This window comes from Phoca vitulina, unplaced genomic scaffold, assembly GCF_004348235.1.
Source record: "Phoca vitulina isolate PV1807 unplaced genomic scaffold, GSC_HSeal_1.0 scaffold8, whole genome shotgun sequence".
In the NCBI taxonomy this organism is placed as follows: Eukaryota; Metazoa; Chordata; class Mammalia; order Carnivora; family Phocidae; genus Phoca; species Phoca vitulina.
In genome coordinates this window covers 63,483,052-63,555,140 of record NW_022589711.1, presented here as the reverse complement: position 1 = coordinate 63,555,140, position 72,089 = coordinate 63,483,052, and the positions used below count along the sequence as shown (strand labels likewise).

Below are 72,089 nucleotides of genomic sequence, written 5' to 3'. Positions count from 1 at the left end.
TTAACCAACTGAGTCACCCAAGCGCCCCTAAAAACAATAACAATTATGAAGTTCCCCCATGGCACTACAAATACTGATGCCCCATCTAACTAGAAGTCCCTTGAGCTCACGTTTCTACCTCTGACTTTTCCCTTCCAAAAGGAAGTGCTTACAACAAACTTCCTTCTCATTGCCCCAAAACCTCTACTTGGATGGTCAGGGGCTTATGGATGGCAGGGTGGGGGTGTGATATGGGGCAAGGAAAGGAAAGAAAATAAATCATGGACCTAATATAAAGGAAAACACCGATTATAATTTTATAAAGAAGAGAACCTAAGCAACTATTATATTGTCTCATATGCATTCCATAAATGCACTAAGGGGAAATACATGGACATGAATATCATTGAAAAAAGTATAATGAGTCTTAATGATCTCTCCTGGAAGCAACCTATATGCTGAAACATTGCCCAGCAGGACAGGGAGATCCTTGTACTTTAGTCCTAACCCACACATGAAGAACCCTTCCTAGGCCATTCTGGTTCCCAAAGGCTCTACTTTCAACTCCAGGGCAATTTATAAGATCTACTGGAGACTCCCAGAGCAAAGCAAGATATTATATTGACTGATTTGACCAATCAAGTCAAAATAGCCACATCAAAATGTAAAAGTATTTTTCTTAATTATCTACTAATGTAACCTACAAATATTCCTCATCTTTACCCTAGTCCTGGGGCTCAGGGATTAAGGGTAAGCTTCAGGAATGAGACATCTCATATAACAATGAATCTTTTTTCTCCTGAAAGTTTAATGGTTCTTAGAAAATTACCAACTTGGATGTTCTAGATGCTTCCATGGAAATAGAGAGGGTGCTACAACAGGCAGTTGTGAGTTTCAAATGTGGCCACTAAAGAAGACATTAATAAAACAATGAACATTAAGTTCCTGCCATATAACAAGTATTATAAAAAGTCCAGGGGTCAAATCAAGAACCAACTCTTCCTACCCTACTCTGTCCAACAAACCCTCCCTGCTTCCAAACTCACCTTGCTCACATTAAATTCACCTTTTCATAAAACTAAATTAAGCCCTGCTGGATTAAATAATTTAGGACAACTGGAAAAGAAACAAAATATATTTTTCTGCTCTTATTCACTTAGAAAATAAAATATACCCACAAAACTATAAAACACACACACAAAAACCAACACATACGCATGAGCCGTGCAAAAAAGGGTCCCATGTGTTTCTGGACCAATGCAAGCTCTGGACCAAGCAAGACCGAGGGAAATAAAGGGCAGAGCAAAAGGTCAAAGACTGGAATCTAATCCTGAACGCTGACACCCTGCCTGGGTAACCCTGCACAGAACACTGCTCCTCTCTTAGACCAGTAAGTGAAGTGGCTAGATTAGATTAAAAAATAGTTTGTTTCGGCTCTGACAAGAACTTAATACCAAGAATACCAAAGACTTTCAAAAGGCTTGTTGCTATATTCCACAATGGTTTTTTAAAATTATTAAGCAAATTCTGAGATTTTTCAGTTCAGTGGTGTTTATTATAACAGACTTCGTCCAGGGTATCCCAAACTGAACCTTTAAATATATGCAGTATATAGAGTAAAGAACCAACTAGTACAAGGTAGAATTAAACATGGAAACTTCTAGGGGTTTAACCTGAGAAAGAGGGAAGATGGTATGTTTACAACTACAAACCTCCTCTAGAAAAATACACAAACACACATTTTGCATACAATTTTAGAAGATTCACAAACCCTTAGAAAGATTAAATTTTGAGAAAAACTAGAATTTGAAGACAGGAAGTAAGGGGGTGGGGGGTTACATAATGGGAGCTTCCTAGCCAGTGAGGGGAGAAGGGTATCCATGTGGTATTTTGCTTAAAATCTAAAGGCATCATATTTGACAGCCACTTTATGATATAATAAACCTTAATACAGCTAGTCTCCAGCTAAAATTCAGATCTCTTGAAACTAGAAGACAAATCCAGCGTTTTAGTCATAATTAAGCTTTTGAAAACATTAACAGAATATTTTCATTCATTCATTCTGAAAAGGAAACGCTGCTCGTTTTCAAAGACCAGCTTCCTTTTCATTCTTAAAACACACACACACACACACACACACACACACACACGCCTGAAATAAGGCATGATGAGATGCCCTCTTCTGTTTCTAAACAGTTAATGCAAGGGTGTTTTGAATCCCAGCAGTTTGGAGGATTTCATATTAAACTGTGAACACAGCAGGATTTTAAAATCCTAAAGCACTTCTATTGACCTCCACCAACCGGCATATTTCCTTATGCAGCAGAAGTTCCTCTTTGCCAATTAAAAAGTGCTCATTCCTCTCTCTGTGTAATAGCACACCCTGTTCCTGGCTGAAAAGAAAATAAAATTAACCTTGGGCGGGCGGCTGTGCGCCTGATTTCCCTGGGCGAGTGAATGAGCTCACCAAATGTATAAATAATGTGCCCAAGTCTCCTTGCTGCTCAGGCTTTTTTTTTTTTTATTATTCATTGCCCAGAAGCCTAGAGCACAATTCCAAACTGCTAATATGTTAATACTTTCACCTGGGCTTGATTCCAGTTGCTGAAAAACCAATAAGATAACAGTCAACCCAGAAGGATGGCCCAAACTTTCTGTTCTTTGTTGGCAGGCTTTGGGTGTGCAGCTTGCAAAGTTTCACAAATTGTGCAAAGAAACAAACGTAAAAGGACAGTTCGGAGATCTAAATTGAGGTGCTAGAGCTCAGTTGTTTTAGTGGAACTGCCGCTGGGCTGCAGCCAGTTGCATCTGGGCAGGAAGGAAATGCAAATTAAAAGGAAAAATTAGGCCATTTTAGAGCAAAGCGATTTTTCAGCAAAAGCTCAGTGCTGACACTAACGAATAAAGAAGGTATTATTTAGTGTTAAATTGGATTGATTGATTCTTTCCTCGGTCATTCTAAACTGCTTCTTTGCCTCTTCCCTGGAGTCACTGAGGTGTTTTGATAAGGGCTCATTATTTCTGCAGACTACCAGTTCTCATCTTTGTTACTTCATACAACCTCTTTTTTTAAAGCTGTATTTATTTTAGAGATGGGCAGGGGAAAGGGAGAGGGAGAGAGAGAGAATCCCAAGCAGACTCTGCGCTGAGTGCAGAGCCCAATGCGGGGCTCGATCTCACAACCTGAGATCATGACCTGAGCCAAAAGCAAGAATCGAAGCTTACCAGACTGAGCCACCCAGGCACCCCCATACAAACTCTTTTCATCTCATTTGACTACAGAAAGTGATTTTGTCCTCATGTAAGACCTGTACACTTAACTGAAGTCAAAGCTAATTGCTTTTTTTGTCTTTTTATTATCTTCAAAACTAAACAAACAACTCTGATCTAGAAGATTAAACTTTGGAATCGGAGCAGAATTTTAGACACCTCTCTAGTACTTACCAGTCCCGAGAACTTGAGATCCCTCCACTGTAAGAGTCAGAAATACCTGTTTCGGTTAGATCATCAGGTGGCTGTTAGGATAAAATGAGATACATATGGAAATGCACTTTGATAGTATTCTTCACACTTATTATTTATTGACTCATTTAATCCTCACGACTTTATAAAGATAGTTTTATCCCTATTTTACAGATAAGAAAACTGAGGCAGAGAGATTAAGTCACTTGCCAGGTCTCCCAGCTACTACGTGGAACCTCTGAGATTCAGACCCAGTTAGTGTGGGTCCAAAGCTCACACCACCACCTTTACATACACTGCCTTCCAGTATGGATGGCAAGTATTGTTATGCATTCATTTATTCATCACCTCCGTATTGGCCATCTACCATATGCCTCACACTCTCTGGTTACAACTGGAAAATGACCAAATCAATGAGATTTTTATTGCTTTTCATTTCACCCTCTTTATTCTTTACCCTCCAGGAAATAAAGAAAACAGGGCATAGGAAGAAGAAAGAAGACTCAAAACCCATCGTTGAGACCCTTTTGGAAAATAATCATGCAGAATCTTAAGTTGTTGTTGTTCAGTTGAGAAGACCTCTCTGTGGCATAGACTCACCTACCACTGATAGGAAGAGTTGGGGGTAAGCAAGGCAATGATGCATAGCCCAGTGTCCCCTCCACAGGCAGGTGTGGAGGGGGAAGCCTGCAAAAGCACAAAGTAAGTCTGGACCAGGGTGTTCAGCACACTGAACAGCAGAATCACATTATGGCAAACCTCAAAGCCCCAGCCACCCAAGCCTCAGCGTTCTTCACTAGGTCACCACAGGGTCCAGGGGGACAACGTCCGTGAACACGCTTGCTGGACTGTGAAGGGCTCTACAATGTTAGAGGTAAAGACCAGGTGACTAACAGCAAGTGACCTCCAGCTTCAACAAAGACTCCAGAATTGGCAGCTCTATACAGGAGACATAGATATGATATTTAATTTTTTAAATGGGGGGATGGGGGGTGAAAATCTCAGAATTTGTTTATAATTATTTAGAAAAAAGTAACCATTTCAAAAAAGGTAAATAACACTTTTAACACTAATAAGGCTTTCTCTTCCAAAGCAGTCTTCTCCAAGAACTTCAAATAAGTTTAACCTCATTAGTTAATCACCTTCTCCCATAGGAAGTGGTCATTGTGATTAGTTACCTACTTTTAAGAAAGGGAAAATTTAAACAAAACAAGAATAAATGGAACCGAAATATAATAACAAATTTATATTTTATTTTCATGCCCAGTTCTCGCACAGAACTCCAAAAACCCTAGTAATTTCCTGAGTGATAGGGGTGAGAGAAGTGTCTTGTTATTCAAAATAAGCCCCTTCCAACCCTACCTGAGTTTGTGCTAAAGTGCTGGCTGCTGGATAGCTTTGGATGAGAGTTAGTTGCCAGGGGAGCCAATCATGTGATTAGAAGGTTGGAATTTTCAGTACCCATTCCTGACCTTTAAGGAGGGGAGAAGGGCTGGAAATTCAGTTAATCATCAACGGCCAATGATTTAATCATTTGTGCCTACATAATGAAACCTTCATAAAAAACCTAGATAGTAGGATTCCAAGACCTTCCAGGTTGGTGAATGTATTCATGTGCCAGGAAAGTGGCACACCCCAAACTCCACTGGGACAGAAGCTCCTGCACTCAGGACTTGTCTGGATCTCACCTTATGTACCTCTTCATCAAGCTGTATATTTGTATTCTTTATAATAAACTGGTCATGGTAAGTAAAGTGTTTTCCTGAGTCCTGTGAGCCCTTACAACGAATTACTAAACCTGGGGAGGGGGTCATGGGAACCCCCGATTTGTAGTCAAGTCAGATCAAAGTGTGGGTTACCTGGGGACCCACTACTTGCAATTGGCATGTTAAGTTGGGGGCAGGCTTATGGGACTATGAGTTCTCTTAACTCTGGGTAGTTAGTACCAGAGTTGAATTAAAGTATAGGACATCCAGTTGGTGTTGAGAGAGAACTGGAGAATTGCTTGGTGTTGAAAACCCACACATGTGGTGTCAGAACTGTTGACAATAGAAGGGATATTTAGGCATTTCTACACAAAGCCAGGGAAAAGAGTCCTCTATCAGGAAGCATGCACATTCTCTTTACTTGGAAGTACCAATTCCTTTTTGAAATGCTGGCTACATAGGGACTCGGCCTTCTCCTATAATTTGCCCTTGTGATAAATAGTTATAGTATTATTACAGCCATTGCAGTACATTGAGCTCCACAGAGACAGCACTGGGACAAGTGAGAGCCAGTTGGGTACTGGGCAACTCTGTGCCTCGCTGAGGAAAATAATTAAACATGGGCAAAGGAGATCCTAAGAAGCCGAGAGGCAAAATGTCATCATATGCATTCTTTGTGCAAACTTGCCGAGAGGAGCACAAGAAGAAGCACCCAGATGCTTCAGTCAACTTCTCAGAGTTTTCTAAGAAGTGCTCAGAAAGGTGGAAGACCACGTCTGCTAAAGGGAAAGGAAAATTTGAAGACATGGCAAAAGCGGACAAGGCCCGTTATGAAAGAGAAATGAAAACTTACATCCCCCCTAAAGGGGAAACACAAAAGAAGTTCAAGGATCCCAATGCACCCAAGAGGCCTCCTTCGGCCTTTTTCTTGTTTTGTTCTGAGTATCACCCAAAAATCAAAGGAGAACATCCTGGCTTATCCATTGGTGATGTTGCAAAGAAACTGGGAGAGATGTGGAATAACACTGCTGCAGATGACAAGCAGCCTTATGAAAAGAAGGCTGCTAAGCTGAAGGAAAAATATGAAAAGGATATTGCTGCATATCAAGCGAAAGGAAAGCCTGATGCGGCAAAAAAGGGAGTTGTCAAGGCTGAAAAGAGCAAGAAAAAGAAGGAAGATGAGGAAGATGAAGAGGATGAGGAGGAGGAGGAAGATGAAGAAGATGAAGATGAAGAAGAAGATGATGATGATGAGTAAGATGAATACTGAACATCTGAGTCCTGGATGATACTAATAAACTAATAATTGCAGAGGTTTTTAAAATAAATAAATAAATAAATAAATAAAAATAGTGATAGTATTAACATGGAAAATGTAACATCCCTCTCTCATCATACCCTTCTCCCCATCTTCTAGGACACCTAGCAAGATGAGGATCATGGGGCCTATTGCTGTCAATCAGTTCTCATCATGCACCACATCACACACACACACGTGCACACACACACACACATGCACACACACAGTGTATGAGAGCATACACACAGTTCTGACCCTGAACTTGCTGATAGTAAGCTTCATGGACATAGATGGAATGGATAAGAGAATCCCTAAATTCACAGTAGCCACTCAAGGCCCAAGAGTAATCCCAGGCCCCTGAGTTCAGACATTTACTCAAAGCAACAAATCCAAAATCATCTCAGAAAAGTGAAAGAGTAGACAGAAATAACTCCAGATATTTTTTCAAAAGTAAAGTTGAGGGGTAAAAGGGGTTGTAATTACAAAATGGATAAGAAACAGGAGGCTTCATTGTCAGTGACATTTTCTTACCAAGCAGGGCTGCCATTTAAGAAGCAGAAAGATAGTGGAAGGCATCAATAACACAGTGGTGCCTAGAAACTTTTCTTTAGATAGACCTATGGGGTCTAGAAAGAGGCACAACATATCAAGAGGGATAAGTCTCACCTAAAAAAGTACCTCAAAACAGAAAGTAGTTAACACATAGGTTTTCCAAGGCTTAACAAGGGAAGATGTAAATGCTGTAGATTTGGGGGACATATATCCTGAGGGCAGAAGAACCAATTAAGTGACAAGGAATCACAGATTCTTGGAAAATGTTTTAGAGATGTAGACACTGATTCTACTCAACATGGCTCCATACCCTTTGACTGAAAATTTCCAATGTCCAGAAGGTTACTAGCAAGGCAGTCTTACATTTTTAAATGCTAATTTAAAATATTTCTTTTCTTTTTACATTGGGCTGAAATCTGCCACCGTATAACTCACATCTACGGAAGCTAGGACTTCTGCAATAATGAGAATAAGTGTCCGTGACAGGTCTTGAAAAATAAAAATAGTTATCAGTCCCTCTACAAGCCTGCTTTTCTCCAAACCAGTTACAGTTCTCTTTGAAACTCAGATGGTATGGTTTCTAGATCTCTCAAACACCCTAGAGGCTATGTTTTGACATAAGATTTCAGTGTGCTTAAGAATACCTGAAATGCTTGTTAAAGATGAAGACTGCCAGTCACCCACTCCCCCACCATGTTCTGATGCAGTTGGGATATCTGGAACGGGCCCTCAACCAGAATATGTAGGCCTCCCTTCCTGATGCAGGTAGCCTAAGGCCATACTTGAGAAAGTGCACTAGTATATCCTTGCCACATTAAAGAAAGATACCACAAACTGGACATGGTATTCCAAACTCCCTCCTACTAATTCAGGGTCCAATGAGACCATTACCTTCTCTTATCTCAACACACATGTCTCTTGCCAAAGCCTCACCTCTTTTGTATAAAATATTTTGTCAATTCTGTCCTTAGAGAATATAACTGCAAGGCACATTGACTTTGATATCTAACTGAGTATGCTTTATGTATGACCCAAATCAGAATGATGAAAGTTGTATTAAGATGTATATTATGATAGATGCAGACATATTTCAAAAGCAAACTTTCAAGTCCTGACTCTGGTCCTGCCTGACAGGGAAAAATCCTGACAGCCTAGGAATATTTTTATATGCTGATCTATTTCTAGTAGAAATTTTTCTTTACTATTATTTTAGTTTCAGAAAGCTATTTACTATCTTAGAAGTTAATCATTTTATATGGCTGTTCTTACTTTTGATCAGAGACCACCCTGTCAAAATTCTTCATAACCTCCCAATGTCACAAGTTCTGTTGAAAATTACAAGATCCTCTTCTGGGAAAAACAAAGGACAGAACAGACTATTTTTGGCTGAGGTTAAATGGCAAGAGATACAGTGTCCTACCCAGCAGAATAGTGAAGTGGAAAGTAGAAACTCCGGGTTCAAGTATGAGTCAGGAACAAGGTATGATGCACTGTCCGGGCCAGATATCTGATATGCCCAACAGGAGTGAGGCCTCCCCATGAGCAAGGACAAGTGTCCATATCAGATTCAGGTGTGTTGACTAGAATAGAGACTTTTCCTGTCTCTGATCTAAGCAGAGAAACTTTGGAAGAAACTTGTTCAAGAGCAAGGCTGGTTCAGACACTCCAAAAGAATAATGTTTATGGAAATAAGACAGAAGATACTGATTATCAACATTCATAAAATAGTTCAGAGAGGTCCCATGTACGCATCAAGCAGTTTCCTCCAAAGGTTAGAATTTATACAACTATAATATAATATCAAAATGAAGAAATTAACATTGGTACAAGTCACAGATCTTACACAGATTTCACCTGGGTTTTTTTTTCCTTTTAAAAATACCTGAATTTTTAGGGGTTACCTGGGTGGCTCATTCTGTTAGGCATCTATCTTCAGCTCAGGTCATGATCCTGAGGTCACAGGATGGTGCCCCAAGTTGGGCTCCCTGCTCGGTGGGGAGCCTGCTTCTACCTCTCCCTCTGCCCTGCCCCCGCCCCCTCCCCCTCATGTTCTCTCTCTCAAAAAATTAAATATAATTTTCAAATAAATAAATAAATCTGGATTTTTTTTAAATTTTTATTCAAATTCCAATTAGTTAACATACAGTGTACTATTAGTTTCAGGTATACAATATAGTGATTCAACACTTCCATACATTACCCAGTACTCATAACAAGTGTATGATTTCATTTGTTTTATATGCACTCGTTTGTATGTGTTTGTGTGTGTGTAGTTTTATGTAATTTTATCATATATATAGATTCATGTAATACTATATCGTGATACATTATCATGATACATTATGATACATAAGATCATATCATGATAATATTATCAAGCTTTAAATTTCCTAAATATGGTGATTTATTCTTTATACTTCCATATTTTTGGTAAAGTTATTGAATTAGCATTGTAGTGATGTTCAACCTCACTATTAATCAAAGAAATCCTATTTAAAATCCTCTTTTTTCCCTTTAAATCAGCGAAGTTTTTAACTGATAGTATTTAACTTCAGAGTATAGTAAGTCAGGCATTCTCTCTTAGAAGAATGCTGCTCTTAGAAGTCAAATCAGTACAAGTGTTCTGGGAACAAATGTGATCAAGGACCTTTTAATGTTTCATACCCTCTCTTCTAGCAACTCCCCTTCCAGAAATATATACTAAGAAAATAATTAGAAAATCAGGCACTTATTATGAAAAAAGCACGTTTACTTAGTGTTATCTAAATGAGTGAAAAATTGAAAATAGCCTAAATATTTTTAAAAATAAGAGATTAGTTTAATAAACTGAGATCCAACAAAGCAATGCTCTTTATACAACAATTAAAAGTGACATTTTTCAGGCATTATAGCCTAAAGAGGATCCCTATAATAAAATGTTAAGTATAAAGAGCAACTATAGTTCATAGCTCACTTTTTTTTTTTTTTTTTTTTTTTGTGGAGATATATTTACAGAGCTCTGAACTTCTGCTCCTGGGAAGATGGAGTAGGTGTATTTTTCCCTATTCTTCCTGCTCAGTACAACAAAAAGCTCTGAACATTTTATGAAAAACAAACATAAGAATAATCAGAAAGGTGGAGAAAAGAAAGCAGAATGGCAAGGGATCCCAAGACCTAAGGAATAATATGGTCATGAGTTCTCTGGATTTTCTGTTTACCTCATATATCTCAGACTTGCAGCTAAGGAAGCCAGGTGCCAAGTAAACACCAACAAATGCAGATTTTTTAAACGCCTGATGTCTTGCTAAAAGACTAGGAAAGGGGGAGCCAAGCAAGATAGAAAACTTTTAGACAATAACTGCTCTACTCCATCCTACACCAGAGAAAAACACTGTAGTCCCCACCCTACCTATGCCAACAAAGGCTGAGTAGGAAGCCCAGACTTCTAGCCTCACCAGGGTGCAATATCCCTGCCAGAATTGTGTCCAAAAAGGTCAAATAAGAGCCTTGAATTTCATCCCCTCAGCCAGTAATGAGCCTCCTCTCCAACAGTGTCAGGAGAAATCCCATGGGAGCCTGGACTTTCCCCACCCTCCCCACTGGTGTGGTGTCAGAGGTGGCCTACAGATGAGGTAGGATCTTCACCACTGCCCTGGAGAATGAAAATGACAAAGGAAGGAATCAGTGAAATAGAAAATATAGCAGTAGAAATTATCAAATCTGAACAACCAAAAATAAACAGATTTTTTAAGAAATGAACATAGCTTCAGGGACATGTGGGACTATAAAAAGAACTCAAACATTTGTATCATCAGAATTGTAAAAAGAGGAGAAAGAAGATGGGGCTGAAAAAGGCCTAAAGGTGGTAATGGCTGAAAACTTCCCAAATTTGGCAAAAGACATAAATCTACTGATTCAAGAAGCATTAAAATCCTAAAGAGGAAAATCCAAAGAAATCCACACCAAGACACATCATGTCAAATTTCTGAAAAAAAAAAAAAAACTTTTGAAAATAGTAAGAGAAAAAAATGCATGTTATCTATTGCAGTGGACAATTTGGATGATAGTGTATTTTTCATCAGAAACCTTAGAGACCAGAGGAAATGACATAACATTTTGCAAATGCTGAAAGAAAGAAATGTCAACCCCAAATCCTATACCCAACAAAAATAACCTGTAGGAAGGAAAAGAAAATCAGGTCATTCCCAGGTGGAAGAAAACTAAGAGAATGGGTCACCAGCAAACCTACCTTAAATAAACAGCTACAGGAAGTTCTTGAAACAAAAAGGAAATGATAAAAATCAGAATGTTGGAACATCAGGAGAAAAGAAAAAACACAATAACCAAAAATATGGGTAAATACGATAGACTCCTCTGCTCTTCCATTTTCTAAATTATGTTTGAGGGTTGAAGCAAAAATTATAACACTATTTGTTGTGGTTCTAAATGTATAGGAGGAAATCATCAAGACAATTATAAATGGTGGAGGGCAAAAGAACATAACAGTGGGTAAAGTTTCTATACTTCACTTGAACTAGTAAAAAGATAACACCAGTAAACTGTGGTAACTAAGGTGTATATAATGTAATAGCTAAAGCAAACACCAGAAGGTTATATAAAGAAGATAGTACCAAAACACTATAGATAAATCAAATTTAAATCTAAACAACATTCAGGCAACACACAGGAAGGTAGGAAAAGGAAAACAGAGAAAGAAAAAGCAGAGAAAATAACAGAAAACAAAATAAAATGGAAGATTTAAGCCCTACCATACCAATAATTACATTTAATGGAGCTGGTCTAAATACAACAATTAAAAGACAAAGATTGACAGAGTGGATTAAAAATCATGACTTAACTATATGTTGTCAACAAAAAACTCACTTTAACTATAGCAATATAAGCATGTTGAAAGTAAAAGGATGGAAAAAAATTTTACCATGAAAATACTCATCAAAAAAAAAAAGCAGTAGTAGCTATATGAATATCAGATAAAGAAGACTTTGGAACAAAGAAACATACTGGAGACAAAGAGAGGCGTTACATAATGATAAAGGGATCAATCCACCAAGAAGATATAGCTGTCCTAAATATAGATACACCAAACAATAAAGCTGCAAAAACTGATCAAACTAAAAAGAGAAATAGACAAATCCACAATCACAGATGGAGATCTCAACATTCCTCTTTCCACAATTACCAGAACAACTGGAGAGAAAATCAGCAAGGATTTGGAACTCAAAAACACATCGATCAACATGATCTAAATCAACATTTATAAAATATTCCACTCAATAACATAATACACATTCTTTTCATGTTACCACAGAACATATACCAAGATAGACCATATTCCAGGCCGTAAAACAAAACTCAGCAAATTTTCATTTTTTTTATTATGTTATGTTAATCACCATACATTACATCATTAGTTTTTGATGTAGTGTTCCATGATTCATTCTTTGCTTATAACACCCAGTGCTCCATGCAGTATGTGCCCTCTTTAATACCCATCACCAGGCTAACCCATTCCCCCACCCCCCTCCCTTCTAGAACCCTCAGTTTGTTTCTCAGAGTCCATAGTCTCTCATGGTTCATCTCCCCCTCCGATTCCCCCCCTTCATTTTTCCCTTCCTGCTATCTTCTTTTTTTTTTTTTTTAACATATAATGTATTATTTGTTTCAGAGGTACAGGTCTGTGATTCAACAGTCTTACACAATTCACAGTGCTCACCATAGCACATTCCCTCCCCAATGTCTATCATCCAGCCACCCCATCCCTCCCATCCCCCACCACTCCAGCAACCCTCAGTTTGTTTCCTGAGATTAAGAATTCCTCATATCAGTGAGGTCATATGATACATGTCTTTCTCTGATTGACTTATTTCGTTCAGCATAATACCCTCCAGTTCCATCCACATCATTGCAAATGGCAAGATTTCATGCCTTTTGATGGCTGCATAATATTCCACTGTATATATATAACACATCTTCTTTAGCCATTCATCTGTCGATGGACATCTTGGCTCTTTCCACAGTTTGGCTATTGTGGACATTGCTGCTATAAACATCAGGGTGCACGTACCCCTTCAGATCCCTACATTTGTATCTTTGGGGCAAATACCCAGTAGTGCAATTGCTGGGTCGTATGGTAGCTCTATTTTCAGCTTTTTGAGGAACCTCCATACTGTTTTCCAGAGTGGTTGCACCAGCTTGCATTCCCACCAACAGTGTAGGAGGGTTCCGCTTTCTCCGCATCCCTGCCAACATCTGTCATTTCCTGACTTGTTAATTTTAGCCATTCTGACTGGTGTGAGGTGGTTTCTCATTGAGGTTTTGATTTGGATTTCCCTGATGCTGAGTGATGTTGAGCACTTTTTCATGTGTCTGTTGGCCATTTGGATATCTTCCTTGGAAAAATGTCTCTTCATGTCTTCTGCCCATTTCTTGATTGGATCATTTGTTCTTTGGGTGTTGAGTTTAAGAAGTTCTTTATAGATTTTGGATACTAGCCCTTTATCTGATATGTCATTTGCAAATATCTTCTCCCATTCTGTCAGTTGTCTTTTGGTTTTGTTGACTGTTTCGTTTGCTGTGCAAAAGCTTTTTATCTTGATGAAGTCCCAATAGTTCATTTTTGCCCTTGCTTCCCTTGCCTCTGGCGATGTTTCTAGGAAGAAGTTGCTGTGGCTGAGGTCGAAGAAGCTGCTGCCTTTGCTCTCCTTTAGGATTTTGATGGACCCCTGCCTCACATTGAGGTCTTTCATCCATTTTGAGGCTATTTTTGTGTGTGGTGCAAAGAAATGGTCCAGTTTCATTCTTCTGCATGTGGCTGTTCAATTTTCCCAACACCATTTGTTGAAGAGACTGTCTTTTTTCCATTGGACATTCTTTCCTGCTTTGTCGAAGACTAGTTGACCATAGAGTTGAGGGTCCATTTCTGGGCTCTCTATTCTGTGCCATTGATCTATGTGTCTGTTTTTGTGCCAGTACCATACTGTCTTGATGATAACAGCTTTGTAATAGAGCTTGAAGTCCGGAATTGTAATGCCACCAGCTTTGCTTTTCTTTTTCAACATTTTTCTGGCTATTCGGGGTCTTTTCTGGTTCCATAGAAATTTTAGGATTATTTGTTCCATGTCTTTGAAAAAAGTTGATGGTACTTTGGTAGGGATTGCTTTGAATGTGTAGATTGCTCTAGGTAGCATTGACATCTTCACAATATTTGTTCTTCTAATCCATGAGCATGGAACGTTTTTCCATTTCTTTGTGTCTTCTTCAATTTCTTTCATGAGTATTTTATAGTTTTCTGAGTACAGATTCTTTGCCTCTTTGGTTAGATTTATTTCTAGGTATCTTATGGTTTTGGGTGCAATTGTAAATGGGATCAACTCCTTAATTTCTCTTTCTTCTGTCTTCTTGTTGGTGTATAGGAATGCCACTGATTTCTGTGCACTGATTTTATATCCTGCCACTTTACTGAATTCCTGTATGAGTTCTAGCAGTTTTGGGGTGGAGTCTTTTGGCTTTTCCACATAAAGTATCCTATCATCTGCAAAGAGTGAGAGTTTGACTTCTTCTTTGCTGATTCGGATGCATTTTATTCCTTTTTGTAGTCTGATTGCTGAAGCTAGGACTTCTAATACTATATTGAATAGCAGTGGTGATAGTGGACATCCCTGCCGTATTCCTGACCTTAGGGGGAAAGCTCTCAGTTTGTCCCCATTGAGAATGATATTAGCTGTGGGTTTTTCATAGATATCTTTTATAACATTAAGGTATGTACCCTCTATCCCTACACTGTGACGAGTTTTAATCAAGAGAGGATGCTGTACTTTGTCAAATGCTTTTTCTGCATCTATTGAGAGGATCATATGGTCCTTGTTCTTTCTTTTATTAATGTATTGTATCACATTGATTGATTTGCGGATGTTGAACCAACCTTGCACCCAGGGATAAATCCCACTTGGTCATGGTGAATAATCCTTTTACTGTACTGTTGGATCCTATTGGCTAGTATTTTGGTGAGAATTTTTGCATCCATGTTCATCAAGGATATTGGTCTGTAATTCTCCTTTTTGATGGGGTCTTTGTCTCATTTTGGGATCAAGGTAATGCTGGCCTCATAAAATGAGTTTGGAAGTTTTCCTTCCATTTCTATTTTTTGGAACAGTTTCAGAAGAATAGGTATTAATTCTTCTTTAAATGTTTGGTAGAATTCCCCTGGGAAGCCATCTGGCCCTCGGCTCTTGTTTGTTGGGAGATTGTGGATTACTGCTTCAATTTCCTTAGTGGTTATAGGTCTGTTCAGGTTTTCTATTTCTTCCTGGTTCAGTTTTGGTAGTTGATACATCTCTAGGAATGCATCCATTTCTTCAGGGTTATCTAATTTGCTGGCATAGAGTTGCTCATAATATGTTCTTATAATTGTTTGTATTTCTTTGGTGTTGGTTGTGATCTCTCCTCTTTCATTCATGATTTTATTTATTTGGGTCCTTTCTCTTTTCTTTTTGATAAGTCTGGCCAGGGGTTTATCAATCTTGTTAATTCTTTCAAAGAACCAGCTCCTAGTTTTGTTGATCTGTTCTACTGTTCTTTTGGTTTCTATTTCATTGATTTCTGCTCTCATCTTTATTATTTCTCTTCTTCTGCTGGGTTTAGACTTTATTTGCTGTTCTTTCTCCAAGTCCTTTAGGTGTAAGGTTAGGTTGTGTATTTGAAACCTTTCTTGTTTCTTGAGAAAGGCTTGTATTGCTATATACTTTCCTCTTAGGACTGACTTTGCTGAATCCCAAAGATTTTGAACAGTTGTGTTTTCATTTTCATTGGTTTCCATGAATTTTTTTAATTCTTCTTTAATTTCCTGGTTGACCCATTCATTCCTTAGTAGGATGCTCTTTAGCCTCCATGTATTTGAGTTCTTTCTGACTTTCCTCTTGTGATTGAGTTCTAGTTTCAAAACATTGTGGTCCAAAAATATCAGGGAATGATCCCAATCTTTTGGTACCAGTTGAGACTTGATTTGTGACCTAGGATGTGATCTATTCTGGAGAATGTTCCATGGGCACTAGAGAAGAATGTGTATTCTGTTGCTTTGGGATGGAATGTTCTGAATATATCTGTGAAGTCCGTTTGGTCCAGTGTGTCATTTAAAGCCTTTATTTCTTTGTTGATCTTTTGCTTAGATGATCTGTCCATTTCAGTGAGGGGGATGTTATAGTCCCCCACTATTATTGTATTGTTGTCAATGTGTTTCTTTGCTTTTGTTATTAATTGGCTTATATAATTGGCTGCTCCCATGTTAGGGGCATAGATATTTACAGTTGTTAGATCTTCTTGTTGGATAGACCCTTTAAGTATGATATAATGTCCTTCCTCATCTCTTATTATAGTCTTTGGCTTAAAATCTAATTTGTCTGATATAAGGATTGCCACCCCAGCTTTCTTTTGGTGTCCATTAGCATGGTAAATGGTTTTCCACCCCCTCACTTTCAATCTGAGGGTGTCTTTGGGTCTAAAATGAGTCTCTTGCAGACAGCATATCGATGGGTCTTGTTTTTTTATCCAATCTGATACCCTGTGTCTTTTGATTGGGGCATTTAGCCCATTTACATTCAGGGTAACTATTTAGAGATATGAATTTAGTGCCATTGTTTGCCTATAAGGTGACTGTTACTGTATATTGTCTGTGTTCCTTTCTGGTCTATGTTAGGCTCCCTCTTTGCTTAGAGGACCCCTTTCAAAATTTCTTGTAGGGCTCGTTTCATGTTTGCAAATTCCTTTAGTTTTTGTTTGTCCTGGAAGCTTTTTATCTCTCCTTTTATTTTCAATGACAGCCTAGCTGGATATAGTATTCTTGGCTGCATATTTTTCTCATTTAGTGCCCTGACTATATCCTGCCAGTCCTTTCTGGCCTGCCAGGTCTCTCTGGGTTGGTCTGTTGCCAGTCTAATGTTTCTACCATTGTAGTTACAGATCTCTCCTCCCGAGCTGCTTTCAGTATTTTCTCTTTGTCTCTGAGACTCGTAAGTTTTACTATTAGATGTCGGGGTGTTGACCTATTTTTATTGATTTTGAGGGGGGTTCTCTGTGCCTCCTGGATTTTGATGCCTGTTTCCTTCCCCAAATTAAGGACGTTCTCTGCTATAATTTGCTCCAATATACCTTCTGCCCCTCTCTCTCTTTCTTCTTCTGGGATCCCAATTATTCTAATATTGTTTCATCTTATGGTATCACTTATCTCCCGAATTCTGCTCTCATGATCCTGTAGTTGTTTATCTCTCTTTTTCTCAGCTTCTTTATTCTCCATCATCTGGTCTTCTATATCACTAATTCTCTCCTCCCTCTGTCTCATTTATCCTAGCAGTTAGAGCCTCCATTTTTTATTGCATCTCATTAATAGCCTTTTTGATTTTGACTTGGTTAGATTTTAGTTCTTTTATTTCTCCAGAAAGGGTTTCTCTAATATCTTCCACGCTTTTTTCAAACCCAGCTAGTATCTTTAAAATCATCATTCTGAACTCTAGTTCCAACATCTTACTAATGTCTGTATTGATTAGGTCCCTGGCAGTCGGTACTGCCTCTTGTTCTTTTTTTGAGGTGATTTTTTCCATCTTGTTATTTTGTCCAGAGGAGAATAGATGAATGAGAGAACAAAATGCTAACAGGGTAACAACGTCCCCAGAAAAATATACACTAAACAAATCAGAAGAGACCTGAAACCGGGGGGAAAGAAAGGGAAAGAAAGAAAAAAGAAAAAAGAAAAAGAAAAAGATAAAAACAAACAAACAAACAAAAAACCAGAATATGATCAAATCTGATTAGGCTAGTGCATAGATCAGTGCCACACACTAGATTTTGGGCATATTTTGGTCTGTTAGAAGAAAGTGCCTCCCAAAATTTTAAAGAAAGAAAAACTTATATAGGTACAAAAGTAAGGGTAAATACGATGAAGGGATGGAATATGACTGTAAAGATGAAAATTATAAAAGATTTTATAAAAGGAATTGATAAGATAAGAAGTTGGTTGAAAAAAGAAAGAATAGGGGCGCCTGGGTGGCTCAGTCGTTAAGCATCTGCCTTCGGCTCAGGTCATGATCCCAGGGTCCTGGGATCGAGCCCCGCATCAGGCTCCCTGCTCAGCGGGAAGCCTGCTTCTCCCTCTCCCACTCCCCCTGCTTGTGTTCCTGCTCTCGCTGTGTCTCTCTGTCAAATAAATAAATAAAATCTTTAAAAGAAAAATAAAAAGAAAGAAGAGAATTTAAAAAAAAAAAAGGAGAGAATGTGGTCAGGCAGGAGACTAGAACAAAGCCATACACTAGAGATTTAGGGTATATTTTGATCTGTTAGAAGAAACTATCTCAAAATTTTAAAAAGAGAACAACTTATATATATATATATATATATATGCCAAAAATAAGGGTATCTACTCTGAACGGATAGAATATGACTCTAAAAATGAAAAATAAAAATGTTTTTTAAAAAAGGGACTGATAAGATGTTGGTTGAAAAAGGGAAAAAGAAAAATTCAAAAAAAAAAGTTAAAAAAAATAACTTTGGAAGACTAAAGAATCATGGTAAAAAAGCCATGGATTCTATGTGCATTATTCCCCTAGCGCTGGAGTTCTGCCGTTCTCATTGATTGGTAAACTTGGTCTTGGCTGGCTGTTCTTGCTGATCTTCTGGGGGAGGGGCCTGTTGCCATGGTTCCCAAATGTCTTTGTGGGAGGCGGAATTGCCCTGCCCTTGCCGGTCCGGGCTAAGTAATCTGCTGGGGTTTGCTCTCAGGAGCTTTTGTTCCCTGCAAGCTTTCCGTACAGCTTTGGAGGAAGAGAGTGAAAATGGCGGCTTCCCAGTCTCTGCCCGGAGGAGCTGAGAACTCGGGGCCCCACTCCTCAGTGCGCCCCCAGAGAAAAGCAGTCAATCACTCCCGTCTCCCCAGTCTCCTGCCGCACTCCGTGCTCACCCGGCCTGTGACCGAGCGTTTCTATCTCTGGCACCCGACTTGGTGTGGAGTCTCCAAACCCAGCAGATCCCTGCAGTGCACTCCCACACCACTCCTCCCGGGGGTGGAAGGGGAGTCTTCCCGGATCTGCTGCTTGTTGGGTCCCTGCTGGAGGAGCAGTAGCCCGACTGTGCTGCGGATCAAGGTTTATGGCAACCCGAGCTGAGAGCCCGCTCCTCGGCTCCGTCTCTGCAGCCGGCTTCCCCGCTCCGATACCTGGGAGCTCTGCCACACTCAGGCACCCCCGGTCTTCCTGTGACCCCGAGGGTCCTGAGACCACACTGTCCCGCGAGGGCTCCACCCCCCGCTTAGCCACTGGAGTGACGTCCCTCAGCGGAGCAGACTTCTAAAAGTTCTGATTTTGTGCTCCGCAGCTCTATCACTTGCCAGAAGCTGCCCATGGAGGTCCCCTCCCCCGCCGTCTATCCTCCCGAATATCGCCTCGGATTCACTTCGCACATCCTACCTTCCAGAAAGTGGTCACTTTTCTGTTCAGAGAGTTGCTGCTATTTTCTTCGATCTCCTGTTGAGTTTGTAGCTGTGAATTCCTGGGACCAGATGAAATTTAGGTCTCCTACTCCTCTGCCATCTTGCTCCTCCCCCCCAACTCAGCAAATTTTTAAAAAGTGAAATCAGGGGCACCTGGGTGGCACAGTCGGTTAAGTGCCGACTCTTGGTTTCGGCTCAGGTCATGATCTCCGGCTTGTGAGATTGAGCCCCGTGTTGAACTCTGCGCTGGGCCTGCTTCAGATTCTCCCTCTGCCCCTCCCGCTTATGTGCACTCTTGCTCTCTATCAAAATAAATAAATCTTTCAAAAAAAAAAAGTGAAATCAGACAGAGTTATTCTTTGACCAAAGTGTTACCAAACTAGAAATCAACAATAGAAAAATAACAAAATCTCCAAACCCTTGGAACTTAATACATTCTTCACTCTTAAATAATCCATGAGTCAAAGAGGAAGTCTCGAGTGAAATATATATATATTAAATATATATATATTAAACTGACCAAAGAATACAAAAACACTAATTCAAAGGAATGTTTATTGTAGCATTATTTACAATAGCCAAATTATGGAAGCAGCCCAAGTGTCCATCAATAGATGAATGGATAAAGATGTGGTATATGTATATATACACAATGAATATTATTCATCCATAAAAAAGAATGAAATCTTGCCATTTTCAATGTCATAGATGGAGCTAGAGAGTATAATGCTAAGCGAAAAGAGTCAGAGAAAGACAAATACCATATGATTTCACTCATATGCTCATATGGGGAATTTAAGAAACAAAACAAATGAGCAAAGGGAAGGAAAGAGAGTGAAACCAAGAAACAAACTCTTAACTATAGAGAACAAATGGGTGAAATAGATGATGGGGATTAAGGAGTGCACTTGCTGTGATGAGCACCAGGTGATGTACGGAAGTGCTGAATCACTATATTGTACACCTGAAACTAATATTACACTGTATATTAACTAACTGGAATTAAAATAAAAACTTTAAAAAATTGACAAACCTCTAACAAGATTGACAAAAATAAAAAAAGAGAAGACACAAGTTACCAATATCAAGAATAAAAATGGGGATATCACTACAGACTCTGCAGTCAGCAAAAGGATAATAAGGGAATATTATGAATGACTCAACACACATAACAAACATTGACAACTAAGACAAGGAAAACCATATCTTCAAAAACACAAACTTTTACAACTCACCTGAGGTATCAATATAGTGCCAGTCTACTCATTTTAATAATCCCAGCAATGGGTTAATTGAAGCATTAAAGCAATGCCTTCTTTTTATTTATTTTCTTATCTTTTTTTTTAAAGATTTTATTTATTTATTTGACACAGAGAGATAGTGAGAGAGAGAGCACAAGCAGGGGAAGCAGCAAAGGGAGAGGGAGAAAAAGACTTCCCAATGAGCAAGGAGTCCAATGCGGGGCTCAATCCCAGGACCCTGGGATCATGACCTGAGCTGAAGGCAGATGCTTAACCGACTGAGCCACCAGATGCCCCTATTTTCTTATCCTTTAAAACAAAACATAAATATTCCCTCTAAACCAGTGTGGGCCTCCCTCCATCAGGTTCACCTTAAGTACGTGTTCAAAATGCAGAATCATGGACTCAAGTCCTGGTCTACTTAATCCATATCATGGAGGGTGGGGCTAAAGAACAAGCACTCGGGGTTCTACTGCACCCTGAAGCTTGAGAACTACAGTCTCCATCCCAAGAAGCCTCCAAGGGCAAAGAGCCCTCTGGTTGTTTTCAGAATGTTGCCTTGTTTTAATTAACTTTCTCACTTTAATTCCAGTATAGTTAACATACAGTGTTATATTAGTTTCAGGTGCATGATATAGCGATTGAATGCATCACCTGGTGCTCATCACGACAAGTGCACTCCTTAATCCCCTTCACATAGTTCACCCAATTCCTCACCCTCCTTCCCCTTGGTAACGATCAATTTGTTCTCTATAATTAAGAGTCTGTTTCTTGGTTTCTCTCTCTTCCCCCTCCCCCTCTCCCCTTCTCTCCCTCTCTTCCTCTCTTCCTCTTCTACTCTCCCTGGCCCCTCTTTCTCTTTCCCTTTGCCCATTTGTTTTGTTTCTTAAATTCCACATACAAGTGAAATCATATGGTATTTGTCTTTCTCTGACTCTTTTCAATTAGCATTATGACTCTCTAGTTCTATCCATGTTGTTACAAATGGTGAGATTTCATGGCTGAATTATATTCCATTGTAGATATATGCCACGTCTTCTTTACCCATTCATCTATTGATGGACACTTGGGCTGCTTCCATAATTTGGCTATTGTAAATAATGCTGCAATAAACACAGGGGATAAACATAGGGGTTCATGTATCCCTTTGAATTAGTGTTTTTGTATTCTTTGGGTAAATACCCAGCAGTGTGATTGCTGGATCATAAGGTAATTCTATTTTTAACTTTTTGAGGAACCTCCATACTGTTTCCCACAGTGGCTTCCCCAGTTTGCATTCCCATCAACAGTGCACAAGGGCTCCTTTTCTCCACATCCTCACCAACAGTTGTTTCTTATGTTTTTTATTTTAGCCATTCTGACAGATGCGAGGTGATATCTCATTGTAGTTTTGATTTGCAGTTCCCTGATGATGATTGATGTTGAGCAACTTTTCACGTGTCTGTTGATGAACATAGATGTGAAAAATCCTCAACAAAATACTAGCAAACCGAATCCAACAACACATTAAAAAAATCATTCCCATGATCAAGTGGGATTTATTCCTTGGATGCAAGCATGGTTCAGTATTCTCAAATCAGTCAATGTGATACCTCACATCCGTAACAGAAAAGATAAAAACCATATGATCATTTCAATAGATGCAGAAAAATCATTTGACAAAGTACAACATCCATTCATGATAAAAACTCTCAACAAAGTAGGTTTAGAGAGAACATACCTCAACATGATAAAGGCCTTATATGAAAAATCCACAGCTAACATCATCCTCAGTGGGGAAAAACTAGCGCTTTTCCCCTAAGGTCAGGAACAAGACAAGGATGTCCATTCTTACCACTTTTATTCAACATAGTACTGCAAGCCCTAGCCACAGTAATCAGACAACATAAAGAAATAAAAGACATCCAAATTGGTAAGGAAGGAGTAAAATTTCTACTATTTGCAAATGACATGATACTCTATATAGAAAACCCTAAAGACTCCATCAAAAAAAATCTGCTAGAACTGATAAATGAATTCAGTAAGGTCACAGGATACAAAACCACCATACAGATGTCAGTTGCATGTCTACGCACTACTAATGGAGCAGCAGAAAGAGAAATTAAGAAAACAATCCTATTTACAATTGCACCAAAAAAGTACCTAGGAATACATCTAACAAAAGACGTGAAAGACCTGTACTCTGAAAACCATAAAACATTGATGAAAGAAATTGACAGTGACACAGAATGTTGCCTTTTATCCCTCATTCTTATCCTCCCTTCTGTTACCATCACATGAGTGAAAGGTAAGTGCCACACTGAAGGGCTTTTAGGCTTCTCAATAAGGCAAGGATGACACAACACCATGACAGACCAAGTGTTTCACAAAAATAAATGTGGAAAAAAAACAGCCATAATGGGGAAATGGGAAAATGCCATTTCCCTCTCCCACATTTTCTTTTCCATTACTTTACCCACATATGCATCCACACACTGGTTTGTTCACTTCGGCTTAAGCTCTAGGTTAAATTGGTAAAATGTCGTAAGTTTGAGTATTACATCCCCAAATCAGGCACACTATCCTACCATGGCTCCACACAACTATATTCCTGCCTGTGTAAATCGGTTGTGTGTCCCCACAGGATGGTGATCCGATGGTGGCAAGATTCCCACAGACACCAAGGATATTAAGTTTCTTTAATGGCGGAGGATATGAAAACCTCAAAGGGGGTTGTATAAAGCTGGCAATAGTACAAATAGAAGCAAAACTTTCCAGGTCTCCACCACATTCCACAGGGAGATGCACTGCTGTGGTTAAACCACCCTCCCGGGGATGAGAATTTGCTAGGTATGGGATGTCTTTTCCATTCTCGTGGAGATCTGATGCCTATCTGTTCTGGAAACCACCCAGCCTATGCCTGACTACAAAATACCACCAAATCCTTCCTAGGTGTTCACAGCAATGCTGGGAAAAGCAAAGGTCCTTTCTCCAGAAGCATGCTCCTCCTGGACTGAGGCTTCTGAACAGTGTGAGGTGCATTCCTGTAACTATCATTTCCAAAACATACCAGAGCCTCAAGTACTGTGCTTTCTGGAAGTGCCACAGGGAACACCAATAAAAGAGGAATGATGCCATTTGGTAAAAGTAGTTTAGTTGCCAAATACTTGGCAATGCGCTAAGAGGCAGGTAAAGTATTACTGGTGGTTCAGGATCTTTTGCAAAATAAGACAAAGGCCAATTTACTCTTCCTGCTTCTTTTTTTTTTTTTTTTCTGCCTAGTCAAATTCAAACAGGGTCACCGCCTCCTACGGTCACATTAGCTGGCCTTGTCTCCTGTTTCACTGAGAAAATGTAGGCCAACAGACATAAACCACCTCGGCTCTCTTTTCCCCATGTATTTATTTTCTACGTTAGCTTCCCTTAAGAAGTGATAAGACATAGTGGTCAAGAGCATGAACTCTGAAACCAAACTACCTGGCATCCTGACTACCCATCAGCTGTGTGATCTTGGGCAGTTACTCAACCTTTCTGTGCCTCTGTTTCCTAATCTGAAAAATGGGGACAATAATTACACACATACATAGCTCAGAAAGTCCTTGGAAGAGAGGCTAACATTGACTAAATATTTTGAAAGCACTTGGAACAGAGGTTGGCACAGAGTAGGTATATGTCAGTGTTTGCCATCGCTGTTCCAGTCCCGGAGAATGAAGGATCCTTCTTCTTTGGAGGTAGGCTGCGCCCCTGATGCCATTCTCTTCTCCAACAAGAGCTGCCCCATGAGCGTCTTCTTCCCGTTTGCAGATCTCTCCCTCTCCTTTAGCAACCTCTCCTTAGCCTTTAAAAGATGCTTGTAGTGGACGAGTTAGAGAAGGGTCCACAGAGGAAGTTAAACTGAAGCTGGCCTTGAAGATCAAGTAGGAATCTGCTTCATGAAAAGGAGGGTAGCAGGAAATTTGAGGGGGGGCGGGCAGCAAGAGTGGGCCTCCCACAGAGGAAACCGCGCCAGCCACGAGCCTTGCTACTGCATGCAGTGCTTGAGGAGTTAGCTGCTCAGGGCAGTCATGGTGTTGAACACAGGGGATGGGTTCCTCGAGGGGTCGCTAAGGCAGGGTCGTAGCCACAAGTGCCTCCAGAGCCAGGAAGGTGAACTGAATGCGTCAAGTAAGCTGGGTTAGGAAATTTGGGGATGGAGGAGGTCTTAGCCTCGGTTCCCACCTAAAAGCAGAGCCTGCAATGGGGGCCCAAGTGTGGAGCGTTTATTTTAGGAGGTGTTCCCAAGGAATGAGAGTGAGGAATCAGGAAGAGTGAAACAAGGAGAGGAAGCCAATATTGTTGCGGAAAACAGGCTCTTGTCCACCGGGGACTCTTGAAGAGCTATGTAGAATTACTAATATAGAACACACCTCCGCATTCCCCACCTGAGACGTAAAAGTGGGGCGCACCGATCAACTAGCTCTTGATCCTTTTTACTCAAAATTTGCCCATAGGGCATTAACACTTTCACACTTACAGGCACCTGTACCACAAAGATTAGTGACCTCCTTCCTGCCTCCCAGCTCACAGCAGAAGGGAAGTTGTAAAGCAGCCTCTTATTTAACCATGTGCTATTCTAGCTGTGAATTTGTTCACCCAGGATACAGCTTAAAAACCTACTCTAGACAGAGATGCCTGGGTGGCTCAGTTGGTTAAGCGTATGCCTTCGGCTCAGGTCATGATCCCAGGGTCCTGCGTTAAGCTCCCTGCTCCCTGGGCAGTCTGCTTCTCGCTCTGCCCCTCCGCCTGCTCATTCTCTCTCTCTCAAATAAATAAAATCCTTTAAAAAAATTAAAAACATTTAAAAAAGTTTTTTTAAACATACTCCAGAGAATTAAGACAACCAATGTTGAAGAGTTCATTGTTGTGGCAGAATTATATTTTAAAAGACATGTCTTGTTTTAGATGGACAAAACTGTAGGGCCACAGCCTTTCCTGGGGATGAGAGATGTGCCTCTATTTTTGCTTCCAAACTCCCTTGTTCTCTAGCGCCAGAGGCTCACTTCACCAGCAGCCTGGGAGATTTTCATTTGCTGAGCATGAGACTGTTCTTCCTCTGCTCCCTTCTTCCACCTCTGCAGGAGTGATGAATTTAGTTTCCTAGGAATACTCTTTGATTGCTGACAGGATAGCACCCAGCCAATGGGTTTGTGTTTCCAGCAGGGGCCATAGGAAATAGTCATTGTGTTCTGCAGTTGAGCATTCCACCAACATACCCTCCTGCCAAGTCCCTCTTAGTGGACCAAAGAACGGGAATGAGCGGCTTCATATTTCTTTGCATGTGATCACCATTTTATCACTTGGTAGCTGGCAAGCAAAACAGGATTTCGTCTCTGGGCTCAAGGACTTTGCAAAGTCACTATCAGGAAAACTGGGGCCTGTGCCGGATTTTAGGACAGATCTGCATGCTCCCTCCTAACTGCCCTATTGCAGGTGGTCGCCACTTGGGAATTTATGGGCTGATGGGCCAAAGAACAATAGTGAAGCATGTGAAGAAGGGGCACATTTCCAAATAAAATCTCATCATAACATCATTTGGCTTTAAAACTTTCACTGGTGAGCCAGTGCCAAAAATTTTACTTCTATTACAGAATTAAATCAAAGCCTCTTAAAGCAGAGGCCACAAAGCAGCACGGAGTTTGTCTTGCAGATATGTTTTGTTTGGCCCCAACGTGTTTTAGAGGAAAGAGAATTACCAAAAGACCAAGGTCAAGAGACTTAACATAAAAATTTGGATTTCTGCCCATCTTGGCCAGCATTATTGTATAAGGTTAAATAAGATGCACTATAATAAATATTACAAGTAGAGGGCATAGAAATTCTTCTCCATAAAGTGTGAAACAATATATTTAGAAATACACAGAAAAAGGCTTGGAAGGATAAGCATTATGCTAATAATACCAGTTACCTCTAGGAAGGAAAAAGTGGGATTGGGAAAATGGGGAGTTTAAGGAGTATTTCCCCTTTACAAAAGTGTTGAATATTAGACAGCGAAAATGTATGTATGTCTCCTTATGTGCTTGAACATGAATTTGAGTAATGGAAAAAAAGAATTTCCTGTCTCCGAGAAAGTTCCTTCAGGTCACATAAATATACTCTGAAATCCAGTTGTGACTCAAGAACTCTGTTGTACAACTATTCACAAAAATGCAGAGTGATGGGATAGATGAATAATTAGCCCCAAGCCTCCCCAGGAGTTTTCCCAGTTTTGACTACAATGATACACTGTTGGGGAGAAAAGCTCACACCACTAAACAACAAAGTGCTGAGTTATCTTCCTTCTGGAAGCAGGAGCTCTGTGTGCTCCCTGACCATGCCCTGTGGGATGAGCGGAGGGCAGCTTCGCTCTGCAGGTGTCCCAGGCTGGGAGGTTGAGTCACGGGTGCCGCAGGGCCTCTCTGGGCACAGAGCAGAGGGATTCACCATCCTGGAGTGCGTTCTTCCTCCTTCTTAACAGGTTCTTCTGACTTTCTGATAAACTGCACTATCCCACGCAAAATTTCAAGGTTTTCTAAAGTGGAAAGGAAATTTTCCAACAAATATTAAGAGAAATAGTATTAAGAAAGTGCTTTCTAGGAGATTATCTGATACATAGTTAGTGCCTTCCAAGTGTTTGTTAAGTAAATTAGACTCTGTTGACTAAAAACGAATTGTACTTAAAATAGGATGAAGCATTTGCTCGAGTGTTTTGATAATTTCCTGGATTAAAGTTCCATTATAGTCTCTACCTGCCTGACATAGGCCATTATGGGTAAAACTCTCCTTTCTGGAGTGGCATCCCAGCAAAAGCCAAGCGACACGTACAATGCAGTCACAGTTCTATTGGTCCAAGCAGTCATTCTAAATCTTCGCTACATATTAGAATCATCTAAGGAGCTTTTAAAAATCCCTGGAGACCTGGGCACACCCTAGAGCAATTAAGTCAGAACCTCTGGGGATATGACCCAGGCATAAGGCTGTTTTTGCTTTTTTTTTTTTTTTAACTTCCCAGATGATTCCAATGTGCCACTAAGTTTGAGACCAACTGCTCAAACTTCAATATGCCTATGAGCACCTTACATAAAGGAAGATCTTACTAAAGATAAGGTCTAATTCAGTAGGTGTGGAGTGGGGCCTGGGATGTTGTATCTCTAATGAGCTCCAAGGTGATGTAGCAAGGATCTGGTTTCTAGAGCCTTTCACACAGATGCCTATGAAGATATGTAAAAAACTTGCATTCACTGCAGTATTGCTTGTAATAAGGAAATATTTAAAGCCACCTAAATGTCCATCAACAGGACGATGAATTAATTGTGGTATATGCAGACAATGGAACACTATATAGCATTTAAAATGGATAAATTATGGCTATCATCATAGATAAATCTCAAAATGTTGAGAAAAAAACACAAAGGCATTTGCACATTGTGATGCCATTTACATTAGTTTTGAAAGCATAAACAACACTATGGATTGTTTATGGATACATATGGTATTAATATAATAATATACATGAAAATAATAAATACCAGATTCAAGACTGTGTTTTATCTGGGGAGGGAGAAAGATTAGAACTGGGGAGAGGTACACAGCGGGCTTCAGCTGATACCATGTTTTATTTCTCCTAAAAATAACACATACAGCAAAATGCTAGGATTTGATGGTGCTGGAGAGTTTGGTGATGAGCACCTGAGTGTCTATTTCATTATCTTCTATACTTTGCATCTTTGAAATAATTGCTAAATTTTTAAAAGTTTTTAATTTATGTATACTTGTGTTCAGAGCAACATTATCCACAATAGCCAAAAGGTGAAGCAGCCCAAATGTCCATCAACAGATGAATGAATAAACAAAATGTGGTATGTACACACACTGGAATATTACTCAGCCTTAAAAGGAAGAAAATTTTGACATATGCTACCATATGAACCTTGGAGATATTATGCTAAATAAAATAAACCAGCCACAAGACAACAAATACTGTACGATCCCACTTGGATGAGGTACCTAGAGTAGTTAAACTCATAGAGAGTAGAATGATGGTTGCCATGGGGCTGGAGAGAGGGAGAAATGGGTGCCATTGCTTAATGGATTATGGGGTTTCAGTATGAGAAGATGAGAAAAGTTCTGGAAATGGTTGGTGGTGACAATGCCCAACAGTATGAATGTACTTAATGCCACTGAACTGCAGACTTGAAAATGGTTAAAATGATAAAGTTTATATTATGTTCATTTCACCACAATTTTTTAAAGCTTTCAGTTTAAAAAAAAATCAAGGAGGACAATCAAAGAAGGACCAGTAAAAGATATTTTGGAAATCATATGAGGGAATACCATACAGTCAAAAAGAATAAAGTCCACATGTGCTGGTATGGAATGATTGCCCAGGCACACTGGTCACTAGAAATTAAAGTGTGTATGCAATGCCACCTTCCATATTGCATAGAATATCTCTCGAAAATACCTAAGAAACTGGTAACTGCCATCATTTCTGGGGAGGAAAACATGGGAGCGTGAGTTCAGAGGTAAGCTCTGGACCTAACTATTCAAAAAAACGCAACCAATTTTTAAAGATCAATTCTCTAAGTCATCATTCTCCGAGAGGGATGAAAAGAAATAACTGAAATTCACACTTAATACCCCAATTTGGAATAACTGAAGAGTTAAGTGGTATGTCCAGGAGCACACGGGTGACAGAATAGGCCCAAAGTTATCCTAGTGCACACTATTTCTAAATGTTCAAAATATTTTACAAAAGACTTAAAAATATGTCTACTTCTATATTGCCAACTTATTGAAACAGAAAACATTGTTTTCCCCAAAATGAATTATGTTTGGGAAAACTTTTTGTATTTTTCATTTTGTAGTTTAGTTTTTATATTGTCAGCATCATTTCCACATATATGGTAACATTTGCCCCATACGTAATTTTTTATTTTTAACAATCTCCTTTGATAAGAGATTTTTCTAGTCCTTTGCTTCCAATTTGAGGCTTTCGTTGACAATTATTCCTATTTAGTTTCCATGTTTGCTGTTCACATGCCCAAAAGTGCATGGATAATGGATTCTTTTAAAGCAAAATAGACATTTTTAAAAATCAAAAAAATCGGGGCGCCTGGGTGGCTCAGTCGTTGAGCGTCTGCCTTCGGCTCAGGTCATGATCCCAGAGTCCTGGGATTGAGCCCCGCGTTGGGCTCTCTGCTTGGCGGAGAGCCTGCTTCTCCCTCTGCCTGCCACTCTGCCTATCTGTGCTATCTCTCTGTCAAATAAATAAATAAAATCTTAAAAAAAAATAAAAATCACAAAAAATCATACACACACACACACACGTATGTATGTATTCTGATTCCCAATCCACTGCTTTTCCCATTCTGCATACTTTAGTAGCCAATGGTGTAAAAGAATACACTCCTTGTTATCCTAAAGACATGATGTCTGCCCTTGCTTTATGGATTAAAAACTCCTCTCCTCCACTAGGTGGTTTTTAGCCAAAGAGCCTGCTGCCGAGGTAGCGTACCAACCACATTTGAACTGCTAACTGTAAGATTTAAAGAGTCCACATGGTGGCACTAGATACCTTTGGTCAAAGTCTATAACCCAGTAAGCTATTTCTAAAAAACAGGAAGAGAGAAGAGCCTCTGGCATTAGCAAAGATTAAAAATTAAAGCTAGTATGAAAGACATCTTGTTTCTATCTGGAAGGATGGCTGCCAGCCAAAGCATATTTGAAGCTCTAATTACATACTTAAAGACATCCAAAATGCCAAGCGGATATTACAGACTCCTATGACGAAGCCTATTTCTTCCAGTGGCAAACATACCTCTGTTCCTTCAGACATACTTCATTACAACATACATACAACATATTTCCACACACTTCCTCCTAATACACATTTCTCTCTCTGTCCATCTATCTCCATCTCTCTTTCTCTCACACATAGGTACACATATGCATCTACACCATGGAGTGTATTTTTAGGTGATGGGGGGGCAAGATTCATAATCACATCCCTATTAAATAATTTTTAAAGTGCACAATTGTTGCCTGTCTTCATCTTTTTCTAAGTTCCCAAATTTCAACAGCTCATGAATATCCCACAAGAAGGTATAAAATTTGATGGGTTAAGTCTCAACTCAGATGATAAATATCTTAAAACTCATCACAAAAAGATCTATTTCTGATCTCTTTACAATCTTATCAATTTATAACAGACTGGGAAATTTCACTGCTAGTCTTCTACATACAGACAATTTTAAAGGGTAACACCCAGCGATTGATCTTGAATAGATTTTCAGCAAATAATCCTCAGAAATGCCTGAAGAAAAGAAAAGCTAGTGGTTTAAGGCTCTATTTTTTGATGCCCATTATCATAGCTTTCTTTTAAGCTAAAAATCTCTTAGAGATGATTTAATAAAATGTGCTGCCTTGAGTGTTTTTACAACACACAGACAGATTCAATGTGATCTATTCACTTCATTCAGAAACATTTTTTTGTGCAGACACAAGAATTTTTCCCACGACAGTAAGTGTATGTGTCTTGCATCCTGATTAAACAAACCATAACAGCACCTTCCCAGGCCTATAATCTACTTTTTAAAATGAGCATTTAAAATCAAAAGCACATTGCACTGAGTAAACCAGAGTTCTTAAATGACCAAAGCCCAATAATATATTGTATATATAAGCTAATTATAAGATTATTTTTATATGTGAAACACCCAAAAGATTAATGGGTAGATGCCTTTTCATATGTGTTTATTTTCAGAAGCAGTGATTATGGTCCTGCTAAGCCCAAAATTTCTCAGAATTTGAAGGGAAGATAAATTTTAAAACATATCAATAAAATTGAGAACTCGCTCCAGTCTCAGGCTAACTCCAGTGATGTAGGGAAGAAGAAGTGGGACCAGTTAGGTCAAGTCTACTGTAAGCCCAAGAGCTGACAATACTCTGCACAAGTTCAAGAAGTCCACGGCAGATCACGTGCAGACTGATGAACGGTGAACCTACAGCCACTGACCATTGGCACTGAAAATAATACATCAGTGCGGACAGTGTATCTTTTTCCCGTGATCTCCAACTCAGAACAAAACAATGTGCAGACAAGACTCAGAAACTGTTTTATTAAATTGAACACAAAATACCTGTTATAATAATGTCAAGCTTTTATCAGAAATCAGTACATAAGTGAGGATACACAGCCAAAATGAGCCATCAACATAAGCACTGTAAATTTTAAATAACTTTTGGATTTCTATATTCAATATGCAGAAGAAAATAAAACCAAAAAAGCAATTTCAATTTCACAATTCACAGCTGATTGGTTTTAATCCCATGATACTTTTGCCATTTTATAGCCCCAGAATGCAAACAGATTTCCAAATTGGTGACTGGCACTTAGCCCCAACAACATACACAGATGTTAAACCCCTGTATGACATTTAGAAAAAATTTAGGAAACAACCCCAATTTCATACAGTTCTGGCTGGCGGTTTTTAGCCATATCCTTTACTAGATATTTTTCTAGTGAAATAGCAAAAGCAGTTTTAAAAGTTTGCCATGCCATTAAATGAAGGGTTCTAAAGTCTCCCTTGTTTGTTTTTTTATGATTTTATTCTCTAATTTAAAACAATAACTACACTAAAATGCAACCTTAACAGTGAAAGCAAAATCAGTTTTGCTTCTGGATGTACAGCATACATCCAAGAGAGGCAACTTATTGCCCTAGCAGATACATGGAATGCTTTAGAGCAGAATCTGACATGCTCTAGTAAGGCATTTCAAAGCAGATACACCATACCCAAACTAAATTATTATGGTCAGCTGAGGATACCACAAGGTGAACACCAATTAACACAGAATCAACATGAAATTCTTACAAAATGACACACTGATTTACAAAACCACAGAAAGGTGCTCAAGTACCAAAGGAAGGCAAAACAATGACCAGCCACTCTAAAAGAGTTTTGTTCCCGTAAATGCCAGATTTGCAGAGTAGAAATAAACTTTATATGTGCTTTGCCCTAGGATATCACTCATCCTGACACGTGGGGTTACTTTTCCTTAAAAAAATATATCATGTAGAGAATATACATTGAATCAGTGATATAGAACATTTATTTTCACTAGTGACGGGGTCACTTAAGCACTTACATAGAAAAAGTTATGAGTAATCATGAAGGTTATTTAAATGCAAAAAGAAATCTGATAAAACCTGCATTATTAGTTGGTATTCAACAGTGAAGTGAGGTTTTTAGCAATTACATTGGCTTAATGAGGAACATGACCATGAAAAAAATCTTTAAGTTCAAAGAATCATGAAATGCCTAAAAACTAAATAATCAGTAAAAAATACATACTTTCATTTTAAGGTCCCCAAAGGAATGTTCAGTTATCTTGGAAGCCATGATGCTTATCACACAAGCACAAGAATATGAATCAGGAACAGTGAAGTTCCGATTCTGACTTATCCATTGAATCTTCATGACCTGGAGCAAGTCACTTAAATTCTTCAGATTTTGTCCAAAAAAAAAAAAAGGCATAAAAATAAAGGCATGTGTCAAAAAAATTTTTTTTTCTAAATAGTACTAGAGTAAAGCTAAAGATGGTTACTAAGGCTCACAATTTCAACAACTCATTGTACAGTACAATCATTTTTGATCCTGCTAATTATGGCTAGAGGCAGCATGGGCAATGACAATTCTCAGGGAATTCAAAGGCTTTAGAGAAGTTAATGGTTTCAACTTTCAAAACTACAAAATCTTCTTCTTGAGTTGTTTAAAACAGCTAATCATCTATGGGTTTGACTCTCTCCGCCTCTCTATGTGCTGGTAGAGCAAGTGAAAGTAATGACAGAGACATGGTTTCATGGAGAAAAGCATCCATAGAATGAAATGAGGTATAAGCTGATTTAATAAACCCCAATCCATAACTTACAGTTATTTTAAAGAAGCTGCATAGTTCAGCAAAAATATATCATAGAAGAGGGATAAAGAAAAAAATCCTTAATGGAACTTTAAAAGGTGTGACAACTAAGCATTTAAAATGACCAACACCAGAAAACTTGAGGTTGGAAAGGAGTGGTCTTCCTTCACGCTAAGCACACATAAAAACAGAAATCAGAAGGCTAAAGTCCACAAGAGAAAATAATGTATGTTATTTGGTTCCAGTTATCAACTTCATACACTGCTTTTTAAAAAGACAGTCATATTAAACAGATAATAAACTCTAGTTAATGACACCTATGCTGAAGTATTTAAGGGAAATGTATTGTCTGAAATTCACACTGAAATACATATTTTTAAAAACTCCATGGATGGATGGATAGAGGGATGGACAGATATGTGGTAATACAAGCCTAGTAAAGTGTTGATGTTAGAATTTACTGGTGGATATATTGTAAAAAAAAATTTGACTCCAATGTATGTTTAAAATTTTTCATAATAAAATGTTGAGGGAAATGTTACTCTTTCTACAATAAAATTAATTTAGCAGTGTGTTTTAAAGACTCAGGCAATTTAGAATTGTAAATTAACTGAAGTGGGAATTTTTGCTTAAGGCCTCAAACCCAATTTCTGAAGATCCTTTCTTTAACATAGAGATGAACTAACACAGTAAGTATTGTGGAAAAGACAGTCTCTTCTTCACACACCTCATTTGCAAGTAAATAATTCTCTTCTCCCTACAGAATATACAAGTTTTGAAAAGACCACTGGAATAAAGTTTTTCCAAATATCAGCGTCAAGCCCTTCCCCATCCACCATACTACTATTCACTAAATATAAAGGCAACACAGATCAAGGTGAAAAATAATCTATGACTATTGTCAGCCTGGGACAACTGGATTTATTTTCAGGGTGTATGGTTCCTGATCAATAATGTTAACAGTTTTACTCAGTTTCAAATTGAAATCGCATTAGGCCAAAAAAAAAAAAAAAAAAAATGCAGAATGCAGAATTTACACAGACCTTTGCTATTCCAAGCTTCTGTTTTATGAATTCTGATTAATGGCAATAATTCTATCATCTCTTCTCTCTGTGAAATGCTAAAACCTGCTAAAGGCACTCATATTCTGGGCTTAATGGGGACAGGGTCACATGGGACCATAAGCCAGTATTTTTTTTTTTTTTGGTAGCTACCCAGAAAGGGAATTTACAAATGATCCTCCCATTCATAATGGGAAGAAAAAGTCAAACAGCTATCAGCAGAAACGTCATATGAGAAGCTATTTACACAGCTATTTGTCCATTCAGCTAGACTGCTAGTAACAGCTTCCCATGAGAGAGGTCTACAGCCAAGAAAAACCCCCAAAAAACAAAAGCAACAACAAAACACTATTATGTACGAAACTCCTGAACAATAATTTGGCTGGTTAAAAAAAAAAATAGTTGGTAAGGTGGAATATTTCTTAAGCATTTGTTCAAAAGCCTGCACTAAACATTTGCCTATATTGACAAAATATTTCTATTTCTAAAGTTCTATTGTCTTATATATGCCTCACCAAGTTCTTTAGAGAGCACTTTCAGCCTACATTCCAATATCAGGGAAACAAAACAGGTTTCACACCATCCCTAGGCCTCTCTGTAGAGGATACCATGCCCAACAGTTATGTCTCCCCTGACACAAGCAAGACTCATTTTACACAGGTCACTGGACAGTCCTCAAACTGTCGTTGCTCACAGTCCCAGCCAACTCAGGAGTGAAGGAGTCATAAATCCCACCGCTAATCCTTAGAATCTATCTACAGAGGAAGATTTAAGCAAATATATGTTTGCTCAAACATATTTCTCCCATTCCCCTCATTGAAAGTGTAGACAGTAACTATAAGATATCAGTTCTATAAAATAAGGTGGAAGGAAGATCTCATGCTTCCCCTCAGCTGTGTAAGTCAGAGGAACATAAGAATGGTCTCAGACAGCCATGATTCTTCATTCAGTCTTAGAGTTTCAAAAAATCCTAAATGGTTTTCTAAGACTCATTAGGAGGGGAAATAATGAGGAAGAGTTGGAGAAGGAACTTTTTCTAAATGAACAGTATAAAATATTATGCATCTTGTAGAATTCAGTGCAATAAGAGACAAGCAGACAAATGTAATAAAAAACATGCACATATTTACAAGTTGTAGTACATGATATACAAAGACAAGACCAACAAAGTATTTTCTGTTCAGTGTGGAGCCAAAAGGATTTACATGGTACACTCCGTTTTGTAGCTTAACTTGTTGAAAAAAACACTTCAAACGCTGCATAGGCAGTCCAATCTTTTAATTGGAACATGGAATTTTTCCTTTACAACTTCTTGGCCCTCAATATCTTAAGAAGAGTTTCTAATTGTTATCTTCTAACATGGACTTCAAATGACAACTTACACAGAGATATTCACAGAGAAAAGAGACTTGGATGCTATGAGTTCTTGCGGATGATTACTAAAATCTATTGACTTGACTAAAGGTCTTCCATTGTTTAGGCCTCTGTCCGTCCTTGTATACAGCATATAAAAAGATACTAACGTGACTCCTGGGCAGCACAGGGTGCAGATTCTAGAGCACATTACAAAGCAGGACTGGACTGCACAAAAGGAAACCAACGGAGATCACGTATCACTGACTATGGTGGTAATAATGGCCTTCTTCAACAGGGAAAAAACACTGTCTAATAGGAATGCATGAAGATGAGAAACTGTACCATGCAGACATGTATTTATTTAGGTATTTCCTTTCTGACAACCTCTGTCACCTTTGTATCACCTATGGAGCACAGGAGAATACTGCAAGGTAACAAGCTCAAAATAACCCACTGTCATAGAGATTTGCGATTTTTTGGGGGGGGGGATGTGTATGTAACCTCTATAAATGATCGTGGAAGTTATCAACTTCCTACAGTTTGGGAATTAAGGAACAAACCGAGTTATTGTAGGCAATATGGTATCTAAAGTGTCATATAAAACAAACACAGCTCTTTTTTAGTGCAAAGAAATAGAGCAAGTAAGAAATAACACTATAAATCTAACTTTTTTCTTTAAAGAAAATGCATTTATGCATTCATAACATCCATTAAGGGCACTGGGAGATTGGAAACCTGAATATGCAAGGCCAGGAAAAATATCAAGGCCTTTAAGTCCACTGCTTTTTGTATATATGTAACAAAATTGTTAAGTGGGGAGAGTGGGGGAAATCCTTCAATTTTGTTTGCAAAGGAAAAACTGAAAGTGGAAAAATGCCACTTTTACAAACTGTAAATTCTTATCCACGATCTTTTACTATTACCTGAAATAAGGATCCAATGAAATCTTCTCTATGGTATCACATAAATATACATGTATGTGTGTATATATGTATATAAGTACATATATATACATACATATACGTGTATATATATATACACACACACACAGACTACAGAGAAAGGGGAAAAATAAGATTTTTAAATAATTATAGAACCAAGTGGCCAGCACTGTAATATTAAATTCTACCCACAAGTTATACTTAGCAGCAAAATGAGTAACCTACTGACCAATAAAATAAGTTCTAAATTGCCCTAAATTAATCGATTGTATAAAAGGATTATTATACTCAGAGTCACAGTTCTAGATAGAATCTCAATAATGTTATTTCATTCTCCTGTTTCTGGGAGGGGAAAAAAAAAATGTAGGTTCTATTTTTCAAAAAACCACCACTTCAACAGAAGAGCAACTTGATATTTTACCAGTGGTTATCCCAAAACTGAATTTTAAATATGGATCTAGGTTGCTCAAAAACTGTTCATAAAGATTAAAGGAAAGGAATGATGATTATAATTTCCTTCTCCCCATCTCTTTGCCTATAGAATTCTCAAAGAATAATAGGAGTTTCATTTTTAATTAGTAATAAAAGCAATCAAATGTGAGTTGACCATAGTGCAAAGATACTACTCATTATAAACTTCCTGGTGGATGTGGCCTTTCAAAAAAAGTATGGATGAGCACCAGTCTTATCCATGTAAATATAGTACGTAGATAAAATACAACTAATGAAAGTTCATAGGGTACTCCATTCGTTTATCTAGCCATACACTAGAGCTTATTTAAAAAAAAAAAATAATAATAATAATACTGTTATAATTATCAGATACCAAAGTAATCCATAATGTATTTCTATGACCTTTCAAGGAAGCTGAATTATAAAGAAGGAAACCAAAGTTCATGTATTTTACTATGGAAATGATGATACTAAAATCTGGTTAACTTTTTTTTTTTTTTTAAACTCCTCTCTATCTATGAAACAGGAAGGGGGTAGTATTTTTCAGGGCAACCAACCAACTGGCAAGACAGGAAAGAATGTAAATAAACCCTAAGGATCAGTTCATTCAAAAAGTCTGCCAAAACAAATATCAAGAGATCTGAACTTAAAATCGAGACCATCATATAAGTACGTTATTATCAATGAATAACTCTAAATTGAAAAATCAAACACATCTTTACATTTCCCAAAACCACCTGAAAAATATTTTTTAAAAAAATAGCATATCTATCTTAAACACATTGGATATTGGAACAGGGGGCTTGGAAAGCTCACAACATAGCTGGGGCATGAAAATGAGCCTATTAAACAAGCTAATTCAACTGGGGCAGGGTGGGGGAAGGGGGGAGGAAGGAAGAAGCCCACATTTAAATGTGTGAAATCCACAAATGAAAATGAAATTTCACCATTTGGAAGTCTACAAGCACACTGGAAGTGTATGAATCCAAGAAAATCTGCATTTCAATCAATAATGGGAAGACAAGGGGAAAACACGTACTGGGAAAGACCCTAATGCTGCTTATAATCGTATATCCTACTGGCAAGGCATTGCGTTGAGGTGGTTCCAAAGAAAACTTGGGAAACCAAAATCTCTGCTTACCAGTTTTTACCGTTATCTGAAGGAATCAATAAAATTCTTTACTTAACAGTACATAAAACTAAAACTGCAAAAGAAGGTGAAGTTTTTAAATAGTTAAAGCTCTAAGTGATCAGGCTACTAGTTGACCAGAACTTGGTCAAGATAAAAAGTTATTTCTCGTGGGGTAGGTAGGTCACATGCTCTAAGTAACTCAACACAACTGACCTGAAAACGCATCATGACCTAAGAAGCACATTCTTTTCCTTCCCCAGTTTTGACATCTCATGGTACCACTGCAGGTTACACGTATTAACATTAAGCAGAGGAATGGACTCAGATCAAAAGGACCACAAAAGCAGGGCATATTGACAGAAGGCAAACAACAGGCAGGAAAAGCTGCTCTATCTGAATACAACAACCACTATACATATCCTAGATTCTCCATCTCGTTTCTGTACCGCTGTTCAGACACCTTGCTTTTATGTTGCTTGCTCTCTAAATGCTGCCGGAACTCCATCTCTTCACCAGCCCCAACATTACACATGGAGCAGTAAAACTGGCCGCTGGGAGTAACACACATGGCCAGATCACGCGGGATTCTCTGCCGAGAGCGGGGATTGAAGTAAGGACCTGCTAAAGCAAGAGATAAAAATGATGTATCCATTTCAAAACATTCACTAAACAAATGACGACAGTCTGATTATCACTGTAATTTGCCATGCTGAGCTCAGATTATAAAATTCACGGACTCTCAGCTTTAAATGAATGCAAAATTAATAGATTTTTTTAAATTACAATTTTAGGGCACCTGGGTGGCTCAGTTGGTTGGGCGACTGCCTTCGGCTCAGGTCGTGATCCTGGAGTCCCTGGATCGAGTCCCGAATCGGGCTCCCTGCTCAGCGGGGAGTCTGCTTCTCCCTCTGACCCTCCTGACCCTCCCCCCTCTCATGTGCTCTCTCTCTCAGTCTCTCTCTCTCTCAAATAAATAAATAAAATCTTTAAAAAAAATAAAATAAAATAAATTACAATTTTATACAGGTTCCATCTAAGAAGTGAAAATGATTCCTCCAACCACTGTCAGAAAGGTTACTGTAGAGCCAAACCCCAGCCCCAGCTCCAAATGACAATGTCTCTAAAAAGTAAATAAAATTTTAAAAATTGTTTAACTTCTAGACATTATATGAAAAGTTTTATAATTATGCTAACTCTTTAATCCAAAAATTCTACTTCTAAGAATTATCCTAAGAAAACACCAAGAATTTTTGCATGGAGATTTATCAACAAGGACATTATTTCATCAGTGTGCATACAAGTTTTTATGGGAGGATGTGGGAAAGGGAGAGATCAAATACATGATTTGAAAAATTATGGTAATGAATGCAACGGAAAACCATGCAGTCACTGTAAGTAATGAAAACTCTTTGATTTTCTTTGATTACATGAAAATGTGATTATGCTATTAAGTGAAACAAGAATATCACAAAATATAATCACATTTCTACTTCAAAGAAGTAATATACAGAGAGATGGGAATGACATATACAAAAATGTTGGTGGAATTATTGGTAATTTTTTTTCTTTTTACATAACTGACTTCTTTTTAACTATGTTAAGCTGAATTTACTGGCCTGTTGCATTAAAAAAAAAAAAGCTGATCTATAATTACCTGAATAAATTCTCCTTCAGCATTGAAAATACTCAATGTGACTTATTTGTAGGTAAACCAAATTAAAACTAATGTATTTTAGGGTTGGGGGGTTTTGTTTGTTTGTTTTTATTGAAGTATAGCTGACACACACTGTTACATTAGTTTCAGGTGAACAACATAGTGATTCAACAACTCTATACATTATGCTATGTTCACACAGTATAGCCCATCTGTCACCATACAACACTATTACAGTACCACTGACTATATGCCCTATGCTGTATCTTTATCCCCTGACTTATTCACTCAATAACTGGAAGCCTGTATCTCCGACTCCCCTTCACTGTTTTGCCAAAGCTACCCTCCCCTCCCCTGGCAACCATTTGTTCTCTGTATTTACTTAGCATAATACCCTCTAGGTCCATCCATGTTGTTGCAAATAGCAAGATCTCATCCATTGTTATGACTCTGTGTGTGTGTGTGTGTGTGTGTGTGTGTGTGTGTGTGTGTGTACACACCACATCTTTATCCATTCATCTATCAAGGGATACTTGGATTGCTTCCATATCTTGGCTATTGTAAATAACACTGCAATGAACACAGGAGTGCATGTATCTTTTCAAAACAGTGTTTTTGTTTTCTTTGGGTAAATACCCAGTTATATAACTGAATTCTTAAGTTGGACCATTGCTTATTAATTCTCTGCTTTCTTTTCTACTATAATAAATATTTAAGACTTTTCTCAAAATATTACTTTCATTGTATCCTACAAAGTTTAATATATTTTTATTACTGTTTGATTTTAAGAATTTTAAATTTCCGGGTGCCTGGGTGGCTCAGTCAGTTAACCATCTGCCTTCAGCTCAGGTCATGATCCCAAGGTCCTGGGATCAAGTCCCGCATAGCCTCAGGCTCTCTGCTTAGCTAGGAGTCTGCTTCTCCCTCTTCCTCTGACCCTCCCCCCTGTTCATGCACAAGTGCTCTCTCTCTCTCAAATAAATAAATAAAATCTTTTAAAAAAAGAATTTTTAATTTCCAGTATGATTTCTTCTTTGATCCAGGAGTTATTTAGAAGTGTTTTAAAATTTCCAAACAAATGGAAATTTTGTAGGGTTTTTTTAAATATATTTTTTGTTGTTGACCTCTCATTTAATTGTACTCCAGCCAGAAAATGTAATCTAAACTGCCCTCTGTCCTGAAGTTTATTTTATCTAATATTAACACAGCTGTCTCAGCTTCCTTCATGTTAGCTAATTTTTTTATTTTATTTTTTATTTTTTCGTTTTTTAAATTTTTTAATTTAAATTCAATTAATTAACATATGGAGTATTATTAGTTTTAGAGGTAGAGTTCAGTGATTCATCAGTCTTATGTAACACCCAGTGTTCATTACATCTAAGTGGAACCTTTTTTTTAAAGATTTTATTTATTAATTTGTCAGAGAGAGAAAGAGAGAGCACAAGCAGGGGGAGCAGCAGAGGGAGAAGGAGAAGCAGGCTCCCCACTGAGCAAGGAGCCTGATGTGGGACTCGACCCCAGAACCCTGGATCATGACCTGAGCCAAAGGCAGAAGCTTAACCAACTGAGCCACCCAGGCATCCCTCAGCTGAATTTTTTAATCCAATCTTATAATCTTTGTCTTTTAACTGGGACTTCAATAAATTTACACTTATACATGTTTCAACTTTTATCAATCATATTACATTATGCTTTCTATAAGTCCCTTTTTCTATGTTTCTCTTGCCTTTCCAATTAACTTTTTTGTTTTTCATTTGACTTACTGTTCACATGAGTTACCCCTGCTGGTGTATGTGTGCGCTGGAGGCTGTGGCAGGGGGAGGATGAAGGACTATTCAGTTCAACTCTCCCTACTGGAGATAATCAGAAAATGCAGAAAACATTCCTATACCGCAGCAGTTCTGAACTGAAGGTGTATATCAGAATCACTGAGCAAGCATTTTCAAAACACACATATGCCTGGGTCCCACTCCGAATTTACTGACTGAAAATCTCTAAGTCATGGTTCAGGCATGTGTATTTTGTAAAAACTCCCCCAGTAATTCTGATTCACTACCTCAGTTTAAAGCCACTGCTCAATCTTTTTATTTTCCCCAACAAATGGAGATTTAACATGGTGCAACTTTAAACCAAATAGCCCATTTTTATAATGAATTTTACATTTCTCGGCTGGCAAACATCAGAAGCAGTATAAAGGGACTATGATCAAAGACCTTAAAACATAAACTATGATTTAAAATCAAAACAAATAATATATTAAACCGAAAATAAATAAATAAATAAATAAGAAATAAGACCTGAAATAAACACCAGCTTGAAAAGCCACTAGACAAATGGAACAAAACAATTAGCTAACCCCAAATTCTCAGGGCTATCTATTACCGTTAAAGGAAATAAAAATAAAGAAGACCATTTGCAGAATGTAGCCAAGGTACATGGAAATCCACAGGATACCTGAATTATTCTGTACTGTATACATATTCCTCCTATTAGGCATCATCTTATACTCATTCCCTTCTTTCCGGGTCCGCCGCTGACCGGCCTCTGAGGATTCCCTGGAGAAAAGAGATTTTAAAAGCGTGAGACTTCTAAACAAGGATCCCTTTGGACTCTTTTTCTCTAAAGACAGTCAGTCTTACATAGCACTTTGGCCTGAGAGAAAATGGCAATACCTACGAGAATGAGTTACTCTGAGCTTCCGCCAGCCGCAGCCTCTTGGCGTGATTCTTCCCTTGATAGTGAGCCTGAGCCACAGCCGGAGAACTAAAGGAGGCATCACAGAGCTTACAGTAATCGTTCTCTGTGGCCAGGATCACTCTGCCTCCCGGCTTAAAGGAGCCCATCTGACATCAAAGACACAAGAGACAAAGTTAAAAAAATGTGGAGCTTATGCCCTCCTTGCCCTCAAAATTCCTTCTAAGAGTTGAAAGATAACCAAAGGTGACAGTATGACCACAAGCACTCAGCTTTATAAGGAGAGGATGTAATTCATTCCAGAAAAAAAACAACAACAAAGAGAAAAAGAAAAAAAGGCTGGGAGACAATCATGGTTTTGTATTACAATCACCTTTGTACCAAACCGGTTAATGGCTTGTTGCTATCTCCATGGAGAAATATTTTAAAAAGAAGCATAGAAGATTCAGGGCAGTATAGGGAAAGCCTAAAATCACATTACCAGAAAGGCAAAGTCCTTCTAGAATCCATCAACGAGAATTTAATGAATGCCTACTGTTTATAGGGCTTGCTACCTAATGCAGAAGAGATACGTAGACATATATTTACAAATGAGCCTCTGTCCCCCAAAAAGTCTACAAAATAGCTGTGGATATAATATAACTAGGGAAAAATAACCAGCAGATTCAGGCAACTGTATTCAGGCTGAGAAACGAGTTCAGAGAAACCTAACACAGGCCTGGAAGATAGTATATACTCAATAAATACTGATGGGCTAACAAAAAAAGACAAACTAGATTTTGGCTAGAGGAGAATAAAATACATAATAAAGAGTCTGAGAGCATATCCTAGCAGGACCAGCTGAAGGAAACAGCACTGTTTCACCAGGATGGGAAGACTTCCTGGGGGACAGAAAAGCAGTCTCCAAAAACCACAAAGGGCTATGCTAGGAAAGGCTATTTGCTCAGGGAGGGGGCTGGGGAAAACAGTTGGGAGCGGCTGTCCTGTCCAGAGCAGGAATCGGGGCTCTGAAAACGGCTCAGCCTGAAGATCTGTCTGGGTATTTTCCTGTTCTCTGATTCTGTTTTTATCCTCTCTCATTTACCCCACAAATTCGTGAGGATGGAGGAACAGCTGGTATTGCCATCCACGTTTTAAAGACTGGAAAACTGATGTTCGGAAAAGTAAACTTACACCCTGGTGGTTAGGAGGAGAGGTTCAAGGTCAAAGAAATTCTTCTTCCACTATTTCACAAAATGCATAACACCATGGACAAGTTTCTTAGCTTCTCTGAGCTTCTAATAAACTTCCAGGTGAGACAAATGCTGCTGGCCCATGAATTACACTCCAAGTAATAAGGCCAATACCTCTAAGCTCTCGGAAGCATGAAATGAAGTTTAGGGCCCAGGACTAGAAGGAGGCAAGGCAAGCATTTACCATGGGCATGAAATTTAAGAGTGCATCAAAAATTTCAGCAATCAAGATAAATAATATGTTAATGGACCATTTATACAAATCAAACCTAATACAAGAAATCATTGTAAACAAAATATCAAGATTTTAAATAAAGACAGGATCAGTCACAGTGCCATCCCAAGGCATACTGCAGCCTGAAGCAAAAGGAAAATCAGTAATACTTACCCCAGCTTTAAGTTTTTGACATTTTGTTTACCACTGATTTTTTCATATTAATTTGATTTTTAAAATATTACATTAAAATATTTATCTTCATTACTGAGTGTTTTGGCTCCCTCTTAAATTTTGTGCCTCAGTCAAGTGCATCCTTCACCTCACCTTAGTCCCAGCCCTAAATGAAGCAATGTATGAAAAGCGCTTAGCAGAGCGCTCAGCATAGTAAGTACTCAATTAGAGTTATTATTATTTATGACCACATACTGTTCTATGGACAAAGACAGATTAAGGAATACAATCCATATTTCAGAGGCTATTAAAGTACAGCATTATCTTGCCTAAAAACGTACTTTATCTACCAAACAGTGAAAGGAACTTGGATCTCAAGCGTGTGTCATTATACTGAAGTCCAGAAAAAGTTTATACAGTCTATCTCCGTAGAGGTAAGAAAGGGGCAATCTCAAAAAACTGAACTTGCTGGAAGGCAAATATAAAGTAAATGGGATTAACTACAACAAAGAAATAAATGTTGAAAAACCGCTCTTTTCATTCAGGGCATAGCCTAGACATTCAAGGTCTTTTAACCCAGAATTCTGAGACATGCCAAGAAAAAGACACACGTAACAATATTTCTTCCTTCATTTCATGCATCACAACCAAAGCCAATGAGAAATCTCAAGGTCACGGATGTTGGCATGCTTTAAACCTGGCACTACAGTTTGAGGAGTTAAAAGTGCCAAGTAGAACCCTGCAGGAGTATCTGCCCATCTGTACCTTGATGGGCTCCTTGGATGACAAACTTCATCCATGAGCATGTGTGCAGAGGACAACTCCCACCCTGATACATGTGTCTCACCTGCGGGGGGACGGGAACAGCTGGAGTAGGCACAGGTTCTACCACATTGCTCATTCTGGCAGGAGGAGGACAGCTGTTAGCTGCATAGTAATTTCGGAGTTTCTTACCATGATTTTTACCCTAGAAGTAAAATGAAATGAGTAATCAACATGAAAAAAATGTGCCGCGCGCCTGGGTGACTCAGTCGTTAAGCGTCTGCCTTCAGCTCAGGTCATGATCCCAGGGTCCTGGGATCCAGCCCCACATCGGGCTCCCTGCTCAGTGGGGAGCCTGCTTCTCCCTCTCCCTCTGCCTGCCCTTCCCCCATGCTTGTACTCTCTCTCTGACAAATAAATAAAATCTTTTAAAAAAAAGTGTCAATTCAAGTTCACGTATTCATTTAAAAAAATAGAAAAAATGGAGGAAAAAAGCCCAAGCAATATTAACTACATTTTATTCTTGCAAATATACGCAACACTGGGGCAAAGAGCCCACTAGATCTTAAAGTAAAAGAGTCTACGCTTTGGTTCTAACAGAATGATTTATCTGGGAAAGATAAGAGAACAAAGCCAAAAGAAGTTAATTTCCTATATATTTCTGGAAAAGTATCACACTTTCCAGTGATCTACTTCCTCCCCCAACTTGTTGCCATTCATATGCCACTGCCTAAATACGAATTTTATTACACTATGATCTAATCTATTTTATAAGTCAGTAATGAAATGGATAATCCAATTATTTTTACAAAAATAGCACTTACAGAGTATCTTTTTACTTGCAAAGGGCTCTCGTGTGCATTAGCTCATTTGCTGCTCACAAAAAAATTCCTGTAAGAGGAAGTTGTTAATATTATCCACATATGACAGCTGAGGAGCTGCAATCCACAGAGTGTGGAGGACTTGCCCTGGCACCTTCCTTCAGCTGGGCTAGGTAATGGAGCCAGAGACTCAGGCAGGCCCTCTGAATCCAAAGCAAGACCCTTTGGTGCTACTTCAGGATGGCTTCAGGAGGCACTGTGAACCTCTATTAAAATGCACTTGCCTCTCTCAGCACGTTTTGTTTAAGTAGTTATTCACATTACTATATTCCTTGAACTGACAGAAACTTGCGGGAAGGGGCAGTGGTCTGAAAGCATTCTAAATGAGGGTGAAACAATATGTTACTCTTCAGACTGCACTGTAAACTTCAAATCTGTATGCAAACTTTCTTCCACCATCTAGTATATGCTAAGCCCTAGAAATAAAAAGGACTAGCACACGCTCAAGAGGAGAAGACAGATACGTAAGCAGTTAATTAAAGTAAGGAGATGAGTTCTATCTTCTGATCACTGGAATGCCCTACAGGTGCTCTTGCCATGGTCGCGGTGACCTCCAGGGAGTCAAATCCAGGGGTCACATCTGTGGCTTCACTGTGTTCTAACTCTAGGCAGCACAACACCATGGATACTCCCTTCTATTGTCTCCTAGGATGCCCTCTTACCCCACCACTTCTCATTCTCTCACCCTGCAACATCCAAAGCTCCACCCTTGGCTCTCTTCTCCATCTACATTATTTTCCCCTGTCTCATAGCATTAAAATATAATTGACAAATTAGTAGCTCCCAAATTATCTATCTCCACCTCTGTTACGGACTGAATACTATGTCCCACCAAAATTCCTATGTGGGCATCTAATCCCAGTGTGATGGTATCTGGACATGGGGCCTTTGGGAGGGGATTAGGTCATGAGGGTAATCAGTGCCCTTCTAAAAAGAAGCCCAAGAGCTCCCTCTCCCTCATTCTGCCATGTGAGGATCCAAGGAGAACTTGGCTGTCTACAGTGTGGAAGAGAACCTTACTGGAACCCAACCATGCTATTATTCTGATCTCAGACTTTAGAGATCAGAATATACACTGTGAGACATAAAACTCATTCTAGCTCCAGGTCCTTTGTACTTGCTGTTCCTTTTGCCTAGAAGCTTCTTCTCTCAGATCTCTGCTTGGCTGGCTCCTTCTTACCTTTCAGATCTTAACTCAAATGGCATCTCTCTGAATCTGAAGTGTCCCGCCATTCTCCCCTACTCTACACAACATGCTCTCTATCACACAGTCTGGTTTATCCTACTGCAACTTAGAACAATCTAAAATATTGTTTGTTTACTTGTTTGTTTCTGTTTTGTACTCTCTGGAATGTAGACTCCTTGAAAATAAGGACCTGTCTTGTTTACTCTTCTATCCCCGATATCTAGAACACTTTCTAGCATACAGTGGGCCATCAGTAAGATTTGTTGAGTAAATGAACCAAGTATTATAATGGAGATAATGAATAAACTGCCAGGAAAACAGAGAGAAGGAATTTCTTACTTCTGCCTAAATGTGTCAGAGAAGGCTTCCCTGAAAAGGAGAAAATCAAGTCATCTTTTAAAATGAGCAAAAGTTTACCAGGCAGGTAAGGAGTAAGGGGAAAGAAAATTGTGAACTGAGAAAATACTATGATCAAAAGTCCAGCCTGCTATGGTGAGAAGCCACAAGGAGAGATGGTCTTCTGGATCCTTTGGAGAAGAGTAGGAGTTGAGATACTTAGGGAGCTTAATGGTGAAACAGAAGGGATCCTCTGAAGGACTTTAAGCAAAGTAGTTATATGATTGGATTGCATTTGATAAAAATCAACCTGGCATTAGCATGGGGGATAAATGAGGGTAGATCAAGCTAGAGCTGGGTAGACAGAAGACAGCTAAGGACAAAGCCCCAGGACAGTATAATATAGAGAATGAGGATCCAGAAAATGAGATTGAGAATGTCTGGCCTATCAAATAAATGAAAACCGGACAAGTGGGGGGTATGATGGAAGCCTAGAATAAGGTGTTTCAAAAGAAGAATCTAGTTAGATACATTATGACCCAGGAACTATACTTCTAGGTATCACCAAACAGAAACTCACATACAAGGAGGTATCTATAAGAATGCTCCTAGGAGGACTAGTAGTTACACTGAAAAGTAAAAATAATTGAAGTGTCAGGGCACCTGGGTAGCTCAGTCCGTTAAGAGTCCAACTCTTGATTTCGGCCCAGGTCATGATCTCAGGGTCATGGGATCAAGCCCTGCATCAGGCTCCGTGCTCAGTAGGGAGTCTACTACTCTCTCTCTCTCGCTCTTTCTCCCTCTCAAACTCTCCCCCTCCCCCTCAAACTCTCTCTGTCTCTAAAATAAACAAATAAATCTTTAAAAAATAAAAAATAACTGAAGTATCCACTATAGGATAACGCATAAATTATAGTCTATTCATACAATGGAACACTATACAGTAGTGAAAATAAACATTCCAGGGCCATGCATGGCAACATTAATGATTCTCCTAACAAAATGCTAAATGAAAAGAACAAGTTGCAAAAAAAGATATGTGAGAATAATTTTTTTAATATGGGACTTAAAAACATGAAAACCACCACATATTACATAAGAAAACACATATGTAACAAAAGTGCAAAAGAAGTAGCGGAACAATAAATATCAATTCGGTATAGTAGCTACATCTAGGAGTACAGGAAAGGATATAATTGGGAAGGGATGCTTGGGAGCTTCAGTTGAATGAACAGTTTTCACTCTTTCAGCTAGATGGCAATATATATGTTCATTATATTATTTTTGTACTTTTTTATGTCTTTAGTATTTCATAATAATTTAAAACAACACTAACAAAAAAAAAGGAGTTGTTCACCAGGTCGAATGCTACTGAGCGGTTAGTAACATCGGGACAGAGAAGTAATGCTTGGATTTAAAATGAGAGGTCAAGAATAACTTAGAACCATTAGAGTATTAGGGATTAAAAAGTCACACAGAGTGGCTTGGGGAGACAATGGGAGATGTGAAAGTAGAAAGAACCAGTATAGGCAACTATTTACTTATTTATTTATTTATTTATTTTTTAGAAGAGTTCTGTGACAGGGAGCAGAGAGATAGGGTTGAGAGTTAGAAGGGGGAAATGGGTAAATGGAAGATTGGTCTTAAAGATGGGTTTTACTTAGGCTCATTTGCATGACAACAGAAGAAGTCAGTAAGAACCAAAGAACAGATGGTGCAGGCACTAAAGCATGTCCGTGAAAAGGCAGAAGATCGGGTACACAGCACTGCAGGAAGGGTCAACTTTAGATAGTATCAAGTATTTTATTTCCAAAGCAGTATTCACAGTTTTCAAGCCAATATTACATCTATAACATAATGATAATAATGGCAACTAACAATTTTTGAGCACTTATATGACAGGCAGTGTTCTAAATACTTCGTAAATACTATCTCGTGCAATCTTCATGAAATCTCTATCAGGTAGGTAAAATTATTATCCCCACTTTACATATGAGGAAACTAAACTCGGAGAGTTAAAAACTTGCCCAAGAGTTTCCAGCAAGCTTGGCAGCAGGTGCCTGGGTTTGTGTGTCCCCATCTGCCCTCTACAAACAATGCAGGATAGTAAGAAAAACAAATAAAATACAGAGAAGCCATGCCCTCCACAGAACCAGAAGCCACAGAATGCCCAGACTTCAAAATAATTGTAAGTAAAAAAGGGAAAAACATCAAATCCCAGTGAGCAATCGCTCATGCTCCTGCCACAAGCATTCACAGCAAGCGAGACCAGTCTGACCAAAACTGCAGGAAAGAGAGAAGGGAGCTAGCAGCAGGCCTAGAATTGCTTTCAAGCCACCACCAGGAAAAATAAACCCACCCTGTCTGTAAATACTAAACCATGATCTGGTGGAGCAGAGCACTGACAGGGGATTAAATGTACACATGACCTGAAGTGGCAAAGTGGCTTCTGGAGGAGAAAGAGAAAAAAAGAAGGAAGAGGCCCCTTTTGGCAACTGGGAGGTGAAGGGGGGTAAAAAGCAAAACAGGAAAAGCTAGCATCCTACAAAACAAAAAAGAGCAAAAAAACAAAAACAAAAACTGGAGGACATACAAACCCTCCCCTGACCACCACAAAACCAAAAAACAAAACAAAACAAAACAAAAAATTATTGAACAAGTGAACTTTACTACAGTTATAAAAGAGATTGCCATTGAATTAAGACTCTCATAAACCACCCAAAATCCACATAATAAACAGATGAAAACTAATCAATTCTATACAAAATTATTACCAAAAAAATCAACATATCTCAGCAAGTGAAACCTACCCCCAAAAAACACATGAAACAGAAGAAAACCATTAAGACAACATTCCAAATTGAATTAAATATATTCAAACAAGAATTTGGGAATATGAAAAATCACCTTCAATCAGGAATCCAAAATGTACAAAGAAAAATGGCCAAAGTGGTAAGAATTTTTTTTTTTTTTAAAAAAGGGTAATTAAACTCAGGAAAGAAAAAAGAGAATTATACCAAAAATGAGAAGTAAATACATGCCAAAGGAGAATAGATGCAAATGAAAATGTAGTAAGAAGTACTGAAGAAAGACAGAAAAGCAATCACGAAAATAAAACAATATAAAGAAAAAAATTTAAAGGGTCATAGAGGAAGCAATGGAAACGGGAAACAGGTAAAGAAGAAATACTTTATGTCAAACCAGAGTCCCTGAAGACAAAAAAAAAAAAAAAAAAACAAGCAAACAGAACTAATATTTGAAACTATAACCCAAGAAAATTGTCCAAAAGTAAGTGAAGACCTGAATCTACATATTGAAAAGGCATACCAGGTATCTGGGAAAATTAATACGAACAATCGGATCTGAAGTATATCTTTTAAAAGGCATGACACTTCAAGCTCTCCAGACAAAAAGATCAAATAATTTACAAATGTATAAGAATTAGAATGGCATCCATAATATGTAAAACAAGGCAGTAGTTGAGAAGTACTTTTTTTAAACTTTAACGGAAGTGTGAACTAAGGATTTTATGTACTGCCAACTATCCCTGTATCAAGGGTCAGGACTATAGAAAAGCATTTTAAAAATAAACAACCCTAGGAATTCAGTACTCAGAAGTCCTGCTTGAGGAATCTTTTGGAGCTTCATCCAACCAAGAAATGACTGGGAAAACTTCAGCAAAAAGGCTGATGGTGAGTATTTTTATAGATATAATTATAGATCAAAGACTAAATTAAAGGTGGAGGTGAGGGTGAAAGATTAATGTTCAAATATTACATGTTATGACACACTGGAAATAATGCAACAAAAAAAGAGACAGAAAAAGGAAGAAGGTAGAATAAGTTCACTGAATCTGCAATAGGCAATTTAGCTGGGATACCATTAAAAACTGACAAACCCAGATAGTAACACATTAAATAACTGAACAGGTTAGTAAAATCATTTAAAAATGTATAAAAGGATGCCTGGGTGGCTCAGTTGGTTAAGTGTCTGACACTTGATTTCAGCTCAGGTCATGATCTTGGGGTCATGAGATCAAACCCCTCATCAGGCTCTGCACTGAGTATGGAGCCTGCTTAAGAGTCTCTCTCCTCCCTCCTCCCTCTGCTCCTCTCCACTCTCACACACTCACTCTCTCTCTCAAAAAAAATAAAAATAAAAAATAAAAATGGATGAATAATAGGGGAATTAGAATGGACTACAAGCGATGGTAGGGTGTGACACTTTTCTACGAATACTTTTTTGTATAGTTCTAACTTTTATAACTATTTTAACATTTCACAAACTTAGAAAAAGAATCAAAGTCAACAAGGATTGGGAAGGACCCAAAATGAAATACAAATAGAAACAAACAAACCTAACTGTATAGAAAAATGAATAATATAACCATATTGAATGGGGAGGAGAGGAAAAAAACTATTGGTCTTGAAGTATCTCCCCCATGATACTTATTATAAACACAAAAAGAAAAATAGTAACTTGACAAAACAAGAACCTTAGCAGGCAGCAACTCTGTAACCTAAGTAACTTTGTAAAACAGTATTTTGACTATATATTATGCTAAAGACAAAAAGAACAATAAATACACAAATGCTATCCCCGGGTTAGTAGGTTTGCTTTTCATGGGGATATAACTTATCAAACTCCAAACTATATATACTGAGAGAGAAAGAGAAAGTGTGTGTGTGTGTGTGTGTGTGTGTGTGTGTTGCGGTTAATGAAAGCCTAGGTTTTTCCCTACCAAAGAAAGAAAAGATGGAAGGTTAGGATGAACACTGTCGTGTTGAATTAAAATTGGAAGTACCAGTCTGAACTCAGTTTTCAACATACGTGCATGTAGATAAATATAAATGTGTGTATACATAGATAAATATTACTAGCTCTATCGCTGAGAAGATCTAGAAACACAAACATCCCAGTACCAAAAAGCGTACCCTGTACTCAGATTTTAGGTACCATTCTCCAATAAAAGAAACCTGGCTCCTTGAAGAAATGGCTGGCCTGGGGAAAATACAAGAAAATCCTGGAATCTTTGGTATTCAGGAATTAAGGAAGTATGACAAAAATTACAGGGACCTGTCAAAAGGACACAAGCACCAACCAGAAGGGGCTCACACTGGTCAAATTGGAAAAAAATAAACATCAGGATAAATAATGATAGTAATAGATTATATCCCAGAATAAAACAAGAATCCATAATCCATGGTGATTGAATGAATGATGAATGAATGAAAGCAGAAAGTTCTTCCTTAAAGTAAAATTCCAACCAATAAATGTAGAAAGAATAATTAAAACAGAAAAATCACCATTTGGCAGACATCATAGTAATAATCACTGTAGGGAAGAATCATCAATGAATGCTAAAATTACTGAATGAAAACACCATAAGAAATAAAATATTTACATAGTCTCAAAGTATCTCCCCACATGATACTTACTAAACACAAGAAGAAAAACAGTAACTTTACAAAGAAGAACCCTAGCAGACACCATCTTAACCAGTGACCAAAGTAATAGATAGTACCAGTGATGCAAAATATTCACATCCTTCCTAATATGATGCACTGGGAAAGACACAACATCACTTCTGTGGTATTCTTGCCAAAAAAAAAAAAAAATAATAACCTGAATTCAATCATGAGAAAACATCAATCAAACCCAAATTGGAATATTCTACAAAACAACTCTTCAAAAATTGCAAGACTGGAAAAAAAAAAAAACTGAGGGTTCTAGAGGGGAGGGGGGTGGGAGGATGGGTTAGCCTGGTGATGGGTATTAAAGAGGGCACGTTCTGCATGGAGCACTGGGTGTTATGCAGAAACAATGAATCATGTAACACTACATCAAAAACTAATGATGTAATGTATGGTGATTAACATAACAATAAAAAATTTTTAAAAAAAAGAAGAGGGGAAAAAAAAAAGCAAAGAAAAACTAAACCTGTCCAAATTAAAGGAGACAAAACAGCCACATGCAAAATTTCATCATGGATCAGATCCTGGAACCAGAAAAAAGGACACCATTAGATAATTGATGAAATGTAGTCTGTAGATTAGATAATATTATTGTTATCAGGGTTAATTTCCTGATTTTGATAACCCTAGGGCAGTTACGTAAATATTAACATTTCAGGAATCTGGATGAGGTACATGCAGGAATTTTTTGTAATGCTTTTGGAACTGGTTTCTAAGTTAAATGTTATTCAAACTGAGAAGTTAATAAAATAAAATAAAACTTGCCCAAAGCCACAAGTAAATGGCAGAGCTGGGGACAATCTCATTCCAGAGCCCATGCCACCATGTTCCACTGCACCCTAGGAAAACCCAACAGTATTAGAGACCATCTCAGATACCAGGAACTGTTCTAAATGTCTTATACATACTAGTGAGCAGGTATCATTAGTATCATCATCAAATTCCTCTTCATGAGACACAGAGAAGTTAGGAAATATTTCTTCCAATGACCTACATCTAGTAAGTAGTAAGACTACAATCTGAAGACTGTCTGACCCGACAGTCCATGATTTCATAGCCTATAAAACAGATGCTAGCAAAGGGAATAATAAGAAACAAAAAACCCTTAAAAATTAAGGACATAAATGTCAAAATTTTAAAAAAATCAATATAGGGTTAGAATTCAAGAATACCTCTCAGGAACAAATAATACATTATATGTTAAAAAAAAAAAAAAGAAGAAGAAGAAGATAATAGGAAGGGAAAAATGAAGGGGGGGAAATCGGAGGGGGAGACGAACCATGAGAGACTATGGACTCTGAGAAACAAACTGAGGGTTCTAGAGGGGAGGGGGGTGGGGGATGGGTCAGCCTGGTGATGGGTATTAAAGAGGGCATGTACTGAATGGAGCACTGGGTGTTATAATGCAAACAATGAATCATGGAACACTACATCAAAAACTAATGATGTAATGTATGGTGATTAACATAACATAATAAAATTTAAAAAAAAAAGAACACCTCTCCGGAATAAAGGAATGATAAAAGAGAGAGGAGATAAGCAATATAAAGAATCAAGCCAGCTAGTCCAGGCTAGCGCTAATAGAATTACCAGGAAAAAAGACAGAGAAAATACAGAGAAGAATATTATCAAGGAAACAGTATCAAAGAAAACTCCCCAGAGCTCAAGAGAAACAGGAATATTCAAACTGAAAGGAATTACCAGTGCTGACCAAGACAAATGAAAGAAAGATGCACAACTAAACACAGCTATCATTGTAAAATTTCAGATACCAAGGATCAAAAGGAGAGCCTAAGAGCTTTCAGGAGGAAAAAAGCCCAAAATTAAAGTAGGTCACCCACAAAAGAATAAGAATTAGAGTAAGATTTCTCTTCAGCAATACTAGATTAAAAAAAAAAAAAACAAGCAAACACACACATGCACACACAATTAAGTAAGCCTTTAATATTCTTAGGAAAAGTAATTTTCAACCAGAAAATGAATGGTCACATATGAAGACATAATACACACATTTTTAGACATACGAGGGCTCAGAAAAATTTATTTCTTATTACTCTCTCGCTTATTTTAAAGACAGAGATGTGTTGTAACATACATTTATATTTAAAATTCTTCTTCCTTTGGGGCGCCTGCGTGGCTCAGTCGTTAAGCGTCTGCCTTCGGCTCAGGTCATGATCCCAGGGTCCTGGGATCAAGCCCCGCATCGGGATCCCTGCTCGGCAGGAAGCCTGCTTCTCCCTCTCCCACTCCCCCTGCTTGTGTTCCCTCTCTTGCTGTATCTCTCTAGGTCAAATAAATAAATAAAATCTTTTAAAAAAAATAAAATAAAATAAAATTCTTCTTCCTTCAAGTAATGTGAAGATGTACTCCAACAAAACAAGATTGAAAAATAAAAAGAAAGCATGCATATTTAGAAAATTATAGCCCAAGCCAGAGGGCAATGAAGAGAAATCCAAATTTGACAGCTGTGTAGCAAACCCAGGTGGCAATCAGTTGCAAATGGAACAGGAAGTTGGGGGGATCTAGGATAAAGCAGGGATTCCACACAATGGAAAGTGTGAGAGTTTAGAGGGGGGAATGGGGTTATGATAAAGATACATTATGAGAGAAAAAGAAGGAAAAAGAAGAAAAGCAATTAAAAACTCTAGGATATACAATAAGCTACACAATGAAGTCATGATCCAGTTACGAAACAACTAGCCCAAATTAGAACAGGAAATCAGTGGGTTTAATGAAGATAAATGAAATGGATTTTAAGCAATAAAAAGAAAGATTAAGAAGCTAGTAGTTGTTTCTTATAAATGCATAAGATTCTTCTCCCTGTTTTTTAAAGTGTCAGAAACTCAAGGAAAAACAAAAGGTTATTTCTAAGTTACAATCCACATATGAAACAAACTAAAAAGGGCATGATTTTGAGCAATTGGTGGCATTCAAGAAAGGGTCATCCTGGGGCAGCCGGGTGGCTCAGATGGTTAAGCGTCTGCCTTCAGCTCAGGTCATGATCCCAGGGTCCTGGGATGGAGCCCCGCATGGAGCCCCGCATGGAGCCCCACATCGGGCTTCCTGCTCGGCGGGGAGCCTGTTTCTCCCTCTCCTTCTACTGCTCCCCCTGCTTGTGCTCTCTCACTCTCTCTGTCAAATAAATAAATAAAATCTTTTTTTAAAAAAAAGGGTCATCCAGGGGCTCCTGGGTGGCTCAGTCGTAAAGCACCTGACTTCAGCTCAGGTCATGATCCCAGGGTCCTGGGATCGAGCCCCGCATCGGGCTCCTTGCTTGGTGGGAAGCCTGCTTCTCCCTCTCCCACTCCCCCTGCTTGTGTTCCCTCTCTCAGTGTGTCTCTCTCTGTCAAATAAATAAAATCTTAAAAAAAAAAAGGGTCATCCATTTGAACATCCCTCTTGAGTAGCATGGGATCATGACATTGGAAACACAGAGAAGAAAACAGCTCTTCAGTGAACAATATTTCCCCACCTATAGCAATGCAAATGCTGAATGTCAATTTCCAACCATTAGAATCAACCTACAAAAAGAGCATGGAAAACTTAATTTGACTATTGAGTAAACAAAAATGTGATCAACCTTAACAGTGTCAAAGGAAAACTATAGCCAAGGCAAGATGAGAGGTGGAAGGGAGAATGGAGAAGAAAAGGTGGGGATGGAAGAGGAAGGGAGCACAGGTGATTACTGCTTTTCATTATACGCCCTTTGTTCCATAGGCATTGTTTTTTTTTTTTAAAGATTTTTTTTATTTATTTATTTGACAGAGAGAGACAGAGTGAGAGAGGGAACACAAGCAGGGGGAGTGGGAGAGGGAGAAGCAGACTCCCCGCTGAGCAGGGAGCCCGATGTGGGGCTCGATCCCAGGACCCTGGGATCATGACCTGAGCCGAAGGCAGATGCTTAACAACTGAGCCACCCAGGCGCCCCCATAGGCATTGTTCTGAGTTAAAATTTCTTTAGATGTTTTGAGGAAGCTGCTACCAGTAGCAAATGCTACAAAAGGTCAAGTGAGAAAGAGCTAGATTTGGCCTGTAAGGTCATAGGAGACCATGGAGAGGACCCTCCCAGTAGAATATTGGAATGAAACCAGAATGCAGTGGTGGGCTGGGGAATGGATGGGAAATGAAGACCAGGAGAGGACAATTATACCTGTCAGAACTCTAAGGAGAGGAGAAAAGTTGCCAACGAGAGGGATTAAAAGCAAAGGGAAGGCGGCTGTTGCTATTTTTATTTACATAGAAAAAACTTGAGCAGGTTTTTAATTTGATCGAGGCAAAGAAGTGATGACAGGTGATGAAATCCACACTTAGGGTGAGGAATCAGCCTGTCAGAAGAAGAGATATGTACTCTTTGGAACTAAGAAGAAACAAGGTAGGGGCACTGGGATGGGGAGGCAGAGAGCTGCCGAGATGCAGCTACCAGCAGCATCATGGAGAACTTCTGCTCCCTAATGAAGTGCATTTGACTATTCTCAGTCCATTGCAAGTTCATCTGGAAAACAACCAGGTGGGAGAATTTTGAAAACATAAAATTAGCTGAGATTAGAGTTGCTGATCATGCCATCCAAACCTGAGTGACCAATGTTAAAATATAAGTGCTAAAATCAGTATTCTAAATTTTGGGATAACATCAATTGCATTCTCTGCATGATGAATTAAGATCACTACAATCAGCATCATAACTCTAGAACTACTTTTTTTTTTAACCTGCATTCTGTCTCCCTTTCAAATTAATCTAATACAGTACATTGCTATTTGGCTGCTAAGTATTACAAACAGAAATCTATGTTTATGACAAACTTTAGAAATGTACTTTGAATAACTGAGTAGTTATTTTTCAAATGGACACACAAATTAGCAGATACATGGGTTGACGTTATTTTACACTGTGGATGCCCTAGCAAAATTTATCCATTTTTGTTTTTTGCTTGTTTTATTTCTGTTAATGATCTTCCATCCGAAGTAGTTCTTCCTCTGGGCATGTATGCTGCTAAAACAGTGTTGTGTTACTCCATGCCAGGCTTGCCCTAAGTAACCTGAAGCCTGTGGACAGATTTTAATAAAATGAAGACATGATTTTTTCTTCCAAAGGTTTTATTTTAAGATATAACTAAAGCCATAATTTTGAGACTGTAAAAATAAGTAATCTCATTAAAAACAAAACAACAATTCAGGGTGACAAGTCCCGGGAATAAAACTAAATCTGTGGTGACCACAGTTATACATGGGTCATTACTAAGGCAGCCCCAACTTAGGAACGGCAGGACATCAGAGAAAGAAGGTAGTAAGTTTAAAGGGAAGCATTTATTGAGCAGCTTCCAATGTGTGTCCTGGATTTCTGGAATATGATACAGTTAGACTCCAGTATAACACTGCTCACATCAGACTGAAGGTTGTTTACAATACCATGGGCATCTGAAACTTTGCGATTTCAACAACGGTACCAACTCACTCAACCGTTCGGAGAAATGTAATCAACAGTGATTTATCACTTCACACAAATGTGTTTCTAGCTTATAAACAGGCTACCACTGACCCCCTTTATCTCACACATAACTGAAATAGTGAATTTGTGGTCTTGGTATCACTCTGTATTAAAAATTATAAAGCAGGTTTTCAGAAATAAAACTTTCCATCATCTCATCTACCACTTTGTTGTATTAGTCTACTTAGAATCATTGCCAATCTACCTATTCCTGGCTCTTGGTAAGCCTTACTCGCTGGTCCTACCCTTGTCTTCAGTAGCCTTTTTTAATCACTGCCTATTTATATACCGTGAATGGCGCCTTTGCCGCATCTTTCGGGCTGATATTTCTATGTTTCCCTTATGGTGGTTTCACCCACCTCTAAGTTATGTTCATGCTCTGATTGTTTATTATTCTGATCTGCTCTTTGATCCACACTCGCTCATCTTGACCATATCTTTCTTGAAATCCAGATTTTACCTCTAAAGTTAACTTTCTTCTATACTATCCCAGTGAAATTGTTCCATACTTTTTTTTTTTAAGATTCTACTTATTTGACAGAGAGAGACGCAGCGAGAGAGGGAACACAAGCAGGGGGAGTGGGAGAGGGAGAAGCAGGCTTCCCACCGAGCAAGGAGCCCGATGCGGGGCTCGATCCCAGGACCCTGGGATCATGACCTGAGCCGAAGGCATAGATGCTTAACGACTGAGCCACCCAGGCGCCCCTCCGTACTTTCATATACTAACTGCTTTGGCTTGTTTCTCTGTAAAGAAAAAAAAAAAACTCCTTCTTCAAGAATAACATTGATTTCATTCAAATCTTTGCTTCTAAGCTCTTAGAAACAAGCTCTTAGGAAAAAAACCCAAACTTTTAATTTTCCATTAGGTTCTACTTTCTTAATACCCACTAACTTCTTCTTTACTCTATCTTTACCCTAGTTTTTGGCTGCTTAAATTATCCACTATGACAGGCTGTCCTTCTCCTCTAACTTTTCCACTTAAAAATTCTGATTATTGGGGCTCCTGGGTGGCTCAGTCGTTAAGCGTCTGCCTTCGGCTCAGGTCATGATCCCAGGGTTCTGGGATTGAGCCCCACATCGGGCTCCCTGCTCGGCGGGAAGCCTGCTTCTCCCTCTCCCACTCCCCCTGCTTGTGTTCCCTCTCTCGCTGTGTCTCTCTCTGTCAAATAAATAAAAAATCTTAAAAAAAAAAAAATTCTGATTATTGAGACATTTACCTAAATTTCACTTCCCTATTCTCATATTTTCTAATTCCTATATTTACCATATCTTGGACAGAGCTGAAATTAAGTATAATTACTAATCTTGTCAACTAAAAAGTTCACAGCGCACGTGTGCGCATGAAAACGTAGAATCAAAGAAAAAAACCCAAATAAATGCAGATTCTGTTTCTTATCTAGTTTAAGCCTTATAATCCAATGACCCTGCTCAAATTGAATCCTCTCTATGCATAACCAGAAGCATCCATCACTGTCTATAGAGACAGAAAGTGATATTAGGAGGAAAAAAAGGCAGGAGATACAGGTTAACACACATATTAAAATTACACATTGCCCAAGAGTTTTACCTCATAAAAGTAAACAACTCTTCTTTAAAGGGCAAAAAGGTGGGTTTCCTCTCAAGTTAATGTCTTACGAGGGGCTTTATACAGCTAAAAATCAAAACTTTAGAACTCAAGCTTGATTTTTCAAAGTGAGTCTTAGGCTATAACACTGAATATTTCACAGGAATAAATGAAGAGGAAAGGTAGCACTGTGTCTTGGGTTTGAGAAGCATCATCCTAACCAGCTCCCCTCAAATAGCAAAATAGGCAAAGGAAGACCCTGTACCAAACCACTGTGATTTGGAGACTGATACACAGAGGGAATGAGAGTGAGGTTGAAGGAGGGGGGAAAATGTAAAAATAAAACCAGAAGATGCCTTTATGCACCACTGAGGACATGTGCCAGGATCTGAGTTATAATTAACTCAATGCTCTGCACCTGAGGGCAAAACAAACCCAAATAAAGGGAACTCCAGGGAAGCAACACATTATATCTTCCCCTCAATCCCAGGGAAAACGATATACCCTCAAAATATTTCTGAGGTACAATCCCAAAGTGACACAATCATCAGTCTTTAGGATCCAAACAAAACAGAAAGATTTCCACCTAGAGTAAATAACAACTTTACGTTAGAGACAGAGCATCACGATAGAAGAAATACCTGTGTTAAGTCATCTTTCTACCATATGTCTTATGATTGCAGCTATTCATGCAGAGAATAAAGAGTCAAATCAATGCTGACCCAGAAGACATCCTTTCATTCAGTGGCATTTGGCCTCAATTGCTTCTCAGGTCCCCTTTCTCCAAAAAAAGGAAACTATATAATTGTATACGGATAGCAATCTAGAATAAAAAGAAATACTGTACTCTCTCTTTCTAGCCAAAGGTTAGCTTTCTATTTGTTCTTAGGTAATAACACCCTTTAAAATTGTCCTTCCCACTAGATATTCTACATGGAGGTGAAAGCTTTAAATCTTAGAAATGATTATCAGGTCAGAGTATGCTTCCTATGAAGGGTAAGGTTCAATATTCCAATGTCATTTTATTCCAACTACAGAAAAATACCTGTGTTTTCCTTAGCAGCAATAGGTTATATAAGAAGAGTCAGAGGTCCAAGAGAAAAAGCATAACATTCATAGACAGATTACCTTGAACTGATGCAAACTGTATTAGCTGGAAGAGAATATTCATAAGGCTAATTCTCCTAAACAATTTGACACTGAATTGAGTTTGGTACATCGTGTTTCAAAAACTGTTCACCTTAGGATCACAGGTTTGTTCACAAGCATAGATAATGTACATTAGCCTACAACGACTAGTAAGCTATCAAAAGCCACACAGTTAGGTTGAGACCTCATTCTGTAAAAAGTGATGCATTCTTTTAATGTAGGAACATTATGCTTTTAATCAAACAAACTAATGTCTAAGTTGTTCACTAAGCCATCTTGATTATTCCAGGCACAACTGGTCATATCTGGAGAGAAGACTGAAATGGGCAAAGCCCTAAAAGTTTCTCTCACTAAATGCCTGGCCTTCTTTTCTCCGCTTACCTGATAATGAGCCTGGGCCTGCTGTGCGGAGTTCAAGGTAACATTGCAGAGTTTGCAGTACAGGGGCTTACATAGCTCCTCCAGGGCAGAGTCTTGCTCCCCTCCCTTCGGTAACTCTTCTTCCCCTGCCAGAGGCAAGGAAGCCTCCTGCCCAAAAGGCTTCTGTGGCGGAAGCTGCAAGGTTCCTGTAGACCGGGGGGCCACTGACATAGGAGGAGAGGATGAGGGCCGCTTAGGCAGAGGAAGCCCGGCGTGTTGCAAGAGGATCATTGGGTAGGAAAGTCTTGGGCATAATCCAATGTGTGAGGAGAACTCAGGTCTTCAAATCTGAATCAACAGCAAAAAAAAAAAAAAAATGCTCACTTAAAAATGCGACCTCAGCAATACAATATGTAAATGACCACACACCACCTGACCCCTTCCTCTACTTCTCCAAACCACCTTTGGATTTCTTTTTGCCTCATCTAGCAGACTTCCCCTATCTGTTAATCCACGCTGACACTATGCTCTTCCACGGAGAACAGCTTTATAGATTTTGCTTTATTTTGCTTGGCACAGTTCCAACTGTGGCCCCTCTGACCCAGGAACATTAATAGCATTGCATCCATGGCTAATTAAATCTACAAGTCACACGGCTGAAATGGACATCAAAGGTCACCTAGTCCAGACCCCATCCCTCAGGCACACTTACACTTAACTACAATCAATGAAAATTATGCATAGACAAAAACACCACCAGTTATGAACCTCAGCAAATGTCTCCTTTCCATCCAAACTAGTCTCTCCATCCAGATGAATCAAAAAGAGCGAAATAAAACTTCCATGCCTCAGAACCCTTAAAACACCTCTAGAGCTAGCTAAAATATCAAGGAAACCTAGGAATAACTCAGTTACTATGTAACAAAAGTAAATAAAAGAGTTCCTTCCCATCAACCAGTAATTTTTTTTTTTTTTTTTAAGATTTTATTTACTTATTTGACAGAGACAGACACAGCAAGAAAGGGAACACAAGCAGGGGGAGTGGGAGAGGGAGAAGCAGGTTTCCCGCCGAGCAGGGAGCTGGATGCGGGGATTCGATGTGGGGGCTCAATGCGGGGATGGATGCAGGGCTCGATGTGGGGCTCGATGCAGCGCTCGATCCCAGGACCCTGGGATCATGACCTGAGCCGAAGGCAGACGCTTAACGACTGAACCACCCAGGCGCCCCATCAACCAGTAATATTTAAATAGGTAAGCCAGTGATTCCTCACAGCAGAGCCACAGGCAACGTGTAGGCCACATGCAGCCTCAGATGTGCTCTGTTTGGAACATAGAGTGTTGTGTTTTGCTTTCACTTTTTAAATTGAATTAGTCATCAACATTTTAAAATCAAGAGATTCATGGCTCCTCCTGATAAAAGGATGATCTGGCAACATTTGACACATGGTCCTACATGGACAATTACCTAGATAGGGTGGAGAGGCACTGTCCCCAGTAGCCAGGTCTGTCTTCTCCAGGCCACCTGCTTCCCACTTAGCCTGCTATCTGTATTTGTGTTACTTACCTGCTTCCTGTAGGCCTTTGAGTTCAGGACCCCACCTCATATGGCCTTAAACTATATTCATGAGTCTGCTATAAAATCAGAGTATCTTCTCTCCCTCTAGCCATAAATTACCTGCATAAAACAATGTATCAAGCAAATGTCCTCTGAGGTAATGGATCACACTGCCAGAAGCCCCCATTAAATTCTAATTCCTCAGTCTTTCAGCAATTTCCTTTTCCCTTTTTATTAAGTAACTGTTACTCCGTTTCACTCAGAAAAGATCCAATATGTTCCAATACCTCTTCGATTTTATACATGATTTCTTCTGCCTCCCACCCAGATGGTGCCTTCTAGCCCTGAGTATCTCAAAATGAACCACAGTACACGTTCTGAGTTCCCATGATTCTAATTAACCCAAATTAAAATCCCTATTCCAAAATACACAATTCCTTCCACTCTCTCAATACTATTAAAACCTCTTTCCTTGGTCAATAAAATATGGCTATTTTAAACGGCTGAAATTTTCCATCTGCAAGAGAAATATGTATATTTTCTGACGATAATACATTTACTAAAATTAACCACAATTTTAAAAAGTTAAAACTCTCTTTTACCACATTTAATAAGTATACACATGGAAACTGCAATCAAGTAACAACTTTTATACTCAATTCAGGGTCTGGGGGCAGCAGAGGATATCAGTGTGATGGGAAAATAAAGTAGTTAAAGGCAAAGTACAAAAATTAGTCATAATATTCAATGATACTTCTCATTCATTATAACACTTAAAAGAACAGTATTTTTTATTCTTAAGCAGAAGTATGCTGTCCATATCTCTGGTAACATAAAGAAAAGCAATACAGACTGAGGACCTTTAAAAAGTCAGATTCTCTGTAATCATATTATTCCTCTCAATTAAATCAAGCCAAGACAGGCATGGACATTTTAAAAAGGAAAACTAAGGAGACAAAAGGGTGGAGAGGCACTGTCCCCAGTAGCCAGGTCTGTCTTCTCCAGGCCTTATTCAAAAAGTTAACTACCTAATTATAATAATTCATAATATTAAAAGACTACACATACCACCTGTACAGAGACATACTGATACCAAACTGCCACAAACAAGCTTCCAGTTCAGAAGAGAAAATGCAGGAGGGTGTTGAAACATCTGTATAAAGGAAATCAACAATATAAACAAAATCAAATACTACCGATTGCCTAGACATGTCTGGACTTGTTTTATGAAAGCTCACTCCCACTTGAGGAAATTCCAGCACGCATCTCTCCCAGTGTGGTCTACAGGTTTCCATCAAAATAAAGGCCAGTCTCAAAGCCCAGAGGTACGAGAGGCCCCCTTCCAGAAGTGATAAAATCCCCTGCATTACAGAAAAAATTCTTGCCCAGTACAGACGTACCCATTATCACATTTTATCTTTATAATTTTTTAAAGAATAGCTAGATATTCCAAAATTATTTCTTGTAATATTCAACAATCGAAATGATAATGTAACTCCCAAAAAGGCTCTGTGCATGACAACTACATCAGGTCTTACTATGCTAGCAAACAAAAACTGGCTAAATCTAAAAGAAATAAAACCACGCCTTTAGTGAAAGCCTGAATGGTGGAATAGAGAGAGACCCAAAGCATAGGCGACTACAAGGATCCGTTCGACTACTGCATTAGATGAAAAGAAACTAACTCGATAGCTGATGTAAATAAAATATTCCTCAGATCTTAAAAACCATTCAATTTGATGCTTGAAGTGACATAAATGAAGGATTTATGGTGGTGAATGTCCTGGTTTGGAAGGGGTTTTTGAGGAGACAATAAAGAATGCCAAAGCTTCATGGTGTACCCTGTTTAAAGAAAACGGATGGTTATAGCATAGTTTTCAGGATTGGACTGGGGCCTAGTCTTCACATACTTTATTAAAGACAATCACTTTCTCATTTGGAGAAATCTACAGAGGAAAGAGAACAGCGTAAAGGAACAGGTTATTGGCACCTCAGCAAACTAGGGAAGTCTGTACAGTAATTGGGAATTCTGGAAACGAGGGGAAAACAGTGAGCATTATTCAGAGGTCATCAGAACGCATCGGGAAGGAATGAGAGAGAGAGAAATATGAAAAATAATCAGCTGAGGCAAGGTATATCATGTAAGGAAGACTCAAAAGAACGCAGGGATCTGGGGGAGAAGAGGCCTTGGTGAATTGGCGAATGTTTTCCAGTCTCCGCTATGACGGTTCCTAATCCAAGGGAATCGTCTATACATTTGAATCTAAGCTACAGACACTTCAGCATCGCCCACATATACCTTACATTCCTAATATGTGCCTGCATACACACGAGCGCGCACACACACGCACCTCAATCCCGTAAGGATGCCATCACGGAAGATGGAATCCCCCGTCTCCCACCGGGCGGGGGGAGCGCGAGGGCCAAGGCAGCAGCACGCCTAGACGATCCAAACGGTACACGTGAAAAGCTCAAAAACAAACAGATAGATAAAAGCAGCGCAAGTCTGTCACGTGGAGGGCAGGTGGGAAGCCCGCACCCGAAAGGAACCGCTAGTCGCCTTCGCTCCCGGGCTCGTCCTAAATGCCCCAGGCTCGCGATCTCCCGCACTTACCGGAACCCTCCGGACGCGCCGGGAGTCTGGGCGCCGCGTCCAGCCGGCGACCCCTCCGCCGTCTGCCCCGCGCGCCCGGCTCGGCCCGGCTCAACTCCGCCTCCCTCGGCGCAACTTTCCCGGCTGGCCCCCGCCAAGCCCCCGCCGCAGCTAAAGGCTGACTGTCAAAAGTCAGTCCAGCCGGACCCACAGGGAAACAGCTGCAGGAAGTGACTGCGGAACCGGGAGGCGGCGGAGGAGGAGACTGAAGGCGCCGGCCCGGCGTCGCCACTGCGCATGTGCCAGGCAGGGCAGGCCAGGCGGTGGCGACGGCGACGGCGGCGGCGGCGGCGGCAGCAACAGTGTCGGCGGCGGCCGCGCAGGTGGCTCCAGCATCCCTGACAGGCCAAGTGCGCGCCGGACAGGTGCGGGCACCGGGAGCGCAGGGGCGCTGGGGCGGGATGGGAAACAAGCACAAGGCAGAAGGAGGGTGCACCACCCAGCGGACAGGTCCTAAGAGCTAGCTGTTCCTCACGTACACCCTGGAAAGTTGATCCAGAGCAGACGCTTGGGTAGAGCTTTTGCAACTTTCATCTCCTGTCATTGAGATCCAAACCTTCTTCACTCCAGCCGCGCCCTCAGTCCGCTGGTTGCCGCGTAAGGTCCTGCCAAATTGTCCGGGATCCTTTAAAGTGCCGTGACAGAACCTTTAAACGGCACCTCTTCCCAGGATGGAGAAAGAAGAGCGTGACTGCGGTTAAGTGGTCTCCAATCACATGAGAGCGCGTGTGTGCGCGCACGTGTGTACACACACACACACACACACACACAGACTCCTATACTACAGTGGGCAAGAGATAGAGAAGACTTTCTCCTGACCCCTGGATCCTTACCTGCAGGACAGAAAAGACCAGGAAGAGATTGGCTGATGCTAGAATGTCACATCTTCTCCTAGTCAACCTCGACACCTGTAGGGTTGGCATTGAGAGATGAACTGAGGAATTTCCAGCTCCAAATTTCTATTAATTTGTAAACTATTCCATAGGAAGATTTGCTGGGGGGGGGGGGACAAAATATACATAAATTTACTGTTTTCACCATTTTAAGTGTATAGTTCAGTGCCATTAAGTATATTCATATGGCCATGTGCTTATTTTTTAATCATTAATTAAAATGTCAAGGAGATCTAAGTACAGCAAGATGTGCCCTGGTAGTAGGCAACTACTGCAGGAAATTAAGGCTGTTTCTTTGACGGAAACACACCATCCAGTACCACCACCAACAAACCAGATTGGACTGTTTTCCAGAAATGACTTAATAAACACAATGATTATTTAGGAATCATGCACACACAGCTAGTGTACACAGGCCATTTGGGGAGTGATCTATCATGCCTAGGTAGAAAACAGAATTTTTCTGAATTGATTCTCTGTTTATGTATACATACTGTATGTGTCAAAACCTTAAAGGGACACATTGTTTTTATAATAAATGCTGCTGAAATCCACTTTCCAGCCCTTTTTCTGCACGGTCTTTAGTCATGTCACAGTCTACACTCTTTAGCTAGGACTGCAACTGGACCTCTACTAGCCTTTCTGACCTGCCCCTCCCACTAGTCTCCTAATAATGAACAAAATAGAGTCACTCATATTTACTCGTTTACTCATGGATAGGCCCCATCCATGGCACTCACTTCTCTGCCTCTGTAACTTAGCTCTATCTGTATCTTGAATGCAAAGTGCTTTTTGTCCCCATCCCTGTATTTCTAAATCCTACCTATCCTTCAAGGCCTCTTCTTCAATGAGCTCCATAGCACTTCTCTGCACACCTTGATGACACACTTAATATTTATTGCTCCGTATTATAGTTACTTAAAGAAATCACTAATCTGCCCCTACAAATTCCTTAAGCACAGAAAGGATACATATCTTGGGAGTTTTCAAATTGTGTATTTCATTCTTTCATTCAGTGCTGTATGTCAGGATAAAAATCTGAAATATTAACTGAGGTACCTCACCATCCAGCTCTGTACATACACATACATTTCCATGTCCTCTGCCTCTGGTGTTCTACTCTTCCCAGACAGGGCATTTCCTCCTGCCTCAGGGAGAAAGAAAAAGGCAAGTCTCAGATGTTTGTTTAATAGATATTTGAAGCTCATGATGTGACAATAGTCTTATAAGTCAAAGGTTTGGATTTGGAATAGCTCTTTAGGAGCTGAAAGAAAAAAAGAAATTAGACCACAATGTATAAGTCAGCTCTGTTGTAAAAGCAAACAACTCCCAAATCCCAATGGATAATTGCCACAAAGGTTTATTTCTTGCTTATATTAGTAACGTGCTGTAGATCAGCTCTGTAGGTCTTCTTGTTTCAGGCCCCAGGCTGAAGAAACAGCCCCTGTATGGGACTTGGCAATTCTCATGACATATGGGAAGGACCAGAGAGCTGACAGAAACACATGAGGCCTCTTATAGCTGTTTTTTCAGTGTGTCATATGTCCACTTAAATCCTATTGGCCAAAACTTTTCATACAGTCAAACCCCAAGTCAGTGGAGAAGTCTATAGCTTCCATAGGCAAATCACATGTCAATGGACATGGATTATAATCTTACAGAGCGGTGGTGGGTGGTGGTTAATTATAAACAATCATGCAATCTGCCACAAACTCAGGGAAGCATTTTTCTCATCCTAGAGGTTTTGGTGTATATCTTCAAGAAGGGGTTTATACCTCCCCCTCATAGTCAAGATTAGCTTGAAAGAAACTATGGAGTTAGAAAAAACAGAACCCCCCAGATACCTTTCTAAGATCTGAAGACAACGGAGATCTGAGTTCTATTGCTAGGGTGGAGATCAGAAAAACAACCAAGGTCCTGGGGCTTCTCTTTAATAAGCCAACAGAGAGCAGCGTGTTAGCATGAAGTATTTGAGTATGAAGAGCCAGAGGAATGCCCCAACACCTGTTCTTTAGTATCTATGGCATTAAAGACCATTCAAAGGGGCTGAGAGAGGACTATAAAGGGTGGAATGACTTAGAGGTCAAAACGAAGAAGGACAGAGCTAAGTGCATAAAGCAATGGAAAAGTAGACATCAGTTTCTGAGGTAAAGCCAAGGGCGTTTGCATCTGTGAACCAGGTATCTCCCCTTGCCACCTGCCTCCACACCCCACCCCAAAGAATTTAGTGGCTACCCTGAGAAGAACAAGGGGGAGTCAGATGATTATAAAGGGATTACATTTTAACCAGAATTGATTTGGGGACAGGAGAGATTTGTGGGTAACAGAAGTACATGTGGAATTGGCCAAGTTAAGTTTTCTGGCTTTAGGAAGAGTTAGATCTTTTTTTTTTTTTTTTTTTTTTTTTTAAAGATTTTATTTATTTATTTGACAGAGAGAGACACAGCGAGAGAGGGAACACAAGCAGGGGGAGTGGGAGAGGAAGAAGCAGGCTTCCCGCCGAGCAGGGAGCCCGATGCGGGGCTCGATCCCAGGACCCTGGGACCATGACCTGAGCCGAAGGCAGACGCTTAACGACTGAGCCACCCAGGTGCCCCTGGAAGAGTTAGATCTTGACATTGAGACTAATTTCAATTATTTTTTTAAAATATTTTGCACTCTTGAGTTTTATGACCTGATTTAACATAACTAGTATATTTTGTATCACCATGCTTGATTGGATAAATGGATGAATGAATAAATGAATGAATGAGATATTTCTGTTTCCTCCCCTCTATAATAGGGATTATAGTGCCTACAATTATACTTCATAGGAATGTTGTCTCCTTGGTGAAACTATTATGTGGAAAACTCTCTGAATTTATCAGAAGGAAACTCCCATATTGAAATAAGGATAGTTATTTTTCATTACGTTAGATCCCTTACTGAGAAAATCTACATTTTGCATGAGTTTATTTACCAAGAAGATGGTTCCAACATACTTTTGGTGTCATGGCTTGAGCCTATGGGGAATCTAAACCAGGAGGCTTCATGCTATTCCCAAAATCAGAAAAAAAGGGAAATACTCATTCCTCTCCATGGACTGATGTAATTTGTCAGGTCAGATCCCTTTGGAATGTAAATTTCCGTCATTCTTTGAGACTACATCCTTTACTCTCATGCCCAGGCTGTGACACATTATATCTTCCAGATCTCCTTCATTCTTTAAATTGTAGAGAAAACCTCTAAAATTATTTGTCTCTCACACTAACCCCAGCTTTTCAACACAATCCTTCCTTTCTAATCAAAGCAGTACAACAAAAATCAAACAAAATAATCTCTCAGGCATTTTAATAGCATTTTAACATTTTTTACTTAAAAATAAAGTGTGAAGAAATAGTAGGAAAATGGTGATAGCCCTGACATGAGTTTTTAACCTCCCTAAATTACCCTGATTAAAAAACTAGACAAAGTAGCAAAACCCAAAACTCTGTAGACAACGACTACCATAAAGTATCCCCACAACCCAAAATACAAGTGATGATACGGCAAACCACCAAGAGCTACAGAGCTGTGTGGTTTCAGCAAGAGAAAGCAGAGAGAAACAGCAGGGACATCGGACAGACTGAGAAACTAGCTGACTGGGACTCACTGGAAAGCTCAGTGGGCCGATCTGAGGACAGCAGCTGAAACTGAAAGGAGCCCCGCCCAGTCCAGGAGCAGATGCATGCAATGGGTACTGAGTTCTGAAAGGAATGGAGCACTTTGAGGCCCATCAACTCTCAGAGTTCACTAACCCTAACTCCATTCCCAAACTGAGGAGAAAGTGCTGGGAATAGAATGCAAATAGTGCAGATTAGAGAAATAGGAAAGAGATGATCCAGAATTGAAGAGAGGAAGGAGCCAGGAGATCTCAGAAAGTAAGCCAGGAGCTGGTGAACATAACATGAGGAAAAGAGAAGAATGAGCTCTAAAGCCTGAAGTTGAAAATGTATCTTAAACCACCTATCCTTCAGCTCCTGATCAAACCTGTAGATTCAATGCCAAACTAGCAAGGCATAACAGAGGGCAGAGAAACATGTTAAATTGCATTATGGGGATGCACTCAACAAAATCCAGACATAGGACAAATGACCTGATTTCTTTAAGATTAAATTACACAGCAAAATGGGGACGGAAAGAAGGGGGGTGGAATATTTGTTAAAGTCTTTAACCTGCAGATTAACATTTCCCTCCAGGAGGAAGAAATCTCTATAGAGCTAGGAGCACCAAGGGCAAGAGAAGACTAATATTCAGCTCAAGCAGTCAGGAAGAGAGAAAGCAAATTCTTCTTCCTCCATCTTTTTGTTATAGTCAGTCCTCAATATATTGGATAATGCCCACCCACATTTCAGGGGTTGGGAGGAATTCACTTTGCTCAGTCTACTGACTCGAATGCCAATCTCTTACAGAAACACCCTTGAGACACCCTGAAATAATGTTTTAAACAGATATGTAGACATCTCGTGATCCAGCCAAGTTGACACATAAAATTAATAATCACACCATGTGATATAATGAATGCTGTTTTAAGCTGCTAAAATTGGTTGATTTGTTAAGCAAAGATAACCAATATAAGCCTGCCCCTTTTAAAAATTTTGTAAACTATATATAGTTTATATATATAAAAATATATATCTCACTACTCTTTTTTGGTGTTGTTTTCTTGCTTATTATTCTTTGCTGTTTATACTTTCCGATTAATGTTAGAATCACATTGTCAAATTCCCAAAAAACAAACCCCATTGGGCTTTTAATCCAAACTGCATCAACCAATTAATTAATTAATTAATTATTAATTTGGGGAGAAGTTAAAATTTTACAGCATTCTCTTCCTAGCCGTTCTACAATGATTCAAGACTTGTATGTCCTTCACTAAGATCTTGTGATATTTTTTTATCAATAGGTACATTATTTTATGTATTATTACAATTATTGAAATAAGTGAAATACACATTTTGTTTTACTGAATGAAACCTATTTTCTTTTAGTAATTATTGCTGGCATATAGAAAAATTAGCAAAAAAAAAAAGAAAAATTAGCAAAGCCTTGTATTATACTCAAGCATTTAAGTAACTTTATTATCTGCTTGTGCTATCACTAGAGTTGTACATTCTGCCTTGTGGGTAGATTTATCAATATACAAGAGAGAAAATGAATACTTTAAATATCATGGCAATCATATTTCTTTTCTGTATCCTGTGAGTTTTAAGATTATCCAATTTAGGTCTTAAA

The 72,089-nt window shown here is 39.1% G+C and overlaps 2 protein-coding genes across 4 annotated transcripts; one reads left to right on the top strand and one right to left on the bottom strand.

The window, feature by feature from the left end:
• Positions 1-5,741: 5,741 nt before the first annotated feature.
• LOC116633580 (high mobility group protein B1-like) lies at positions 5,742-6,405 on the top strand. The gene has a single exon (XM_032406195.1). It carries the CDS (start codon positions 5,767-5,769, stop codon positions 6,403-6,405), a length of 639 nt encoding a protein of 212 aa, XP_032262086.1. The 5' UTR covers positions 5,742-5,766.
• Positions 6,406-31,497: 25,092 nt separating this feature from the next.
• On the bottom strand, positions 31,498-66,165 carry ZMAT3 (zinc finger matrin-type 3). Of its 3 annotated transcripts, none has more exons than XM_032407168.1 (6): positions 65,905-66,165; positions 61,757-62,083; positions 45,386-45,505; positions 42,901-43,067; positions 42,679-42,779; positions 31,498-39,191 (listed from the first exon to the last, which is right to left on the bottom strand). In XM_032407168.1, exons 2-6 carry the CDS (start codon positions 62,024-62,026, stop codon positions 38,980-38,982), a joined length of 870 nt encoding a protein of 289 aa, XP_032263059.1. In that variant the 5' UTR covers positions 62,027-62,083; positions 65,905-66,165; the 3' UTR covers positions 31,498-38,979. The 3 variants fall into 3 exon arrangements, with proteins under 3 accessions (XP_032263059.1, XP_032263060.1, XP_032263061.1); XM_032407169.1 differs by lacking the exon at positions 65,905-66,165 and adding an exon at positions 65,642-65,784; XM_032407170.1 differs by having other exon boundaries at positions 31,499-39,188.
• Positions 66,166-72,089: the final 5,924 nt, after the last annotated feature.

Coding starts and splice junctions, on each gene's coding strand:
- LOC116633580 (XM_032406195.1), top strand. CDS start 5,767: ATGGGCAAAGGAGATCCTAAGAAGCCGAGAGGCAAAATGTCATCATAT.
- ZMAT3 (XM_032407168.1), bottom strand. CDS start 62,026: ATGATCCTCTTGCAACACGCCGGGCTTCCTCTGCCTAAGCGGCCCTCA. Junction 42,780..42,900: donor GCTCAGAGTAACTCATTCTC/GTAGGTATTGCC, acceptor TCTTTTCTCCAG/GGAATCCTCAGAGGCCGGTC. Junction 39,192..42,678: donor TACAGTACAGAATAATTCAG/GTATCCTGTGGA, acceptor CTCTTGCTTTAG/CAGGTCCTTACTTCAATCCC.